Genomic DNA, 72089 nt, shown 5'->3' with positions numbered 1-72089 from the left:
CAGACATTCTAGTAGAGGCGGCAGCCAATGGTTTTGTGTTCAGAAACAACCATTCTCCATCGAGCATACTTTCACATTTGCTTGAGGCAGCTGGTGGGCTCAGTCATTTATTGTTACAGTCCAGGGCTCCTACTGGAATGTCAAAAATGAGCTCTCAAAACTTGAAGAATCTAAACCACTTCACTAGGATTTAAGGCTGTTAATAAACTCAATGGTACCAGTAATTTATATTGAGATCATATCGTTTTGGAAATAAATTTAAAAAGAAAGCAATAGGATCAACTGAGGGGCGAATCATTATCAAGTTTCATGGGATTATATGATGACATTTATAAAAGTGTGCAAATGCCAAGAAGACTCCATTGTCATGTATATCAAAATATATTTCTATATATTAGTTGCTTATTAAGAAGTGTTAGCAATGCTTAAACATGGCAAATATATAAATGTATGCTAAAAATTGCCCTCTTCTATTATTTTATAACGGATATAGTAAATAAAGGTGCATGCTTCCTACTTGTTTTATGCAAATATTTGAAGATTGCCATTGTACACTTAGCAATGGAAAACCTTTATTGTGCATTATTACACAAATATACTGTTAAGCTAGGTGTTATACAAAAGTTTTCACCTTATTGCCTCTATTCTGTATTGAAATTCTCCCAGGAAATTTTAATACATTGCACCGTGTCTTCCTTAGTTTCCGAACTTGTTGCATCGACTGCGATGAAGTAGCACACCAAGAGATAAAGGAGGTAATTGTGTGATTATCCCATAATGTTTCAGCTGATATCCTTAGCCTTCATTCATTTAGTTGTAGATCTCATTGGCAGTGCAAGTACTTCTTCCGTGACCTAACACTACTCTTACCGTGCATTAAAATCTCTCCCTCAAATTATTTTCTTCCAATACTTATGCATGCATGTAGACTTCTATAGATGTGGAAAAGTCTGACACAGGATACCTGTTACTCAGTAATCTCGGTGTTGCCTAGTTCAGTGTTAAGAACGGCCTTCCATTCCGCAGGTGTCTGGATAACTCTACTGTAAGTAATTTTGAAAAATATTCATAAATGCTTTATTGTGAATTATTCATTAAATCAGATAAAAATCTTCTATGCTTACATAAATTGAAATTGTTGCAAAATGCATTTCAAGATCTAAGTTCAAGTCATGGGTAGTAAGTTGCAATGGAAAACAATACAATCTAATATGAAGGAACAATAGCTCTTTTAGTGGAATTCTGTTATATGCAATAGGTTGGAATGAACCAAAAAGATGTGCATAACTTGACTTTCGTGCAACAGAAGCTATACAAGCAAAGACCATCTTGGAACCAAATCCAAATTAGTAGCGATTTGTATTGTGACAATTGCCACACCTTATTCAGAATTATACACATGTGGATTGTCTAGATTTATATGAATCTATAAGTCCTTCATTTTTTACTATTTCTGCTCCCAAATTAACTATGGGTAACATTTATTTAAATTATTTCAAATGTTATGTTAACTAAGTTCCTAGTTGTAGCTATATCACCATCTTTGGTTCCTTGAAACGAGCAATAAACTGCAGAGCCCAGTATGCATTATATGATGTTAATATGATTCTGCTTTTGGACTCTTGTAAGAATACTTGTATTAACATAAGAACATAAGAAATAGGAGCAGGAGTAGGCCAATCGGCCCTTCGAGCCTGCTCCGCCATTTAATAAGATCATGGCTGATCTGATCCTAACCTCAAATCTAAATTCATGTCCACTTTCCTGCCCGTTCCCCGTAACCCCTAATTAAGCCTGAGCCAGAATCTGTACATGTATATTTTTACGATTTAAACCCAGGAAAATATACTGCAGCTTCAACCATCACCTATCCTACTTCAATGAACTATTGATTTGTTAGGTTGATTTTTGGAAGTGCTCAAAATGTCCACCAGGTGGCCACAGAAGCAAAACAATCCAGACTCCAGAATCTCAACAACCTTGGAAGGAATTAGTATAGATTCTAAAATAGTGCTAATATATTAACCCCAAGAAGCAAACCTTATTTAATTCTGTTAATCATTGGTCATTATAAATAAAAAAAATGATACAATTGTATTAGTGATGATGCATTTATATAATCTGTTACTGGTGACTTTCACAAATAGGAATATTTGTAAGTGTGAAGGGTTCGGGTTCAGGTTTTGAGTGTTGCTGTTTTACATATGCTACTTTCTAAATGAAAGAATGTTTTTCTGTATTGTATAAGCTACAATGCTTGATTTTAAAACCTCTACATATTTTTGACATATACTTGAGACCGAGTCGGATTTTGCTTCCTACATTTGAATGTTTGATTTGTAACAATTGAAACTGCTTTCCTATCCATTGTACAGTGATTTGATGTATATTTTTTATATAAATACAGTATCAGTCATATACTCATTAACACTGTTTTGCAAGTCTAGTATCCAAGCTGATTCAATGTAGTGACTCAGAAGCTGGCTAGGATGTCAGCTGAGATTATTACTTGAAGCTGCAGGTGAAGGGTTTAACCACGGAAACCAAAAATGAAATGCTACCATTTCTCTCTATGGAACAAGAATAGTGACACAGCAAACGAGTGAACAGTAATTAAAGGCATATAAGCCAATTTTAATTCGGGGAGTAAGTGTAGCGTGCAGGGGCCGAGGCAGACCGCAAACCGTCCAGCCCCCGCAGTGTGGGACCTGGGAGATTTTAACTCCTGGGCCTCATTTAAATGAATCAAGTCTGACTCCTGCCCAAACACAGCACGAATCATTACCTGACCAATGGACCCGAGGGACCTGTCACCGGCATTGTGGCCGAGGGGAGGGGGAGGTATCCTGGACTGATCGCTGTTGAGGGAGGGAAAAGGAAGCCCCTTGGGGCAGGGGGTGACCAAGGTTTCCTTGTGGGGCCGGAGGAGCGCTCCTGTCACCAGTATTCACTGCCGTCACTGCCACGATTGGCAGTTAAGATCACCGGGGGGCCCGAATTACATTGTTAGACCACTGCATTTAAATATTAATGAGGTCCCCACCTACCTGCAGTAGACAGCCCCAACACTGCCAAAAACTCGGCAGTTAACATGGCGGCAGACACGAACACAGCGCCCGACCCCCATTTTAACCACTCGCCCGTCCCATTCCCACTGGGCCGGCAGGGTTAAAATCAGGTCTTTATAATTTTTTTAAAAATAAATTTCCCCTATTTTCTACCCATTGCTCTCACTCCACTTATCCTCCTTGATCTGGAGGGAATATTCTCTTTAGACTGCCTTACCTGGCAGGAAGCTACGTGAACAATATGGGCAAGGGACAGCTGTCGCTAGTTTTCTTCTCTCCCACAAATAACCCAGTCAAGACACTGCGACAACGGATTGATTGCCAAGTTCCGCACCCATGAGGACGGCCTCAACCAGGATCTTGGGTTCATATCACGCTACATGTAACCCCACCAGTGAAAAAAAGTTATCTGTTTTTAATACAACTGGTCATTCTCTCTCTTTCTCTGCCTTTTGGGTGTCTCTCTCTCTCTCTCTCTCTGTCTTTGTGTTCTGACCGTTTGTGTATTCAGTAGTCTTGTATGTAATGTTTCTCTGTCTGAACACCATTCAACTCCTTTGATTGCTGTAATTATCTCTCTGCGGAGGGGTGATTACGGGCAGTTGGAAAGATTATCTGTAATCACCAGACATTGTTCTCTGACTATATATGCGATGCTTTTATGGAAACCCTTCTTCACTCACCTGACGAAGGAGCAAAGCTCCGAAAGCTTGTGATTTCAAATAAAGCTGTTGGACTATAACCTGGTGTTGTAAGACTCCTTACATTTGCCAACCCCAGTCCATCACTGGCATCTCCACTTAATGTCACTAGTCACAGTACATGATTGATTGACGCTTTGTGATGAGCAATTGGAATGAGCTGTTGACAATGTTTAGTCTAGTGGGTAGAGATTGGTCCTTGTGCCCATATTCTAAGTGGATAACGGGTAAAAGGACAAATTTTGGGGCGCAACATCCCATGCCCAATCTGCGTTATGGGTGTCGCCATAAAGGTAAAGACAGCTTTGTAGACGCCCATGCTGTTGTTACCACCAAACTCGACTATTCCAATGCTCTCTTGGTCAGCTTCCCATCTTCCACCTTCCATAAACTTGAGCTCATCCAAAACTCTATTGCCCATATCCTATCCCGCATTAAGTCCCACTCACTCAGCTCCCCTTTACTATTGGCTCCTGGTCCATCAACACATTGATTTCAAAATTTTCATTGTTGTCTTCAAATCCCTCCATGGCATCGCCCCTCCCTATCTCTGTTACCTCCTCCAGCCCCACAACCCTCCAAGACCTCTTGGCAATCCCCTGCTCCCTTCGCTCCAACATTGGCAGCCGTGCCTTCAGCCAAATAGGCCCTAAATTCTGGAATTTCTTCCCTAAACCTCTCAGCATCTCTCTCCTTCTTTAAGACCCTTCTTAAAACCTACCTTTTTAACCAATTTTTTGGTCACACATCCTATTTTCTCCTGCGACTCAGTCTCAACTTTTGTCTGATTACACTCAAGTGAAGCACCTTGGGATGTTTTCCTACATTAAAGGCGCTGTGTAAACACAAGTTGTGGTAGTAAAATGTGCGAGTCGCAAAAAAACGCTAATGAGGCCCATAGGCCAATTTCGGTCTGGCCTCAGGCCTCCCGGTTGGGGCGCATGCTGTTCCTATTCCTTAGTAGGCGTGGGTCCGCGAGAACTCAAATACCTTTGACAGATGTGTTCTTTAATATATAGGGACTGAAAAGGTGAGTTATCAGTTTTGTTTGTAAGTAGGACATGAATATTAATTTATTAATTTCATTCTAAATAATGCCACTTTGTTGGACAGCTGGTATAAACAGAGAATCTGCTGCTCTATTGTTCACGGCTGCTCAGAAACTCAGCTAACACCAGAGAATGCATGCAGTGCAAGCATTAACATCTCCAAGCACCACATCACCAGGCAAATACCATATATGGTTGATACTTGTATGATTTAGTTCACTGGAATCTTTGGAATCTGTCACAGGTCTACCCCTAAGAACGAATGGATTCTTCAACGTCTTTTGCTTTGCTTTCGCCTTGCAATTAAGAGCAGCTAATCTGCTTCATCTGCATAAAGGACTGACTTACACACTCAAGGTTTTTATATTTCTTTTTCAAAAATTGTTCTGTGAATTTTTGTACTCATCGAGGTGAGGCATGTCCATGCTGGGGAGTGGAACACTCCATTTTGGAACCTGCTGTCATCAAAGAGGCCCAGTCCCGTATAGTATGATTAGATATGGAGAGTAAGGATGTGTTTATATAGTAATTTGAGCCCTGTTGCACAGCAAGTTCATTTTGCAGTGATGTTACATTACAGGACTATACAAAATCTAGACGGACACTTCAGTGCATTACTGAGGGCGTAATGCACTGTCGAAGGTACTGTCTTTCGGATGAAACGTTAAACTGATGTCCTGTCTGCACTCTCAGATGGACGTAAAAGATCCCATGGCACTATTCTGAAGAAGATCAGGGGAGTTCTCCCTGGTCTCCTGGTCAATATTTATCTCTCAATCAACATCACTAAACAGATTATCAGGTCATTATCGCATTGCTGTTTGTGGGAGCTTGCTGTGCGCATATTGGTTGCCGCATTTCCTACATTACAACAGTATATTCGCGCCAAACAAGTGCCAGGCAATGACAATCTCCAACAAGAGAGAGTCTAACCACCTCCCCTTGACATTCAACGGCATTACCATCGCCAAATCCCCCACCATCCTAGGGGTCACCATTGACCAGAAACTTAACTGGACCAGCCACATAAATACTGTGGCTACAAGAGCAGGTCAGAGGCTGGGTATTCTGCGGCGAGTGACTCACCTCCTGACTCCCCAAAGCCTTTCCACCATCTACAAGGCACAAGTCAGGAGTGTGATGGAATACTCTCCACTTGCCTGGATGAGTGCAGCTCCAACAACGCTCATGAAGCTCAACACCATCCAGGACAAAGCAGCCCGCTTGATTGGCACTCCATTCACCACCCTAAACATTCACTCCCTTCACCACCGGCGCACTGTGGCTGCAGTGTGTACCATCCACAGGATGCACTGCAGCAACTCGCCAAGGCTTCTTCGACAGCACCTCCCAAACCCGCGACCTCTACCACTTAGAAGGACAAGGGCAGCAGGCACATGGGAACAACGCAAACTGCACGTTCCCCTCCAAGTCACACACCATCACAACTTGGAAATATATAGCCGTTCGTTCATTGTCGTTGGGTCAAAATCCTGGAACTTCCTTCCTAACAGCACTGTGGGAGAACCTTCACCACATGGACTGCAGCGGTTCAAGAAGGCGGCTCACCACCACCTTCTCAAGGGCAATTAGGGATGGGCAATAAATATTGGCCTTGCCAGTGACACCCACATCCCATAAATGAATAAATAAAAAAAAACTACACTTCAAAAGTACTTCATTGGCTGTAAGGCGCTTTGAGACGTCCCAAGATTGTGAAAGGCGCTATATAAATGCAAGTCTTTCTTTCTTCTTTCATACTTACATTGCTGGTGCAGAGAGGAGCAGCATGAGACCTCGGGAGTAATTTTGACTTTGGGAGAGATTTTTAATCGGGAGAGATGTATAACAAGCGGCTGAATCGATATCTCCCTATTTACACTATAGCCCAAAGTCAAAATTAACCCCCCTCCTAAAGAGGCCATCTCACACAGCCTGGGCTTGACACTGCATGAGTGTTACACACCAGGTTTAAAAAGTACTCCTTTCCACCCCCTGGAGAGTTTTTAAACTTACCTGCAGTTAATTTAAAAGTTTAGACAGTGCAGCTGTTCCTGCCCGCATTATCTAAACATTTCAGTCTTAACCACTGGGAGATCAGCTCTGCACATGCTTGTAACTGCACCTGCAGAGCTCTCTACTGAGCAGGAGAATTGCTGTTCCAGCCAGGCAGAATAAGCAGGGAACCCATACTGAGGCTGGCAGCTGCAGTATAAATGCCCCATCAACCTTCCTTTGTTTTGCCCTAGGAGAATGGTTCAGCCTTAACCTCAGAATAATATCTCTTGCCTATGTGAATTTTTTCCATTTCCCACACCAGTCATCCTATTGGCTCTATTTGTAATTTAAGAATAACTAGTGCCAAAGTAAGGATGGTTTTGTGCCATAGGCCCATGCCCACTGGGAACTGGATTTATGCTGCTGAAACACATTTCATATAAAACATTTGCACCCATTAGTCTGGCCTGGATTTGAACCGAGGTTCCAAATTTGAGTTTTGCTGCATGTGGCAGTTTAATCATGAATTGTATAGTAAGACTTTTGAGTGAACTGTTCCAGCAGACCATGTTGAGAATGACACTGTCCAGACGCCTACTGTAGTCATCTTCCATTTACTGGGTACTATTTGTTTCAATGCCATGTGAAGAAATTTGAACCTGGAGTTTCCTGCTTTTAAGCTTATTATTTGTTTTTTGCTGAAGCTTACAGGCATGTGACAGTAGTGTGTATGTGTCTGCATTGCTGAGCTGACTCGGTGCTGGTAGATTAGTGTTCGGGTCAAGAGTTAGAGAAGGAAAGAGGTGGGAGATTATATCTCCAGGGAGAAGGTCAGAGGTGAGTAGTCACAGGTTTTGAACTAAGAGAGGTAGGACTGACATGCTTGCTTAAAGTCTAGCTGTATTGAGCATTCAACATTATTGAAAAATTGCAAATACATTCAACTTGTTGCTCTGTGTCCCAGAAATCCACCTATGATCTACAGGCTTCTATGTATAACGACTCCAAAAATCCATAGCCCTTCCGGCGCTCTTCTGCCATAAGTCGGGCAGGAGTGCAGCAGGTGGCCTGCGAATTAGGCTGGAACCTGCTGCTAATTTCTGAAGGGCTTTGTTTCGAGTGGAATCTCTGTCCATCCCACATATGGTCCCCCATATCAGGGGGTTCCCAAGTATCCTCAGCTCCACCTTGGGATTCGCTGGAAGCTGGTGTGCTGAGTGAAAGGAGGTGTACCCAGCCTCCCAGCCAACAGAAGTGAGCCCCTGGCCTAAACTCCTGGAAAAAAAACTGGCTGATTAGTGCGTGACCCCAGCGCCCTTTGCAAAGGGGGCTGATGTTCCCCCCCAAAAAAATGTCTTTGTGCACACACTGGTTTCATGCAAAACAGGGAACCTCCTCCTTGCCCAGAATACTTTTGCGGAGTCAGTGATGGAGGTTTCTGGTGGGTGGATCCTAATCTATCTCCTGTGGCACTGCACATGGGGAGTCAAGACCAGGCGTAATCTTCAGGTGAAGTAGGGTTAGATTGCAGAGTTTAAATGGACCAGGGTGTGCAAATGTTAATCAGTCCGCATTTTAAAGCCATATATACTGTCTTTATTTTTATATTTAATACTTTGATTTTATATTAATATTTACATTTAAAAAACAAAACCTAGGACAATTTTGGGAAGTAAAGCAATAGAGTTTGTTGGAACAGAAGAGTTTCTTGCAGTATAGGATAAAGAGCGAGAAAACTCAAAACTGATGTTCTACAGCACAACCCTGCAAGGAGGGTGTGATACAGCAGGAAAAGTTTCCATTATAAATGGACGTAAGAATTAAGACAGGAAGTGCACACAGACATATTTCTATTAGTCGATCTCTCATGGCATTGCACTTGGCCGGGGGGGGGTGGGCACGGTGGGGATAGATTTTCCATCGATGCGGGCCGCTAGCAGAGAGTCCCCCCGATTCCCCCGATAACCCCGGCAGGAGGCCCAGTCCATTTTGAGGGCCCGGCTCATTAGCATTTGGCTGGTGGGCTGCAGACGGAAAATGAGTGGCCGAGGGCAGTCACAATATTGGACCCAGGCCAGCCTCCGGGTTGGAAAAAAGTAGATCTCAGGTGGAGTGGAGCCAGAGAGGCAGCAGCCCCGGCTGGTTTTGTGGAGCCCAAGGGAACAGTCTTGCTCCTCCCAGCCCCACAAAATTGAATCAAAACTTATTTGTTGGTCTCCTCTTCTGCTGGACCGCCAGCCGAAACCGTGCAGAGTGTGCGCAGTGCACACTCTGCCCAGTACGGACCAAAATGGCAAACGGGGACCTATGTACTTCATAAGGTTAAAACAATAATGAAATTATAGCTGCTGACAGTCCTAGGATTTGAAAATTTCCAGAGAGGACTCCCTGAGCATGTTAACAGTCTGGGAACAAAGCCACCAGTGTTCAGACTGTGTAATTATAGCAATTGCATAGCAAATCGCATTATAACTGTGGGCATAGGAATTTATAATGTGAAAAAGTTGACAGGAAGTGCATGCAGACATAAATTAGATCATCGGCCATGGCGTTGCACATGGTAATTTAGAGAATATGTTTTCTCTCTTCCTTGCCTCTACAGTCTTTGTATCAGTGCTGTTCCCTGTCTTACCATTTCTGTCTATGACTCTCTTTCTCTCCTCTTCTGTTTCTGTCTCCCTACTTCTTTTCGCTTCCCTCTCTGTGCTCTACTGCTTCTCTTTCTGTTTTATTTTCTTTCCTTTCCTTCAGGTGGTAGATGGCATTGCAAGGTGTGGCAGGGAAAGGAGCCATCATTAGCTACAGCCTGCATGGTTGCCTCCCTATCTCCTTCCACAATGACTCACGCTTCCTCCTGCCCCCTCGCTCCCAATTCATTCACACCCCCTTCACCTGCCCACTACCCATTTCTTTTCCTACTACCCATGACTTTCTTCACTACCTCTACCTCTTCATCTTTGAACTACCCACTCAACCCCTTCATCTGGGAATCCAAAAGTTTTCTACACGCATGTTAACAGTAAACGGGTAGTGACAGGAGTGATGGGGCCAATTAGGGACCATAAAGGAGATCTGCTCATGGAGGCAGTAGGCTTGGCTGAAGTATTAAATGAGTACTTTGCATTGGTCTTTACCAAGGAAGAATATGCTGCCAGAGTCTCGGTAAAGGAAAGTATAGTTAAGATACTGAATGGGCTAAAAATTGAGAAAGAAGAGGTACTAGAAAGGCTAGCTGTACTTAAAGTAGATAAGTCACCTGGATGCTGAGGGAAGTAAGGGGGGACATTGCGAAGGTACTGGCCTTAATCTTCCAGACATCCTTAGATATGCGGGTGGTGCCAGAGGACTGCCGAATTGCAAATGTTGCACCCTTGTTCAAAAAAGGATGTAAAGATAGACCCAACAACTATAGGCCAGTGAGTTTAACCTCGGTGGTGGGGAAATTTTTACAAACGATGATCCGGGACAGAATTAATAGTCACTTGGACAAGTGTGGATTGATTGGGAAGGGCACGGATTTGTTAAAGGCAAATCGTGTTTAACCAACTTGATAAGAGTTTTTTGATGAGGTAACAGAGAGGGTAAATGAGGGCAATGCAGCTGATGTAGTGTATATAGTTTTTCAAAAAGTGTTTGATAAAGTGCCACATGGAATGAAGGGGGCAATAGCAACATGGATACAGAATTGGCTAAATGACAGGAAACAGAGAATAGTGGTGAGCGGTTGTTTTTCGGAGTGGAGAGAGGTGTGCAGTGGTGTTCCCCAAGGGTCGTTGCTGGGACCACTGCTTTTCTTGATATATATTAATGACTTGGACTTGGGAGTAGAGGGCACAATTTCAAAATTTGTGAATGACACAAAACTTGGAAGGGTAGTGAACAGTGAGGAGGATAGCGATAGACTTCAAGAGAATATAGACAGGCTGGTGGCATGGGCGGACACGTGGCAAATGAAGCAGAAAAATGCAAGGTGATGCATTTTGGTAGGAAAGATGAGGAAAGGCAATATAAACTAGAGGGCACAATTCTAAAAGGGGTGGAGGAACAGAGGTATTTGGGGCTTTATGTGCATAAATCGTTGAAGGTGGCAGGGCAGGTTGAGAAAGTGGTTAAAAAAAGCATACGGGGTCCTGGGCTTTATAAATAAAGGCATAGAGTAGAAAAGCAAGGAAGTCATAATGAACCTTTACAAAACACTGGTTCAGCCACAGCTGGAGTATTGTGTCCAGTTCTGGTCACCAAACTTTAGGAAGGATGTGAAGGCCTTAGAGAGGGTGTAGAAGAGATTTACTAGAATGATTCCAGGGATGAGAGACTTAAATTACGGGGACAGACTGGAGAAGCTGTGATTGTTCTCCTTGGAACAGAGAAGGTTGAGAGGAGATTTGATAGAGGTATTCAAAATCATGAAGGGTCTAGACAGAGTGGATAGAGAGAAACTGTTCCCATTGTCAGAAGGGTCAAGAACCAGAGGGCATAGATTTAAGGTGATTGGCAAAAGAACCAAAGGTGATATGAGGAAAAACTTTTTTACACAGCGTGTGGTTAGGATCCGGAATGCACTGCCCGATGGAGTGGTGGAGGCAGATTCAATCATGGCCTTCAAAAGGGAACTGGTTAAGTACTTGAAACGAAAAACTGTGCAGGGCTACAGGGACAGGGCAGGGCAGTGGGACTAGCTGGATTGTTGATGCATAGAGCCGGCGCGGACTCGATGGGCCGAGTGACCTCCTTCCGTGCTGTAACCTTTGTAGGGTGTTTCCGATCGTGTGAAGATCATTCAGCCTTGCTGGTCACAACCAAACTCACTTATTTACAGTCGAAGGTCTGGGCTTACCCTTATGAATCACACTGAGGGATGATGAATTATGCAATCGACACAGGTTTCAGATTTTGAATAGTAAAGGTATGTTCAATATCTACAGCAAATCTCAATATGGCAAAACCGATGCTAACGTTCCTATCTGACTACGAACAATTAGATTATTTCCCCTTGGACTTCTTAAACTAAGCCCCTCCGTGTTCCATTACTCACGGCTGTAACTCCCAACACTACACTGCTAAGGTTTGGTCGGGACATGGAGAGGTACCTCTCCACACGGCTGTGAGTTGAGTATTCTGCAGGCTGCAGTTGAAATGCTCACCCTGCTGACTTTGGCTGCCGGGTCGTGTCTTCTACGATCGAAGTCCTTGGGGCTGTACCCATTCCTTGGGGCATGCGACTTCCTTCGGTCCTGGTTGTAGAGAGAGCGGCCTGCTTTAATCTTCATGATGTTGTAGAGCTGTGTCTCTGGTGTCCATTTGACATCCACTGTTCGACCTCCACTCTTAGACTCCTCCACTGTTCGACCCTTGCTGTTCGACCCTTACTGTTCGACTGCCCCACTGTTCGACCCCCTCCTTCCAGCTCAACAAACTGATCAAGACCTTCGATCCAGACCTTCAAAGCATCCTACGTGCTCTCATCCCACGTACTCCCCGCGTGGGAGACTTCTACTGCCTCCCAAAGATACACAAAGCCAACACACCCGGACGTCCTATCGTATCAGGCAACGGAACCCTGTGTGAGAACCTCTCTGGATACGTCGAGGGCATCCTGAAACCCATCGTGCAGGGAACCCCCAGCTTCTGTCGCAACACTACAGACTTCCTACAAAAACTCAGCACCCACGGACCAGTTGAACCAGGAACACTTCTCACCACGATGGACGTCTCGGCACTCTACACCAGTATCCCCCACGATGACGGCATCGCTGCAACAGCCTCAGTACTCAACACCAACAACAGCCAATCTCCAGACGCCATCCTACAACTCATCCGCTTCATCCTGGATCACAATGTCTTCACCTTCGACAAACAGTTCTTTACCCAAACACACGGAACAGCCATGGGGACCAAATTCGCACCCCAATACGCCAACATTTTCATGCACAAGTTCGAGCATGACTTCTTCAGTACACAGGACCTCCAACCAACGCTATACACCAGATACATCGACGACATTTTCTTCCTATGGACCCACGGCGAAGAATCACTGACGAGACTACACGATAACATCAACAGGTTCCATCCCACCATCAAACTCACCATGGACTACCCCTCAGAATCGGTTTCTTTCTTGGACACACGAATCTCCATCAAAGACGGGCACCTCAGCACCTCACTCTACGGCAAGCCCACGGACAACCACACGATGCTCCACTTTTCCAGCTTCCACCCTAACCACGTCAAAGAGGCCATCCCCTATGGACAGGCCCTGCGAATACACAGGGTCTGCTCAGACGAGGAGGAATGCGATGGACACCTACAGACGCTGAAAGACGCCCTCGTAAGAACGGGATATGACGCTCGACTTGTCGATCGGCAGTTCCGACGGGCCACAACGAAGAATCGCATAGACCTCCTCAGAAGACAAACACGGGACGCAACCAGCAGAGTACCCTTCGTCGTCCAGTACTTCCGCGGAGCGGAGAAACTACATCATGTTCTCCGCAGCCTTCAACATGTCATCGATGACGACAAACACCTCGCTAAGGCCATCCCCATGCCTCCACTACTCGCCTTCAAACAGCTACCCAACCTCAAACAGACCATCGTTCGCAGCAAATTACCCAGCTTTCAGGAGAACAGCGTCCACGACACCACACAACCCTGTCACGGCAACCTCTGCAAGACATGCCAGATCATCGACACAGATACCACCATCACACGAGAGGACACCACCCACCAGGTACATGGTTCATACTCCTGTGACTCGGCCAACGTTGTCTACCTCATACGTTGCAGGAAAGGATGCCCCGGAGCATGGTACATTGGCGAGACCATGCAGACGCTGCGACAACGGATGAACGGACACCGCGCAACAATCGCCAGACAGGAGGGTTCCCTCCCAGTTGGGGAACACTTTAGCAGTCAAGGACATTCAGCCACCGATCTTCGGGTAAGCGTTCTCCAAGGCGGCCTTCGAGACACACAACAACGCAAAATCGTCGAGCAGAAATTGATAGCCAAGTTCCGCACCCATGAAGACGACCTCAACCGGGATCTTGCGTTCATGTCACGCTACACGTAACCCCACCAGCAGGAAAAAAAAGTTATCTGTTTTTAATACAACTGGACATTCTCTCTCTCTCTCTGCCTTTCGGGTCTCTTTCTCTCTCTGTCTGTGTAATTTGACCCATTGTGTATTCAGTATATTGGGACCTACTGTTTTCCGTGGCTAACCTGTCTGAACACCAACGACACCTTTGATTGGTGTGATTGTGTCCCAGCCTAATATAAGATATGCGATTTGAGAACCTCTCATTCACTCACTCACCTGACAAAGGAGATAATCTCCGAAAACTTGTGATTTTCAAATAAAACTGTTGGACTATAACCTGGTGTTGTAAGATTCCTTACATTTGGCTGATCTCGTCAGACGGTGCAAAATGCTACAGTTGGTCCCTGGAGAGAAAGCTTTGTTTGAATGTGTATTATTCTCCCGCCTCTCATCTAGCTGGTATTGGAGAACAATGGGAACTGTTGACTATATGAGGTATGAACTGTTTTCAGATGGGTTCTGTTGTCCCGACCGATTGATTTAATTATATCAACCGGGGGATTTCATTGTCTCCTTAGCCAACTTGGAGCCGGTGGTGATGTCAGGCACTGTCTCTGTTGGGTGGAGTGAGTTTTAGTTCAAAAGCTTGTCTGGGAACTGTGTTTTAAACAGGGTCCTTTTCGCAGCCATTTTCCCAAAACTGGGGTTTTCCCCTGGCGAATAAAATCTTGGATTAAAAATGATAATCCTACACCTTCTATGATTCTATGATCCTCCCATCCCCTAGCTCTGCTGGCACTCAACTCACCCTTAACTCTCCATCCACTTCCCTCCATCCAACTTTTTTCACTCAAGGTATGAGTAGCAAGAGAACAGAGGACCCCTCACCCTTAACTTGTTTCCCTCTTCCCTTCCTTTTTCATACCTTCCTGTAAAAAAAGCTTACTGGCTTTCTACTCAATATTGTCCATCTTTAGCTAAAGATTGCTTAAATCTTGTTATAATCGTGCATCCTCGACATGTGCAAGTAATGAGAGACCCGGGGCATGATTTTTACCTGGTGCCGGGAAGAGAAGTAGATTTTCGCGAAGCGAGCTCGTCGGAATCTGCGCTCGCAACTTAATTGGAGGCAATTATTTTTGCTTCTGGGTTTCGCGTCTCCAAGCTGCGCAGCGGGCGTACTGCGCACCCACATGACATGATCTGGAGTCCACTATTTAAAGGGCCAATGCAAATATGGATTTTGGAGGAAAAAATAAAGCCATGGATTCAAAGAGAGCGAGGGCAACATCCAGGTTCATGGATGCTTCACTTGAAGTACTGCTGGGTGCAGTGAGAAACAGGAGGAAGCTAATTTACCCAAGCGAGAATGATTGAGGTACAGTTGCTCCTTTGCGAAGTACTGGAAAATGTGCCAGGCACACTCTCCACAATAGCGAGGAAGAAACCTGGTTCTGCCACCAAGAAGGCGTGGCTGGAGGTGGCAGAGGAGGTGAGCAGCAGGAGCATGGTGCAGGAAGCGCTTTAATGACCTCACCAAGTCAAGAAAAGTGAGTACGTTTGCAGATTCACCTACATCCAATGGTGTACAACCAACCCCTCTCACTCTGTCTTGGCAAATGTACTCCATCACATCACTCGTCACACCCACTTAAGTTTCAGCAGCAACCATCCTTCACTTTCAATGCACATCCTCACCTCCTCATTTATGCACCGACCACTGCCACTCACCCCAATTCTTATGCAATGTGATGCATCTGTTGATAGTTACCCTTTGATGCATCTGTCTGATAGTCAACCTCACCCAATGCACTGCATCCATCGGATGAATATGTCTCCTTCAGTCACTCACAGGTCTGTTCTTTCACCCCTTGTAGAAGAAGAGAGCACAAAACACAAGGGAGAGGGCGAGGACTGGAGGTGGCCCTGCACAAATAGTCCAGCTGACAAATGCAGAGGAGGAGGCCAAGGAGATAAGTGGGACATCACTATCACTATCCATTGGAGGTGGAGAAACTGGGAACCTACATATGCCTGGTGAAAGAACTTAAGCATCTTTCACACATACAATGACTTTATTTCATCAATGACTGAACTGTAAGAAACCTGACTATGGTGATTGGTAAGATTGTTACTTTGCCATGACTAATTCATATTGCTTTCTGTTGTCTGCCAGGGTCTTCACGTACAGAAGAAGAATGTGCGGAGATGGATGGCATTGGTTCCTCAGAGGACCTCATTCCTTCTGAGGATGCATCGTCATGGGACATTCAGCCATACACCAGCATAGATACTGGCACTTCGGTGGGTCATGTTAGACAGTTAGTTGGATTGTCAACTGGTGATTCACAACTTACAAGTGAACACGAGCAGACACTGGTGGCTGGAGAGTTCGTGTCGGGGGGCGCACTCCTCTCCAAGCTCTGCTCAGTTGGACACAGATGCTGAATCCCGTGAGCCGACGTTGAGAATGAGAATGATCGAGGTACAGCTGCAACTTTACGAGGTAATGGAAAACGTGCCACATACACTCTCCACAATAGCGGAGAGGATGGAGGAGACCAACTCCAGCATTAGTGGATTGATGTCGCAGGTAATTGTGAGAATGTCTGCCATGGAGAGAGTGGCCGCCTTCATGGAGCTTCAAGCACGGCTCTCAGATGAGTCTATGCAGGCCATGACCATGGCCGTGCAGGAGATATCTGCCGCCTTCAGCAGGATGACAGATACCTTATCCATGGCCTTATAACATGTCACAGATGTGCACCAAGCTGTTCTCCAGCAGATTGGTGGGAGTGATGTGGCATTGGCCCAGAAGAGGGATGATGGTGAAAGGGGACATGGAAGTGGGGACTCCACTCAAAGTGCTCCCATGTCTCACCTATTGCCCCATCCCCCCCCCCCCCCACAATCAGTATCCGAAATAGACCTCTCCCGAGGGACAGGTCTGCCCCTGCACAGGTGCTGGTGGAGCATTCTTTGGCAGGGCCCTCACAGGCTCCAAAACCCAGAGGTCGCAGGCCGAAAGCATCTCAGCAGTCAGAGCAGGGATTGGAGCGGCCTGTCGCTACCTCTGCTGAAGCCACAGGGGATGCACCAAGTAGAAGCGGCAGGAAGCGTAGGTTCAAGCAATTGTAGATCACCAAGGGTATGCACAAGATTATTTGAAGGAATATTATGATGTTAAGTTTCCTTTTTTTAATATTGGCACATTAAATGTATTGATTAGCATCACTTCCACGTCTTGGCCATTATTGTGTCCCAAGTGTTAAGTCGCTCTTTCATTTACTTCATGATGAATGTCAATACATGATAGTACCCATTGGGCGGATGTGCAATGGGTGTATGCGTGGTTGAAGAACTGTTTTGTGCCAAGGGGGGGTGGGGTTTGGTAGTGGTGGTGATTGTGCCGGGTGGCCTGAGTATCTCAATGTCTCTATTTTGCCACTGTTATTAACAGAAACTGTGAGATATGAGGGCACCCCCAGCATCATGGGCATCAATGTGCCCAGCTGGTCTGGTGTTGGGTGCCCAATCTTCATATTCCTCCTCCTCCTCATCCTCTTCTTCAATGTTGTGCAGGACACAGCACACCAGGATTATTCTGGAGACCCTCGCTGGCGAGTACTGAAGGGCGCCTCCAGACCTATCCAGGCATCTGAAGCACATTTTCACCATGGCTTGTTCAATGACACACCTGGTGGTGATGTGGCTCTGGTTGTACTGCTCTTGTGCCTCGTTGGTCCAGTTCCTCACAGGTATCATGAGCCACGTTTGTAGAGGGTTCCTTGCCTCCAACGAGCCAGACCTTAAATCTGTCTCCTGTCTGGAAGAGGTCTGGAATGTCGGATTGGCGCAGAATGAACACAACATGACAGCTGCCAGGTAATCGGGTGCAGACCTGCATAAGTCGCTTCTTATGGTCGCACAGCAGCTGTGCATTGATGGAGTGACAGCCCTTTCAGTTAATGAAGACTCCTGGCTCATGTGGTGGTGCTCAGATTGCCATGTGTGTGCAATCGATTGTGCCCTGCACCCAGCCAGAGAGGCTCATTCCGGCTATTGTCATTGCGGGGGAAGTTGACGTAGTTGGACTCCCTGGCAATCAACCCATCCGTCACCTGCCTTATACATTTATGTGCGGGTGACTGACACACCCTGGAGATGTCACTGGTGATGCCCTGGAAGGATCCAGAGGCAAAGAAATTGAGGGCAGTGGTTACTTTCACAGCGACGGACAATGCTTCGCCACCAGGTCCAGCAGGGAGCAGCTCTTCATCAAGGAGGCTGCAGATGTCTGCGACCACCTGCCGACTCAATCTCAGCCTGCGTAGGCACTGCTCCTCAAAGAGGTCCAAGAAACTCAGCATCTGCCTGTAGACTCTCTCAGTGGGTAGTGCCTCCTGCAACCTTGGCCCCTCTGTTGCTCCCTTCTCTTTTGTTCTCCAGATCTTTGTTGTGCACCTCTCTCTTGTGCACCTGCAGATCCCAACACAGCGTGACGTGGCTGCTGTGGATGGTCATTTTCCTCCTCCTCAGATGTCCTCTCGAATACATCCATTGCATCCCCCATCCTGATCTTAAGTTAGAGATGTTCCAAAGTTTTGCTAAAGATGTCTCAACATTAGAACTCTTAGTCTCAACATAAGAACTCTCAGCCAAACGTTTGCCTGAGAGAACTTAGAGACCAGCTGCAATACCTAGGCTTTTATTGAGATAAGTCAATCACAGGTTTAAAAACCCAAATTAACTTCGGCTGAATCTTGCCTCCATTTCACTGGCGATATTCAGAAGCTCTAGGAAACCCGTGCTGGAGACGTTAAATTGGAATCAGTTTCAGAATTAATTTTAAAAAACCTACCTCAACTAGGTAAATTGCCCCACTAATGATCCACCCGCCGCTAGTAATTGGGGATGCAACATATGCGAATCAGCTGCGCGGGCGCATCTAAACACGCCCACGTTAAACCTGGAAGTGGGCACGTTGGAGCCGGGTTGTGGCCACGATCGCAAAAACTGGAATTTTCATCTCCCACCCGACTCCAACCCACCCGTTCTTGGGGGGTCAAAACTCCCCCCCCCATTTCCAATACTATCACATGTTTATAGGATCACGGCATTGGAAACCGTTAGTTGTCTGTTTCTGCCTTCTTGTGGAATGTGATAGAAGGAATAATTGTTGTCTGGGCCCAAGAAGGGAGATGGGGGTGCTCAAGGTCCTTTAAGAATTAATGGGTGACTATAACGTGTATAAGTCGAGATTTAAATTGGTATATGTTAGAACATTCTTGGAGTGAGACTGTACCGCTCAAGTGTTACCACAAGGACCTTCGAGAGTGATCGCCTCAGAAGCTTGTTGGTTTTAAGCTTTGCCAGGTAGTATCTCAACATTTTATTTAGTATGTTATAGTTGTACTCTTGTATTTTAACATCTTTACTACTTACTGTGTAACTTCTTAATAAAGCTTTTATACTTTGGAACAAAACATCCTCTAGTCTCTTTGTGCAAGGGACCAAACTTTTAACTGGTTACTCACACTTCCCATTTTATCAACTTACCTCAAAGAGGCCCTTTTCCCCTAGCTTAACATTTCATCCGAAAGACAGTACCTCCGACTGTACAGCACTCCCTCAGTGCTGCACTGAAGTGTCAAACTAGATTATATGCTGAAGTTTCTGGAGAGGTGCTTAAACTCATGACCTTCTGACTCAGGCAAGAGTACTACCACCGAGCCAAGGCTAACACCCACACGCACGTGCTCAAACACACACACAAACACACACACACAAAACACTTTTTTTTTACAACATGCAATTTAAATATTACCTCAATAAAACTTTTGAAATTTGTCCACTTGTTTTTCAAAATTATTTGAAAAAAGCTACTAGCAGAAAGTTAGAAGCTAAAGTAAAACATTCCTTCAGTACAGCTGACTGACTTGTATTGCTGCATCTTGGAAAATTAGGCACACTGCACATCTCAGACTGCACCAGCTCAGAGTCACAAATCTGTGCACAAATATTAAGTCAAAGCATTTTAAGTAAAATCCTTAATGAAGGCATTACAAGACACAAAATTCAATTTAGTGGATAAATGAAATCACATTATTACGAAATATGTAATTTCTTGAATTCTGAATTTTGTTTAAATCCTTATTTTTGAATTGGAAATCTCAATTAATGTAAATTGCCATACTGCGCAATCACGGGGTGATATAACCTAACTATAAAATAGCAGCTACTGGGGGCAATTTTCAACAATGGCGTAGATCAAACGGGCAGTGAGCATGTGAATTAGTTACGTGGAAAGAGAAAAGGAAGTGAAAATGCTCAGACACCCTGTTGTACATGGCCTCCAGCCTCAGCGTATCCAATGCTGCGTCCCCTCTCTCTGCCAATGATGTTCATGGCCATGGCCTTCTTTGGTGTCAGTATTTGCAATGTAACAGGACCGCCTCCTACTCTTGTAGTCACCCTTCGATTGTGTTCTAGCTTCTCCTGTAAGAAGAGTGGGCCCTGTTGAAGGATCTTGAAGATGTTTGAGACATTTTAGTGTAGTGTGCATGCGGAGAGGAAGAAGCAATAATTGTGGCCAAGAAAGGGAAGTGGTCGTGAGGGCAATAGAAGATGTTGAGTGTGTGAGTGTTATCAAAAGGAAGGGCAATGAAGACTCCCATTGTGATTCAAGGAGAGGCTTGGGAAGTGGGAGAGGGAGGAATGCTAGGGCTAGGGCTAAAGTACGGTGTTGCAGGGCTGCACAGAGAGTAAGAGAGCTGTGAAGAGGAGTCTTACTTTGGCAGTCCTGTTAACAGTCATTAAATTTCTAATGTAAAAACAGAAAATGCTGGAAATATTCAGTAAATCAGCCAGCATCTGTGGAGAAAGGAACAGAGTTAACATTTCAGGTTGATGACCTTTCGTCAGAATTTCTTCCTGCCCACAGTCAGGTCTTTGTCCTGCCCAGCCGTCTCTCTCCACTGCTGCTGGCTAATTTGATACGGCACTTGTCACTCATTGGAGGGAAAAAGGACCTCCTTCCTGTTACTCATTTGCTCCATGTGCACCTCCGTGCCTGTGCCAGAAAGTTGGGGGTCCTTGGATGACGTTGGGCAGCTTGCTGTTTCAATAACTCGCTCTCAACTGTTTACCTTAAAAAATGCACCTCCCCTTTAAGGGCTGCAGACTGCTTTCAAGTGGTGGGAGCCCCGTTGGATTTCCTGCTCTCCCAAATGGCTATAAGCAAAGTGATTAGTGATGGCAGCTCACCTCTTGCATGTAGATGAGGCCTAAACAATGAAAATTAATCAAGTGTCTTGCTGATTGCTGAGCGAACGTCGCACCCTCTGCCTGCTCGGTCTACACACAAACACACACACGCAGCATGATGACCTGATGCTGCAGTGTGCTGCCACTCACATACCAGTTGCACATTAATAAAGTGGAAGCCTTTGTGATTCATGAAGACAACGGGATCATCTGAAGGACCTCACTGGGTGATGTGAGTACAGTCAATGAGGCGCTGGACTTGGGAGTTGTCTGCAGTCTGTGTGAACCCCAAAACCCCATCCTGTTGTTTCCAAATGTCCATTGAGGAATGTGATGAAAGTGTGTACTTTAGCAAACATGGCATCAATCACCTGCTTAATGTAAACTTGAACTACAGACTGACTGATGTTACTGATAGCCCCTGTGGCAGCCTGGAAAGAAGTTTAGGGCTGCAACAGACAATGCTGTGTTAGCTGTGGTTGTTGGTTGCAGGTCTTGTTGCAAGAGACAACACAACTCTGTGACAGCCTCACTGGAGAAGCTCAGCCTCCTAATGCACTGCTCCTCGGAGATCTGCAAGTGTGTTGTCCTGGGCCTATAAACTCTGTTGGGAGAGTAGGGATTCCTATAAGCACACCTATTTGCTCCTTCCTCCAGCTACTGCTACTCTTTCTTCTCCTCTTCCTCTAACCACCGTGGAAATGCCAGAAGGACCACCATGAAGAACAAAGTGCATTGCTGGAACCCCTTAAGAGTTCAGAATATTTTACAGTTACTACAAGCATTTTAAAATCATCTAAGTAGTCAAAAACCACAATCTAATACAAGCAAAATAGCTCCCAAATCTTGGCAGCAGGTGAGGATCCCTTTAAATACGCCTGGATATAGCCAGTCCCGACTTATACCGCCTATGATTTATGGGCGAGTTGACGAACTGGCGGTTGCAACGCAGGTAGAGGTGAAAATGGTGTCTGGGTCGTTACTGCATCATTTGATTCTATTTACTTACTTTAATGAGGCACCCACTTGTTTCCGATGGTAGCACTGGCCACCTAAATGGAGGCCCGTCTGAAAATAAGAACGGGCGGACTTCCAGTGGTATGTCAGAGGGCTTTCCTTTGTTCGACTTTTTGTCCCACTACCGCACCATTTACAAGCATAAACAGGGCCGTGGTGAGATTTGGAAAGAAGAAAGAGAAAAGCAGAAGAGAAAGCAGCAGAAAACAAGACAAAGAGAAAGAAGCAGAAAAGGAGAAAGCGAGTGTGAGAGGGAGATGACAGAGCCAGGTAAGAGAGAGGCTACGGGTGTAGATTTTAACTTTCACCACTGGTCGGAAGACTGGTGGTAGGGGATCGGCTGCCTGTTATACACCCTACCTGATTTTCCTTTCCGTTGCCTTCAATCCGGTGGGGTGTATCTCAGGCAGTCAACCCGCTACCACCAGTTTACTGCCAACCAATGAAAGTTAAAATATGCCCCCATATGTTCCAATTTATTGTTAGTAATGCCATAGGAGATCCACTAGTAATTCACAATAACTCTGATGGATCACTGTTATACTTTACGAATAGCTTATACATTTTGGGCTATGTAAGGCAAAGAAATCTAAGAACTGTTTTTCTTAAAATTTTATTTGCCACTGATGGAAAACAGTTGAAATACAAGATCATTATTTTAATACTTAAACAATCAGCTTTTCCATAGTTATTAGCATGTGGATTTCAAGGTGGATGACGTACATACAGTGTTGCAGTTGAAGTACTCATCTTTTAAAAATATTTTAAATACAAATGCAATCAATAATTAGTATAAATGGCACAGTACAGTACAATGCAATGTAGAGTGAAACAAAATTAACCAACATATGCTTTTATTGCCTAGGAGGGTGCACCAGTTTTCCAGATAATTTACTTTGTTTTGGAATGAGCTCAGTTTTGTTAGTTAACTAATGCTACAGATATCGGGCTCTATTTTCTTGCTTATGACTATTGCTTTGAAATGATGCTGTGGGATAGCAGATATGGGGTAATTTTAACTTTGGCGATAATGTAAACGGGGAGATATCGGATTGACCGCCCATTCTACACCTTTCCCAATTTTCGTTTTCTATTGCCAACAGTTAAAATTACCCCAATGCACGCTTAATACCCAAACCTGACATTTTATTATTTTTGTAGAGAAATGAACATGTTTAAAATAAATTGGTTATCATCTCTGTTAAAAAAGCAGACAAGGAATTTTAGACAAATTCATTAAGCACTCACATATTATCTCACAGCCTAATTTCAAGGTCGATTTAAGTTTTGTGTAAACTGGGTGAGATGCGCATTTTTGTAGATTAACTGAAAATTTCTATGCCAAGTAATTTGTGTTTTTTTTAAACTTTTGTATTTAAGAATAAAATTGTGCCTTATTACTCCTTGCTAATCAGATGCTCTATATAAATTTGAAAATATAGTGGCTTCAAAATTCAAGACCAAAAAGCTGCATTGCTCCCAGTACAAGCAGCCACAAGGAACGTGACTGTATCAATACATTCCTCTCTCAAGCACCAATCAAAATTGATAATGGTTTCATAAAATATATATGCGAATGTACGTTTCCATAAATATATATGTAAACGTACTTTTTGAGACCTCAATTAAAAAAAGAGATAAATGAGTTAGTGCCTCCACTAAAATAGCCCAGAGAAAATAGTGTTCCGACATTAGTAATCCATGGAGTAATTTCAGGGCTTAAGTCTTTTACACACACCAAATAACTGCTAAAACATACTAGCACCAGTATATCAGTCAGCTTGCAGTAATACAAATCAATATTATCATTTCGCTTGAATTACTTCATCACCAAGCAAGACCATTTGGAAAGTATATAACCCCTCTAATGTGAGATCTTTTATCATCCTGCTATGATATAATGGCTCGATTATAACTCTCGGGCAGGAACGTGGCCTAGCCAATTTTAGTGGTCAGGCCACATTTACATTCTGCAGGATGGACTCCCGCCCGAACCTGGTGGGAATGACGGAGAGGCCGGCGGGCGGGAGCGGGATTTCAGGTTGCAGGAGGCCGTGGCTGGGAACACGAAGGTACTGTCCCTGGCATGAGTTAAATGGTATGGGGTGGGGGGGATCAGAAGTAATCGCGGTCGGGGTTAGGGGGATGGGGAGCGAACCACAAAGCAGGAGTAGCCCAAGGTTCTTTGTGGGGCCAGGAGAAGTATTCCTGCTCCCCCTGGATCACAAGGAAACTAAAAGCAAAAAAAACCCTACCTTGCTGGTCCTGTTCTGGCCCGGCTCCTGTTCTCAACAGGTCTGGATACCCTGCCCAGGTCTAGAGTTAATATTGCATCATCGAGACCCGATCTGCCTATTTACATAAGGAACCCTCCTACTTTGGGCAGATGTCTTTGGCGTCTGCAATTTAAAATTGCTGTCAGCAGGATCAGGGCGGGAGGCCAATGGGTAAGTCTCCCGCTCCATTCTAACTGGCCCCCTGCCCAGATTCAAAATTCCCCCAATGTATCTGTGAAATATAATGGATGAATCAGGTAAATGATAACCCTTCGGACTGTGACTGTCAACAAAAATATGTCCTTCAAGCAACCATATAAACAAAAAGCTGAAACTGAGATGTGTACCAGCCAACGCAAGGAGGTCGAGGTTATTTCAAGCAAACACACTCATTTCCTGTTCACTGCACCTATAAATTGATAATGTTCGACAAAAAATATATATTTTTCTAACGTGTAGCTTTACAGCATAATATTGGCAAAATAATTACTCTCCAACGGTGATTGTATGGGCCCTGCCTTGTTTTTGTTATTCCATTCCGTGGTGCGAGGTACTAATTTGTGCTAGCAAATATTAAAAAGCTAATATGAATAGATTTCCAACACGTTTGAATCTGCATACCAGAGTTCCAGAAAAACATGAAATGACCTTGCATGAAGCAACACAAGAGGTTGCAGCCATTTTGTTCATCCCTGCCTCAGACATTAAGAGAGTTTAAAAAAAAACAAATTCCTAGTCCCTCAAAGTTGAACGCGTGTGAATGGATTTGTTACGGAGTGTTTTTTTTATATAAATTGTCAGTACTCCACAGAGCACTGCAGGATTCTACAGTGCAGTGGTCACAACAGTGTTGTGCCAGTGTCTGGTGACTGCATTAAGTTAGTCTCTGCTCCCTCTTTCATGGTGCACAGCAAAGGTGATGTATTGCATTAATTGGAGTTTATACCATGAAAACAAATGTAGAGCAGAGACATTTCGGTTATGACGCAATTTTAATTTTTATCATCACCAATTTTGCTGCTAACTTTCTTTCCCCTCCTGAAGGTATTGACTCCCATCTGGAGTACAGTTCAATGTACAAACTGATATCTCCCCCCGCTGCCGATTATTCATCGATGAGCCTTGCCAATAATCATTGTCAGGCTATTCTTTTGCAGCGGGAAGAGCCTTCACAGCTGAACCTGATCCTGTTCTCACCATATATGAACACTTCGAGCGACAGGAACCCTGGCCAACTTTCCCCTCCGTTACCTAGTAATAGTGAAGCTAATTAGGACCACCAGGCACCGGACACGACAAAGGCAAACCAAGCCCAGTTGACCCTGCAAAGTCCTCCTCACTAACATCTGGGGACTTGTGCCAAAATTGGGAGAGCTGTCCCACAGACTAGTCAAGCAACAGCCTGACCTAACCATACTCACTGAATCATACTTTTCAGCCAACGTCCCAGACTCTTCCATCACCATCCCTGGGTATGTCCTGTCCCAATGGCAGGACAGACCCACCTGAGGTGGCGGTACAGTGATATACAGTCAGGAGTGAGTGGCCCTGGGAGTCCTCAACATTGACTCCGGACCCCATGAAATCTCATGGCATCAGGTCAAAAATGGGCAAGGAAACCTCCTGCTGATTACCACCTACCGTCCTCCCTCAGCTGATGAATCAGTCCTCCTCCATGTTGAGCACCACTTGGAGGAAGCACTGAGGGTAGCAAGGGCACAGAATGTACTCTGGGTGGGGGACTTCAATGTCCATCACCAAGAGTGGCTCGGTAGCACCACGACTGACCGAGCTGGCCAAGTCCTGAAGGATATAGCTGCCAGACTGGGCCTGCGGCATGTGGTGAGCGAACCAACATGAAGGAAAAACCTACTTGACCACGTCCTCACCAATCTACTTGTCGCAGATGCATCTGTCCATGACAGTATTGGTAGGAGTGACTACCGCACAGTCCTCGTGGAGACGAAGTCCCGTCTTCAGACTGAGGACACCATCCAACGTGTTGTATGGCACTACCACGGTGTTAAATGGGATAGATTCAGAACAGATCTAGCAGCTCAAAACCGGGCATCCATGAGGCGCTGTGGGCCATCAACAGGAGCAGATTTGTATTCCAGCACAATCTGTAACCTCATGGCCCGGCATATTCCTCACTCTACCATTATCAACAAGCCAGGGGATCAACCCTGGTTCAATGAGGAGTGTAGAAGAGCATGCCAGGAGCAACACCAGGCGTACCTAAAAATGAGGTGCCAACCTGGTGAAGCTACAACTCAGGACCACATGCCTGCTAAACAGCGGAAGCAACAAGCTATAGACAGAGCTAAGCGATTCCACAACCAACGGATCAGATCAAAGCTCTGCAGTCCTGCCACATTCAGTCGTGAATGGTGGTGGACAGTTAAACAACTAATGGGAGGAGGAGGCTCTGTAAACATCCACATCCTCAATGATGGCAGAGTCCAGCACGTGGGTACAAAAGATAAGGCTGAAGCGTTTGCAACCATCTTCAGCCAGAAGTGCTGAGTAGATGATCCATCTCGGCCGCCTCCCGATATCCCCACCATCACAGAAACCAGTCTTCAGCCAATTCGATTCACTCCACATGATATCAAGAAATGGCTGAGTGCACTGGCTACAACAAAGGCTATGGGCCCCGACAACATCCTGGCTGTAGTGCTGAAGACTTGTGCTCCAGAACTAGCCGCGCCTCTAGCCAAACTGTTCCAGTACAGCTATAACACTGGCATCTACTCGACAATGTGGAAAATTGCCCAGGTATGTCCTTCACCACCGGCGCACAGTGGCTGCAGTGTGTACCATCTAAAGATGCACTGCAGCAACTCGCCAAGGCTTCTTCGGCAGCACCTCCCAAACCCACGACCTCTACCACCTAGAAGGACAAGGGCAGCAGGCACATGGGAGCAACACCACCTGCACGTTCCCCTCCAAGTCACACAACATCCCAACTTGGAAATATATTGCCGTTCCTTCATCGTCGCTGGGTCAAAATCCTGGAACTCCCTACCTGACAGCACTGTGGGAGAACCTTCACCACAGGGACTGCAGCGGTTCAAGAAGGCGGCTCACCACCACCTGCTCAAGGGCAATTAGGGATGAGCAATAAATGCTGGCCTTGCCAGCGACGCCCACATCCCATGAACGAATAAAAAAAACTACTGCCCCAGGCAAGATCAGCTAACCTAACAAACTGAGGATCCAACCTGGGACCTTCTTGGTATCTGAGGCTCAGCTACTCACTGGAGACAAAATTATTTTAAAATTTAACCTATGTCATAAATGCATCAAGCTTTATTATTAATGTAATTTTGGCAATACCCTGGCCTTTGATATATCCTTCAGCTGCACTAATCATGTGTAGAAAATCACTAATATACTCACGATGACAAAACGCACTGATCTGCATCACCTATTAAGATAAATAAGTACTGCAGAATTTCAGTTATTCCCATTCACAAAGGCTTACCTATATGCTTCATTAGAACTGGAATTACTCAACCAGCAACAAGAAACACTGTGCATAAGTTACATAAATGCAACCTGCACCAAATTTAGAACATACCTGTATAATTGAGTAATCAGCCTTTGCCTACTGAAGTGGACATCGTTTATAATTTATTTCTCTCCATGTATAGTGTCCCTGATAACTGGGAAAATTAACAAATATGTTGCTCATGTTGCAAACCGCTTTCTATTCTCTTCTGTATTTTATATTAATTAAGATCGGGATTTCTAAAGATAAAACCAAGCAGCCAAAAATGAGAACAACAAGCTATCATTCCAATATGACTGACTTTTCCACAGAGAAACTTTCAGCAGCATTTGCTTTAAAAATGCGTCACCTTCCATAATTACTGTTGCTGGGATGTCATAGAGATTTTGATAATCATCTCCATTTAGAGTGAATTGTGTACATTTGTGCACTGGTGCGGCATGAAAGTTATTATGTGAAAGTGCACATTGACCTGTGAAGTGCCTTGGGATGTTTTACTATGTTAAAGGTGTTATATAAATGTAAGTTGTTGTTGACATTTAGTGGAAAAAGGCATTAAGTCAAAATTGGCAAAACATTATATATGAAATAAAATAATGGGGATCTAGTAAAAATAAAGGTTTGGGATCTCAGGGGAGGAAAGGGGAAAATCATGCAGTCAGAGACAATATTAGATGACAGTGAGTGTAATCCTCTATAAATGTTGCAGAAATGTATGTTATTTGTTTTTGGCACAAGAGCCTGCTCATGTGCTACCTGAAATTACAGATGTGTTTGTATGATTGAGCTACCTGGAGCTACAGTTTATAAATTCCCATTGTTACAGCAAAATATGTAAGTGATCAAAGTAATGATCATAGCGATCTCTAGCACCCTTAACTAATGCTTTATATTTTTTCCATCTTTTAATATCTTAGATAAGTACCTTAAAGTTGTGCCTGACACAGAACAGTGTGCCTTATGGAATAGTAGGTTTTTAAAAATAACATTTTTAGCACCATGAGAGGCTTTACTAGCTAGACTGCCACTGTTATTTAGAGCAGAGATGATTAAATTATTATCATTTGCAATAATTACTGCTTTCTACAAGCAAGTCCCTTAGCTCATCTAACTAACCCTCAAGTTTTAACAATAACCAAGTCGTAAACCTATACATACCCATTATAGTTGAATAATGAACTGCTTTTCCAACTCTGTAATACTATACCATATCCATGAACAAAACTTGCTGTAAACTGCTTTCTATTCTCATCTGTAAATAAAAATGTAGCAATATTCTGCAGTATCATGCTGTTTTTCTTCATAAATACAGTGCCTTGTGTTGATATAATAAATTTTGCATTTCTATAAGAGCTAACTTGGTGAAAGTTAAAAGCAGTACAATGAGAATATTAAGTGTTTTGTAAAATGATATCTTTAAGGCAAAACTTTCAATGATAATAATGGGTATATTAGTGACAATATGTTCTGCAAAGTCTCTTCAACTGACTAATAACTTTGTTGAGGAATCCTAATGCGTGCTGCTAACATGTTTCATAATCCTAACCGATCACTTGAACCAGTATAGGTAATTTGAGGTTACTCGTGGGAAGCACTGATTGTTGTTGCAGACTCCTCCATAACTGGGTGGACAGGCTGAGCATGGCACTCCGACTTTATACGGCGCTTCCCCAATCCAGTTTCCCCTAAAGAAAACATTAAAATAAGTTATGAGGTTGTGATAGTGCTTTGCCGGTGAGGTTAAACGGAATACTTTAAGAGCATAAGGCTGATTGAACGAATACTTGTTTCTGGGATGGGGCCTTGCCTGCTAGAGGTGCATTTCAGGAAACCGTGGGTGGGGGAACCTATTGGGAATCCCATCCTTGAAGCCCTGATATACACTTCAATTTCAAGGGGACATAGCAGAATCTCCACCCTACAGCATGCCCTCAATTTCCCAATAAGAGCTCCCAGCGGGCATGTCTGTGTCTGGGAGCGTGCCTTCGTATATCCAGCCCTTATATGTTTTAATATGTGTACAGCAACGTATATAATTCTATTGGTTCTGTAATACAATTGTCAAGTTGTAGATAATTGTCAAATATATTTTGATATTGTTTATGTTGCTTCATTGACTTAAGTGCATGAAATGTAGGGTGTTTTTGTATGCCCTTTATTTAGGAACATCTGCTCGACAAACCATTCCCTCCGAATGAGAGGAGATAGAGTTACCGACATCAAGGCCTCTGCGACTGGTGATATAGAGCTGAGTGATAATGTAAAATGGGCTGTCTCAACTATAAACAAAGCAAAGTGTAACATTAAATGCACGAAGGTGAGTTTTTTTTAATTAAAATATCTGATACCTTGCTAAAGAACATCCCAAGTTGACCGAACACTAACATTTTGTACCTTAGCTGTCACATCGAATTATGCTATAGTAGCAACATCTGACCGAGCAGAAATCATTCAAATAAACAAATTAACATGAGGATAAGAAGTGCAAATACAGAGGGATTAAATTTTTGTCTTCACCACATGGGCAGTAATCTGGCAGAGTGGACTGCCCGCCCATTACAGAACCTGTCCAATTTTCATTCCGTTGATTTCTCCACCAGGTTACCATCCACACAGTGAAGATGAAAACTTACCCCAGAATGAAGTTTACTAGCTAATATCATTTAAGAATAAAAAAATGACTATCCACAACTTTCATTTCGAGGCAGGATAAAGAAATAATGCAATTTGTAGAAATGAATCTGTGAACCTACTTTGGAGCATAGTTGCATACTAGGTAAATAGCACGTCGCCACGTTGATCCCCAGACATGCATATTATGGCAGGTATGGATTGCACAGCCTATTCGGTTGGATGTTGCCCAAACCATCTGAAGCATAACAACCATTATTTTCAGTTATTACACAATATCACTTAATAAAATCCTTTATTAAAAAATAAGTCAGAAGAGATATTATAAAGGTTTGTACCTGGGTGTAGTGTGTGCACACTGGTCCGTAACATTTTAGGGGACACATGGGGTTACAGTCACGAGGATATGGAAAACCATAGTCCTTCACTTCATCATACCAAGGTTTTACAAGTTGCAGAATATTTTGATAACTGCACAGAATAATAAACATTATCAAACTGTTAGATATCTGCTTAAAAGCTACAAAGTGCTAACTAAAGAAACACTTCCATTTATAGAGCACCTTATCACATCTCTCAGAAACATTTCAAAGCACTTCACATAAAATAAATTTCTTTGAAGTCCAGTGCCTGTTGTTATGCACAACAAAATCCCACAGTGAGCAATGAGATGAATGACTAGTTAAATCTGTTTTGGTGGTGTTGGTTGAAAAAAGAATGTTGACCAGGAGCCCAAGTTAACTCCCTGCCCTTCTTCAGATAGTCTCCTGGGATCTTTAACATCCACCTGAACTACCAGAACAGGCAGACAGAGCCTTGGTTTAACATCTCAACCAAAGTCCTGTACCTCAGATAATACAGCACACCCTAAATACTGCACTAGAGTGTCAGCTCAAATCCTCGAATTAAGCTTCAACCTACAACCTTCTGGCTCAGGCAAGAGAACTACTAATTGAGCTAAGCTGACAATTAGGAAATGACAGTGTAGGTCATTCATTATAAATATTAATTTTATCTGAACCAGCTACCTCCATGCTTTGTTTATTGATCTGCTCTGCCTGTGCACATGCATATCAATTTGAAAGTTGCCTTTGGATGATTTGGGGTTTTTTTCCACTGCAAATTGAACAGGAATATTTAGAGTGAATTATGAGTATTTTGACAACCTTATGTTTGCTTTTGGACAGCCACAATAGCATACACAAACCTAAATCAATAACAGATCCCATACCTGTTTCATATTTTCCCTCCCATTGTAAAAAATCACCTGTCACATCAGTGTGAACTGATTACACAGATGAAGATGATATTGGTAATAAAGTACAAGGAACATGAAGTCAGGGTGCAGCATTACATAAGATGTGAACATTTTGGGGAGAAGCAATTTGCCTTAATGCTACAATCTGCTTGTTATGATACAGGAATATATGAACTATAATTTTATCTATTTTTTTCTACTCTGATGGCACTGTTTCTTGCTGGCATACAGCTCCATGTGTGCCAGTCACCTTCTAGTATCCCACCAAAGTGACCAACTTTCATGTGACATCCTAGATCGTGAGCGTTAGGAAGATATTTAATCATAGACAGCATCACAGTCATGTCTGATCTGGCCATCACATGACATGCACATGCACACCATTTCCAGAAGCTGTCACTGGATAGAGATCAGGACTCAGGGCCCTGGTTGATTCTTCCCATCTCTAACCCCGGGGCACTGAGGCCAATTGTGGAGCCCCTACTACCTCCTTGGCTGAGATCAGTAAATGCAGCACAGAATGGGAATGGAACCAAGGATCATCCTGGTCTGTATGGCTCAGGATATAGGATTAATTAAATTAACTTGTATACAAAAAAGAAAAACATTCAGTTCACATTGCAGGAGAAACAACTTAAAAAGCAAACATTCACCGTCCAGAGCGAACTGATAGATTTTGCCCAAGAAATCTCAGTAAATACGATGGTCCATGGTCCCATCTACACACAGCAGCCCAAGACTCAGCTGACTTTGCTAGATTTTCATCCCACACCTATATTAAACACAAAAAGAAATAATTCACTTCACAGTATGAACCTATAAATTTTAAAAATGGTGCTTTCCACCAACTACACATAACATACAATTCCTTTCTGATGAAATAGGTTTCGTGTGTAATATTTCATTTTCAGTCTTAATTTCCAGTGAAGAATCATAATATGCAAAAAAAACTTTGCTCATTTTGATAAACATTTTCTACATAATGGAAGATTTCCACTGGTTGCTATGTTCGGTGATGAAAGAAGATTTCTTTAAATTGTTATTTCGAGTTAAATCATTCTAATTGTAAAGAACATCTTTAGGAATTCACTACAAATAGCAAACACAGGAAATCTTCCTACAATGTTTATCAACTCACAAACACATGGTGACCCGGAAGAAATCTTCCTCCAATGTGTTTCCTCTTATAACGCAAATATTCAAGCTTTAGACTAATATCTAATGTAACTTTGGTGCATGTTATATACACAAAAAGATTAAAATCAGTACGTGTGTCGCGCATTCCAGACCAAGTCATAGAAGCATAGAATCTTAGAAATTTACGGCACAGAAGGAAGTCATTCGCCCCATCGTGTCCGCACCAGTGGATAAAGAGCTATCCGGCCTAATCCCACTTTCCAGCTCTTGATCCGTAGCCTTGTAGTTTACTGCACTTCAAGTACTTTTTAAATGAGTTGAGGGTTTCTGCCTCTACCACCCTTTCAGGCAGTGAGATCCAGACACCCACCACCTTCTGGGTGAAAAAATTACTCCTCAACTCCCCTCTGATCTTTCTACCAATTACTTTAAATCTATGCCCCCTGGTTATTGACCTCTCTGCTAAGTGAAATAGGTCCTCCCTATCCACTCTATCTAGGCCTCTCATAATTTTATACACCTCAATTAAATCTCCCCTCAGCCTCCTCTGTTCCAAAAAAACAACCCCAGCCTATCCAATCTTTCATAGCTAAAATTCTCCAGTCCTGACAACATCCTTGTAAATCTCCTCTGTACTCTCTCTAGTGCAATCACAGCTTTCCTGTAATGTGGTGACCAGAACTGTATGCACTACTCTATCTGTGGCCTATATCCTATCATTTATTGTGTATTCCCTTGCCTTGTTTGCCCTCCCCAAATGTATTACCTCACACTTCTCTGGATTGAATTCCATTTGCCACTTTTCTGCCCACCTGACCAGTCCATTGGTATCTTCCTGCAGTCTACAGCTTTCTTCCTCACTATCAACCACGCGGCCAATTTTTGTATCATCTGCAAACTTCTCAATCATGCCCCCTACATTTAAGTCTAAATCATTGATATATACTACGAAAAGCAAGGGACCTAGTACTGAGCCCTGTGGAGCCCCACTGGAAACAGCCTTCCAGTCACAAAAACACCCATCGACCATTATCCTTTGCTTCCTGCCACTGCCCCAATTTTGGATCCAACTTGCCACTTTCCCTTGGATCCCATGGGCTTTTACTTTTCTGACCAGTCTGCTTACTTGTTATATTTCCATGTGATGCCAGTAGATGGCACTCCAATAGAATTCTCTATGTTACGTTATCACTTACCTGTCACAGTTGGCTGTCACGGCTCCCTGGCACACCATGACTCAATGTTGTGTTATTTTTTTCTCACAAATCACTCAAAATGCTTTCAGAGAAAAATGTTTGTCTGCCATTTTTTTCTCAGTAATTTAAATTTCTAATGTCCAAGTAAGGTTTTAAACCAATGAAAAAAATCAAAAAGGTACATACTTCAAATATCATGATTACGTTTATCCACTGAATTGCCTGTTGTATCTTTCAATGCATTTATTGTAGCTTCTACTTGAATCGTCTGAGCACATGAAGCGTACCTAATTTCCTAGGATGCATCAGTACTGTTCAGATAGATCAACTGATGGAATATTTTTCTTCAGTTCGTCGTAGTTTGTGCTCAGTTTTTTTTCAAAATGTTTTGTAGAGAAGCTAGAGCACCAATTTTAAAAGTTTGATTCAGGTGACGTTTATATTTTTTTTATAAACAGTGAAGCTATGTGCGTGCGAGACAGCAAGAAAAAATGATGGTGTACTGATTACACATCTGTTGTAGCTTTTTGTTTTCTGTTTTAGAAACTTCAGAAAGTGTGTTAGACTGAGAGAGACAGGCTGTCTCTTCTTTCAGGAATTTGTTTATTTTTCCAAAAAAAAGAGCTGCATTTTGAAGACCACAGAAAGTCTCTAATTATTTCAATTGTGTTTTGCTAACAGAAAATGTAATTATTTATGACAGAGATTCTAGTTGCTAACACAATGAGGAACAGAGGCAGTGAGGCACACATATAGTGAGAGAGGGCAGGCAGAGTGACTTTCCCATTCTAATTTGATTTATTTAAAAGAAACACACAAGTAAGTTGAATTTTGAAAGGAAAGCATGTTTGAGGAAAATGTATAGAAGGGAAATAAATTTCTTTCTAAGGAAGTATAAATCTAAATTGCCAGCACTTTTCAGCTCTTCCATACTAAATGATCCTTGATAATATTTACAGTTACAAGACCAGTTGGCACTAGCCAGCTATTGTATTAAATCAGTGCAGTTTGGAACATAGATAAATTGCATCATAGATATAGTCACCTCAAAGTGACAAGTAGAAAGAGTTCTATTAATAGTGGGAGTGTGTAAAAACTGCAATGAGGCAATTGCATTATAATGAAAAGCTGCTAGCAGCCCCTCCATGGCAATTATTGATAATCTCAAACTAATTTCTAGAAGGCACCAGTACACATCACAAAAATGCCCAGAATTCGACACAATTGGCATTAAATGGGCAATCACAATCAGAGAGGGCATGAGGATGGTTAGTGTAGAAAATTCAAATAATATTGCTACGGTAGGAGTACTCTTCTCAAACATGGATTAAGGTACATTGTTGGAGTGGTGCAGTGGGACCTCTATTCTACATTTCTATCAATGCAATGGTTAATCTGGGACTATTTGATGCTGACTGGCCAGCACTGACATTTATCACCTTTATGAGGACAAAACAAAGGGAAAGAAAATAAATTAATTGCTCAGAATTGGAGGACTATTCTGATGAAGGGTCCTACTCGAAACATTAACCACACTCTTTCTCTTTTGGATGTTGGGCAATCTTGCTGTACATGTTCAGCATTTTCTCTTTTTATTTCAAATTTCCATCATTTATGACCTCTCCTTTTACCTCCACTATCGAGAGTATAGGATTGGTAAATTTAGCCAAAAGTCCTAACCTTTGTACAGCACTGTGCTGTCACAGTGGCATTCAAATACAAGTCAACAGAAAGAAGTTTAGGGGTACTACAATTGTCTTCATTGCCCTAGGTTAGGGAAGGAAAAGTTAGCCCGGAATTCCATGCTTGATCATGTCCCACAATCTTTGCTGGAATATATATATTTTTGGACAGGACTATGATGCATCTGCAATTGACTAGCCTGATAACACTGGTCCCAATCATCCGCATGTTATTGATTCCAGTGTAAATGCTGGCATCTGCACTCTAGGAATCCCTGCCAGAATATTCTTGGTGGATGTTAATGCATCTTGGGTCCCCTCCATAAAGAAAGAAAGAACTTGCATTTATAAAGTGCCTTTCACAATCTCAGGACCTCCCAAAGCTTTACAGCCAAATAAGTCCTTTTGAAGTGTAGTCACTGTTGTAATGTAGGAAACACAGCAGCCAATTTGCGCACAGCAAGGTTCCACAGCAATATGATAATGAACAGATAATCTGCTTTAGTGATGTTGGCAGAGGGATAAATGTTGGCCAGAACACTGAGGAGAACTCCCCTGTTCTTCATCAAATAGTACCATGGGATCTTTTACATCCACCTGAGAGGGCAGACGGGGTCTCAGTTTCATGTCTCATCCAAAAGACAGGACCTCCGACAGTGCAGCACTGGAGTGTCAGCCTGGATTATGTGCTCAAATTTCTGAAGTGGGATTTGAACCTACAATCTTCTAACTCAGAGGTGAAAGCGCTACCACTAAGCCAAGACTGACACCTGTGGGGGAGGATTGGCTATTGGGCTATCTGGCCAGCTGTACAACGGGCAGGCGATCTGCTCTGCCAAATTACTGCCCAGGCGATGAAGATAAAATCTACCCCTTTACTTTTAGCACTACATGCTGGGGTTACTCAGAAACCAATTATCATGGATGAAAGTATGGTCAAAGCACATTTTGAAGGATTTCACTGGTTGCCTTTTTTCTACTTGTTTGTTGTTCATTGGTGGCTTTCTTACCTTTTAGTTATATTTGAGGCCATTAAGATTGTTCAGTTAACAGTGGTTTGTTGTTTTTTATGAATGATACTTAGCCCATTGAGACTTTACAAGTGTGACAGGCGCTTTGATTGAATTACATTTTGTATGTGCAACTGACACTTTTCCCATGCCCCAGATAGATATGGCATTTGCAGGCTAGGCTAGACAGCCGAGAGTGATTTGCTGGGGCAGAGCAATTATCCAATACCAGAAAATGTCAAGGGACCTTAGCCCAGCTGTAAGTACTCAGGTGAATTAAACCTGGGTTGTTCTTTCTGTGAACTTGGAGCAGAGGAGGCTGAGGGGGGACATGATTGAGGTGTACAAAATTATGAGGGGCACAGATAGGATGGATACTAAGGAGCTTTTTCCCTTCGTTGAGGGTTCTATAACAAGGGGACATAGATTCAAGGTAAAAGGCGGGAGGTTTAGAGGGGATTTGAGAAAGAACTTTTTCACCCAGAGGGTGGTTGGAGTCTGGAACTCATTGTCTGAAAGGGTTGTGGAGGCAGGAACCCTCACAACATTCAAGAAGCATTTGGATGAGCACTTGAAATGCCATAGCATACAAGGCTACGGACCAAATGCTGGAATATGGGATTAGAGTAGACAGGGCTGATGGCCGGCGCAGACACGATGGGCCGAAGGGCCTCTATCCGTGCTGTATAACTCTATGACTCTATGACTCTAACTCCTTCCTAAATATACACACAAATTATGTTGTCCTTGCAAGGGTGCCAAAGTGCATGCATGACTTTTACAATGCAGAGGAACAATTTAGCAGAGGAAACTAGACAGAATCCTTCTGCAAATGAGGGTAGTAAGAATAATGAGACGTGATGGCACAAGCAGAAGACTGAACCATCCATGGCTGTAGCATAATGCATACATAATAAATGCTGGCTTTCAATGGAAAAGAGTACAAATGCACTGGAGATGGACTGGGTAACAGGGTCCACTCACCACTATAAGAAAACTAGAATGGGCATTCTAAGTGATAATTCCATCAATGAAGTGGACAGAGGTTTGAGGGTAGTGCACAGCCTCTAGTTTGGACCATTTCATGCACCTACTGCAACATATATCTGCAAATGGGAACTTAGAATGGGCACACACATATGCTGAGCACCGAAGGCAATGATTACAAGCATTGTTTGAGCAGCAGCCATTTAGATAATCCTGTGTATGCACTTAGTTTGTACTTTATTTTATTTACAGAGATGGCAGAAACCAGGAATGGTGTGTCAGGACCTTCCACTGGTGACACTACGCCGCATTACACAGTGACTACAACAGACCCTGCAAGCATCAGCACAGAGAGCCCATCTTGTCCATGGGGCCCTGCTCCTGGTCCCTTAACCCCAGTACCACTAAATTGCTGACCACACAATGTCCTTTTCCTTGCACCCATGCTAATTGGCATTGTAAATGGTTCCCTCTCCTCAGGTACTGTCCCATTCCCTTTCAAAAATGGCATTATCACCACCACCCCCAACCCTCCTAAAAAAATTCCACCTTTGACCCCTCTGTCATTGCAAACTACTGTTCCATCTCCAATCTCCCTTTCCTCCCCAAAGTCCTTGACTGTATTGTTGCCTCACAAAACCTACCCATCTTTCCCACAACAACAACTTGCATTTACATAGCACCTTTAACAAAGTAAAATGCCCCAAGGTGCTTCACAGGAATGTTAGCAAACAAAATTTGACACCGAGCCACATAAGGAGATATTGGGACAGGTGACCAAAAGCTTGGTCAAAGAGGTAGGTTTTAAGGAGCATCTTAAAGGAGAAGTAGAGAGGCAGAGAGGTTTAGGGAGGGAATTCCAGAGCTTAGGGCCCAGGCTGCCAACGGTGGAGCGATTACAATCGGAATGCGCAAGAGGCCTGAGCTGGAGGAACGCAGAGTTCTTGGAGGGTTGTACAGCTGGAGGAGGTTACAGAGATAGGGAGGGGGTGAAGCCATGGAGGAATTTGAAAACAAGGATGAGAATTTTATAATCGAGGCATTACTAGACCAGGAGCCAGTGTAAGTCAGCGAGCACAGGGGTGATGGGTGACCTACACTGGTCAGCACGAACGGGACTTGGTGCGAGTTAGGATACAGGCAGCAGAATTTTGGATGAGCTTAACTTTATGGAGGGTGGAAGATGGAAGGCTGGCCAGGAGAGCATTGGAATAGTCAAGTCTAGAAGTAACAAAGGCATGGATGAGGGTTTCAGCAACAGAAGAGCTGAGGCGAAGATGAGCATTGCTAGGGAGCTGGAAGTAGGAGGTCTTGGTGATGGAGCGGATATGGGATCAGAAGCTCATCTCAGTCAAATAGGATGCCAAAGTTGTGAACAGTCTGGTTCAGCTTCAGAGAGTGACCAGGGATAGGGATGGAGTCAGTGGCTAGGAAACAGAGTTTGTAGCGGGGACCGAAGACAATGGCTTTGGTCCTTCCAATATTTAGTCAGAGGAAATTTCTGCTCATCCAGTACTTGATGTCGGAAAAGTAGCGTGACAAATCAGAGACAATGGAGGGGTCGAGTGAGGTGGTGGTGAGATAGGGTTGGGTGTCTTTAGCTTACACGTGGAACTTGACGTATTTTTGGATGAAGTTGCCGAGGTGCAGCATATAGATGAGAAAAAGGAGGGGGCCAAGGATAGATCCTTGAGGAACTCCAGAGGTAATTTGAAAGTGCCATTGTAAGTGACGTGGGAGGGAGTTTTTTCCAGGAACGGACACAGAAGGAAGTGGGATTGGGACGGGGAAGGGGGATGCGAGTGGAGAGGGATACAAGGATGTGATCAAAGATGGCCTTATCTGTGATTGACATGATGGGAGTAGAGAGGCCATGTCAGCTGGCAAGGTCCAGGGAGTGGCCATGAATATGGGTAGGAGAGGTCATATGGAGGGTGAGATTAAGGGAGGGTAGGAGGGCAGTGAACTCAGAGCATGATGAATTGAGATGGAGGTTGAAATCACCGAGGATGAGAAGTCGCTTGTTGCAGAGGCTGAGGGAGGAAAGCAGTGAAGATATCTCAGTGCAAAATTTGGCGTGGTTCTTGGGTGGGCCGTGGAGAACAGTGATTTTAAAGGAGGTGCGAGGGATGGAGCAAAGTGAGATGCTCCAAGGAAGAGAAGGTGCCAGAGGAGTAGGGGGACAGATCAAGATGTGATTTGGTGATAAGGGCCACACCACCACCGCAGCGGTCTGTGCAGGGCAGGTGGTAGAAGATATAGCCTGGCAGGGAGGCTTCATCAAGGGAGAAGGTGTCATCACCCATCAGCCAGATTTCTGTCAAGGCCATGATGTCGATCAAATCGTCCACAATAAGCTCATGGATGGCAAGGGCCTTGTTCACAAGTGAACGGATATCCTGGAGGGAGATGCGGAGAGGGGCGGTGATAGTTGATCCACTGGCAGGGTCCATAGGGTCAGCGCTGGGAGGGGTGAGTGGGACAGGAAAGATACTGGCAAGATTAGCCCCCATCGGGCGCACTGGGCGGGGAAGTCGGTGATAGAGTATGATGGGGCAGTTGGGGTTGCTGTCCCCTTCTTAGTAGTTGGACGTGAATTGCATGCCAATATTATTCCACTTGGGATTTTGCCCAAGCATAATATCTAGGCCTGAGTGTCAGCAGGCTATATAACATTGAGAAAATCTTAGTTAAGCTCGATTCTGTCATCACCCAACGTCCATTCATTGGCATTTTCCACCATAGGTCGCTGGATAGTGATCAGGAATAGGAACGTTGACAGATTTCTCCTCCTCTGCACATGGCCAATTGTGTTGCAGCAATTTTATTCCCCCTACAATTTTACCCCTCTTCCTCTCAAAGCATTGATTCTTGCTGGAGCTCAGTTCCATGAGTGATCACTCTTCACATGTGAACATAGACAGTGAATGTTGTCAGGCCATTCAACTATATGTGAGCAGAACACCTAAGCAAAATGCAATGCTCACCCAATATTCGCACAAGTTCTTTGCGGCAGGAGTCATGGCAGTTGGAACCCTGGCTTTCCCTCTCTAATCCGAAATGCTGAAGCAAATTCTAGTGTGCTTACCATTGCTCTGACTGAAATCAGCTAAATCAGCTCAGAGCCTGTGTCCTTACTGACCCGTGCAACTTAGTACCACTCTAAGCAATACACTTGCCAATTTAACCATTGGGGGATCTAGCATTTTTTCTTACTGGACCAGATGTGAATCATCTGAATTGGAGCAAAGGAAAATAGCATCCAAATCAAAAGATTAGATTCATCCAAACAATGTTCCCTAACCCTGTTCAACAGCAATGGGAAAATCTGACATCCTACTCTCCTTCAGCTTGAAATTTACAGAGCCAGAGTGAGTAGCTAAAAAAAGAAGATGGGTAGAATCCAAAAAAGGGTGTGTTAAATCTGGTTGCCAATGCAAATTTGGCCATAGAGTATTCATATGAGTCATAAGAAAACCCTGGAAAGTTCACAACCACATCAGTAATTGTACATTTGGCCTCAAAGGCTCTTGTAGGGCCAAGGATTAGAAGCACATCATATTCCTGAAGATTACATGGAATTACATCGAAACTACAGCACAGAAACAGGCCATTCGGTCCAACTGGTCTATGCCGGTGTTTATGCTCCACACGAGCCTCCTCCCTCCCTACTTCATCTAACCCTATCAGGATACCCTTCTATTCTTTTCTTCCTCATGTGCTTATCTAGATTCCCCTTAAATTTATTTATGCTTTTCGCCTCAACTACTCCTTGTGGTAGCGAGTTCCACTTTCTTTGGAAACATTTTCTCTACATCTATCCTATCAAGCCTTATCATTATCTTAAAGACTTATCTTATCAGGTCATCCCTCAGCCTTCTCTTTTCTAAACAAAAGATCTCCAGCCTGTTCAGCCTTTCCTGACAAGCATATTCTCTCAGTTCTGGTACCATCCTTGTGAATCTTTTTTGCACCCTCTCCAATGCCTCTACATCCTTTCTATAATAAGGAGACCAGAACTGTGCACAATACTCCAAGTGTGGTCTAACCAAGATTCTATAAGTTTAACATAACTTCTTTGCTTTTCAATTCTATCCCTCTAGAAATGAACCCTAGTGATTGATTTGCCTTTTTTATGGCTTTATTATGGCCTACCTCACTACTTTTGTCATTTGTGTACCTGTACCCCCAGATCCCTTTGCTCCTCTATCCTGTTTAGACTCTTATTTTCCAAGCAGTACGTGGCCTCCTTATTCTTCCTACCAAATTGCACTACCTCACACTTATCTATATTGAAATTAATTTGCCAATTACAATCCCCATTCTGCAAGTTTATTAATGGCCTCTTGCATTTTGATGCATTTGAATTAACTACACCCCATAACTTGGTGCCGTTTGCAAATTTTGAAATTGTACTTCTGATTTCCGAATCCATATCGTCAGTGTAAATTGTGAACAACAATGGTCCCAGGGCCGATCTCTGTGGTACACCACTTCCCACCTTTTGCCAGTCTGAAAAAGATCTGTTCCTTGTCAATTGGTCATCTGAGAGTTACACATTTTTCTCGTGGACACTACAAAAATCTTGGATTTGGTAAAATGGATACCTTACCTCAGAGTGCTGCTGTGGGGGTCCTTCAAAAATTATTTGTTGCCATAACCAAAGCAGCTGTTTCTTGTGTTACGAACTGGAACATAGATGTCCGATCTTTCACTGCCTTATCTCCCACTGGGACGCACAAAGTTACAAAAGTCCATTCGACGTACTATGATTGTGTAGCCTCTGCTGCTCTCAAAATCACATTTTTAATTTTCAAGCACATCCAGCACTTTGTACTTGTTTAACATTTACCTACACATCACTTGAGGTTTTGGCCTAACCAGGAAAGGTGGCTCACATCCTGAAGTCCCTTTTCTTGTAGTCGCCTTTCTTGATCTACTGCCTGTGGTGTATACTGACGTATAAAGACGTATTCATAAAGGAAATAAACAGAAAAAACAGTTGCAGATACACAGCTCCCTTTGAATGCTTAACGTCAGTATTCAGCAAAATATCAGCATCTGATACCACTGGGTATTCTTTGCAAAAGAGCAGCTCATGAACAACCCACATTCACAAAATCTTTCAAATTAGTAATTGGGCAGGCGCTTCCACCATCTGCCTAAAATGTTGGTGGAAAATTGGGCGGGGGCTAAAATAGGTGAAGAACAAGTGCTGCAGGAGTCTGTTCCATTTCTTGCTACTGTCCACCCAATTAGCACCACAACATTGGCCGGAGGGTAATAGAAACAGTGGCCAGGATTTTGATCCTGAGCTGGGAAGGGGCCAGAGGTACGGATTTCCCGGACGTCTTTACGATTTTGACATAAGGACGTCTTTTATTTTTTATTGTCGGTTTGCCGTCCAGCTGGCCAGCCTGATTGACTGGCTGGCCTCAGTCAGATGGAAGCAGACAGAGAAAAACAGAATATTTTTTAAATGGTGAGAAACTATTAAATGTTGGTGTCCAGAGCGACTTGAGTGTCCTGGTACAAGAAACACAAAAAGTTAGTATGCAGGTACAGCAGGCAATTAGGAAGGCAAATGGCATATTGGCCTTTATTGCAAGGGGGTTGGAGTACAAGAGTAAGGAAGTTTTACTATAATTGTACAGGACCTTGGTAAGACCCAACCTGGAGTACTGCGTGCAGTTTTGGTCTCCTTATCTAAGGAAGGATATACTTCCCTTAGAGGCGGTGCAACGAAGGTTCACTAGATTGATTCCTGGGAGGAGAGAGTTGTCCTATGAGGAGAGATTGAGTAGAATGGGCCTATACTTTCTGGAGTTTAGAAGAATGAGAGGTGATCTCATTGAAACATATAAGATTCTGAGGGGGCTTGATAGGGTAGATGCTGAGAGGTTGTTTCCCCAGGCTGGAGAGTCTAGAGTTAGGGGGCATAGTCACAGGATAAGGGGTCGACCATTTAAGACTGAGATGAGGAGGAATTTCTTCACTAAGAGGGTTGTGAGTCTTTGGAATTCTCTACCCCAGAGGACTGTGGATGCTGAGTCATTGAATATATTCAAGGCTAAGATAGACAGATTTTTAGACTCTAGGGGAATCATGGGCTATGGGGAATGGGTAGGAAAGTGGAGTTGAGGTTGAAGATCAGCCATGGTCTGATTGAATGGCAGAGCAGGCTCGAGGGGCCGTATGGCCTACTGCTGCTCCTATTTTTTGTGCTCTTTTTAGAGCAAGGAAGAGGGTGTGAAAAATTAAGTCTTCAGGTAAGTCTTAGATTATATGGATGGAGGGGGCATGGGGGGCATGGGTGGGCACAGGGGCAACAGTGGGCATGGGGTCACAGGGGGGGATTCTGTCATCAGGGGGGGTGGGAGGTCAGTCATCGGGAGAGGGATCGGGGGCCAGTCACTGGGGCGGGGGGGGGGGGGGGTTGGTCCGTATCAGGGGTCACTGCGGTGGTCCGTGGTCGTTGGTGGGAGGGGTCTGCGATCATTGGAGAGGGGATCGGAGATCGGGGGGGGGGGTGGTCTGTGATCGTTGAGGGGGTCCGTGATTGTTGGGGGGGGAGGAATCGAAGATCGGGTGGGGCCGCGATCGTTGTGGGGGGGGTCCGCGATCGTTGAGGGATCGCTGCAGGTAGGCTTGTTGGGCCTGGGGGAAGCACTCCTGCTCCGCTGGGCCCACAAACTGTGCCCTAAAGGCACTTACCTGCAGTTTCGGGCCTTCTCGCCTCCTCTCACGCGGCGTGACGGAGAAGGCCCGGGAATCATGGCCCCCAGGGGTAGCGATTGCAAAACCTTTCAAAATGGTGGCCCGCAGCCTCCTTGAAAGGTTTTATTGACCAACCTGCCTCCTGGGAGCGGGTTGGTCGCCTACCCCGCGTCTCACCTCGTTGAAAACCAGAAATGGGCGAGTTGGAGTCAGGTTGAGGCCAGGTCTGAAATTGTAGCAATTTTCAATGCCCCCCCCCTCCGCCCCCAATCCACCCATTTTTCACAGTTAAAATTCTGCCCAATAGGAGGGTGAATTTCCACGGGGGTTCTTCTGATCGTCTGTCTTAACTTCAGCGGAAGAACCACAGAAACTCCCTCCCCCACCACCCCCCCCCGCTGGGAAATTCAACCCCTTTGTTTCCATATCTATTGCTCTCTCTGTTTTAGGGTCTGTCTCCTTCTCACTCACCCCTTCAACCGGTTATCGCTCTCTCCATCCTCCTTGCCCAGCGAGAGACTTTATCACTCTAGCCTCTCTCAACAATGTATCTCTTTCTCTGTCTCTTCCTGTCTCCCCATATCCACTCCCTCTCCATCTTTCCCAACCCTTGAACAGGGCCATGCTCGTTATCTTTAACGCCATTCAACAGGGTTTCTCTCAACATCTCCCTCTCCCCTTTGCAATGGGGCCTTTCTCTCTCTCCCATGGGTGTGAGGGGGAGAAAAGTAATATCATCTGCCTCCTTCCCACAACATGGCCTCTTTCTGTCTCTATCCTCCAAAAGAGTCTCTTCTCCCCCCTGCCCCTCCCCATCCCTACCCCCACCCGCCCAACTTACTTAACAAGGTCTCCCCTCCTACCCTCGCTAGGTTCTCACTCTTCCACGTCAGGGTCTGCTTTACCCTTCTCCCCACTTTAACAAACTATTTCGCCTTCTCTCTGCCAACCAATAAAAAGATGTCTTTAGCTCTTCCTCTCCATCCCCTTCAACAGATTCTCTCTCCTTCTCTCCCACCATTTGGCAACATCTCTTTCTCTTTTCTCACACTCAGCAGGGCCTTTGCCCTCTCTCTACTCGCTCAACAAAACATAAATAAATTAGCCAATGTTCCTTTGAGCCTGAAACTCATATTTGTAACCATTAAGTAATTTAAGTATAAATAATTATCTGAGCCCCTTCACTAAATTATTTTCTAAAGCATCATTAAACTCTACGTACTGAATCTGACAGTAAATATTTATAATAAAATTGAATCCTAAATACACCAATCTACTTTTTAAAGGCTCTACTTATATTTTAATGAATAATCCTGAAACTTGCCTAAATTGGAACAATGCAAGTTTAAAAGAAAATACGTCCCTGGAATTTTTTACACAGAGTTTTATTTTCTTGACTGCATCAGACTTGGGCCTTGGCCACACAGCTGCTCTACAGACAAGAGTTGAGAATGTGTATAGGTTAAATCGGGTCATGTTAGGCAGAGAGTGACAAAGAAGTTGAGGCTAGGCAGCCCAGGAACTCGCTGAATGGCTGCAGTCAGGAAGGTGTTGAGATACAGGTCAGATAGCCTTGGATTGGACAAAGTGGAAAGACTGAAGTGGAAACAGAACAGGCTGGGACCCCTCTGTGGGCCATTATGTTTCTAAAGGCAGGTTTGAGTAGATAGCTGTGTGGTGGAGCTGGAGATTGTGAAGAGGCTTCTGTTGAGGAAGCAAGACATGGAATCGTGTTTAGCAACGATTGTGAGACCTGGAGATAGTTGCTCAGTAAGTGTCATCAGCTTATGAGTTTTCTTCTTCCTGTGATTATTCACACCAAGGAAAAGAGGAGGAGGAATGGAGTTTCTCAGAGAAAAAGCAGATGTTTCATGGGTAATTTTCAAACTTCACACTTCCATTGGGAAGCCTTTCTCTCCAGTAGTGGGCATTGGAAATTTAGAACTACAGAACCTTAGAAGTTTATGGTAGAGAAGGAGGCCATTTGGTCCATTGTGTCTGTGCCAACTACCCTTTCATCTCACTAAACTTTGCTCTTTTCCAGCCCAGCACCATTAACATTTCATTATCTTTTTCTACTCTTATGCTGACCTTAACTATGTTGACCCTTATTCTTTTTCCTGGTTTTCTTACTTAATTTTTTTGATATTCCTTCCTTCTCTCTCATAGCTTTTCCTGTCTCCTCTCATAATATTTTCTCACTATTTATTTTAACTAAGCCTTCTGCTTCAATTCCAGTAGCTCTATTTGTCCTGCTTTCCCCCTCTGGCCTCAAACCTAATCTCTTCCCATCCCTCACTGCTCTATTCACCCTCCCATAAGGAAATTGGTGCCGTTCAGGTGAAGGCCGTCCCTTCAGTATAGTCTTTCCCTTTTCCATAAATTGATCCAATGCCCCAAGACGATGAATGCTTGCCTCCTGTATCAGCCTTGCAGCCTTAAACATTGATCTTCCATTCTTCATCTCCTTAACCTGTCCAGTGCATGACATGGGAAGCAAGTTGGAGTTTACCACCCTTGAGGTCTTGTTTATCGATCTAGTGCGTAGCTCCTTAAACTCTATCTACAAGACCTCAAACTTCTATATCATTATTCCAATATGGACCATGATGCTCTTCCTCCCTTTGCCAAAATTTTTCCACCTATTCCATGATGAATTTCACCCTGGCAGTGGGGAGGCAACATACGATCCAGGACTCCTGGTCACAATTGTGAGAAAGGCTGTCTATACTCCAATTATAGAATCCTCCATTGCTATCACTCTCCTATTCTTGCAGTCTACCTGCCTCTCACCCACTTTGGTAGAGCCTTACTACACTGTATCACAGTGCTGCTCAGAGCCACCCTCTTCTGAATCACTATCCACCTCATACTTGTCAAACACCATGTAACTATTAATCAGTTCCAGTAACTAGGAATTCCCTGCACCTGCGACACCTGTCTCCTTCTGCTGCCCCTGCGCATGGTCTCCCAGTTCTCTGTTTCTACACTATTCCTGTGTTCTGAACTATCTCACTCTGCCTCTTGGGCAGCCATATTCTGGACAGTACAATCCAGAAACCCCTCCTCCTCTCTGATGCTGCAGAATGTGGTCAATTGCTGTTCATGCACAGAGACCCTCTGCCGCAGAGATTCTATTTTCCTACATTCCATTCTAATGTGCTGCCCTTGGATACAATAAACATGGCCTAGAAACTGGATCACGCCCACTGCACGCACATAATAAGGTCGGTGGTAGGACCACAGCAAATTGATCTGGCGAGCTGCAGGCAAGAGGAAGCAAGATCGGCCAGTTCGGATGCCAGCTGAGGGCCTCGGGGGAGGCATTCAGGAGGGATGGGGGGCATGCGGTGGCCTGCAGCAGCCTGCGGTAGTAATGTGGAGTCGGGAGGACTAGGCCTGCTCCTCTTGGCTTCACAATAAGGTCAGTAAAAAAATGTTTAACTTACCTTTCGGGTGGCCCCTTTAAGGTTTGGCTGCTGACCACCTGAAGAAACTGACTGCAGCCTGCATGCCGCATGCTGCAGTCGCTCACTGTCCAATTTGGCAAAGGGGCCTGAAACGGGGTTTGGGCCTTTGATTTGTATATGCAATGGACGTAACGCCAGTTTCAGGAGAGCATTCTGGACACGTACTGAGCAGCCATAACCAATATGGCAGGCGACACACTTCCGGCATGGAATGAGCTCATGCACGCTGCCCACTATACCAGACCCTTAACACCCATTTTATGCCTGTAAATCAGGGGCAGCGCCATTGAATTTCTAGGTCCATGTGTTCCATGATTTTAACATTTTAGCAGAGGATTCGTATTCAGTTTCACAAATACCAATTTTAATCTCCCAAAACACCCAAATTGCAAAGAGTATGAATTTACTCATGAATGCACAAACCTATGTTGGGCTGGAAATTGCTTCCAAAATAACGGTGAGCTCAATAATGCTCACCGTTATTAGTGGTGAAATCGAACAGCAAGTTCTGGCGACTGCACAGGCACAGACCATCACGGAATTCCTGGTTCACCAGCGACAGAGCTTCACCTTAAAGGAACCTCGCCGGCTGCAATCAATAGAATAAATGGACCAGCGCCAACTTGCTTTCCTGCCCAGCTGGAAACTAACTAATCTTACCACAAAACAGGTATGCTCAAATATATCGGGTGATAAATTGGGCCGTGTAGCGCCCATCGTTTCGGTACTACGCAGCCTCTCCAACATCCAAGATGGCGTCTTGGATGCGCACGCACGTTTCTTGCATGACGTATGCCAGACGCCATCTTGGTATAGGAGTTAGCGCATGTGCAAATACCGAACACTGGAAGCTTGTAAAGTAGGGAGAAAATACGTGCAATCAGTGTGCAAGGCTGATTTAAAGTGATACACACCATTTTCAACCTTAACGTTCAACTCAACGCACAGTCTTATCCCTGACCATCTAAACGTTTCTTACAGTGCCTGAAGGATCCCCCACCAGCACTACTTAAAGGGGCCATGCAAGTGTTGCAGGTTAGTTGCTGGAATATTGCTTCTGGCTGCAGGAGGAGTAGGAAGTGTTTTTTGAAGCTCCCTATTCTTATTGAGAGTTGCTATACCACTTTTGAGAGTGCTTTGGCAGGTATTGCCTTACAGGTCAGAAAGTTACAACCCTGGTGGAACGACATTCCTGCCAACCATGGGCGGTCTGCTAGAGCTCCCGCTGGGCATTGATAAAGATTGGGAGCATGTAGAGAGGCCACGTATAGCAGGTCAAGCTGCGAGGAGACGGAGGACGAGGAGGCGCAGGGCACTGAGCAGGAGGCCCTACCCAATGAGGGCCTTCCGGGATCAATTCTCTTACCTCAATATGACCGAGGAGGATTGCATCTGACGCCTGAGGTTCACCAAGGAAGCAGTGACCAAGATCTGTCAACTGGTGCGGCCACAACTGCAGCCTCAGAGCAGGGTGAGGACAGCATTGCCTGTGGCTGTGAAGGTCACCGTAGCACTGAATTTCTACGGCTCAGGAGTATTTCAGACCTCTGCTGGCGACATGTGCAACATCTCGCAGTATGCAGTGCACTGCTGCATGAGGGAGGTCACAGACGCACTGTACCAGATGAGGAACAGGTTCATCACCTTCCCTCTGCACAGAGACAAGCAGAACGAATGAGCACAGGGGTTCGCCCGCATTGCTGGCTTCTCCATAGTGCAGGATGCCATAGACTGCACACATATTGCCCTGCGTACCCCGCACATCAACTCACCTGTCTTCATCAACCGAAAGGGATTCCACTCCCTCAACGTGCAGCTGGTGTGTGACCACACGCATCGGATCATGGAGGTCGATGCTCGCTACCCTGGGAGCAGTCACAACGTCTTCATCATGCGGCAGTCCAACATGCCAGCTATCTTTCACCCGACCTGGCAAGTCAAAGGCAGGTTACTGGGCGACAAGGGCTATCCCCTCACGACATGGCTGATGACACCGGTCAGGAACCCATGCACACGTGCACAGCAGGCCTATAATGAGAGCCATGTTGCCACACGCAACATCGTGGAGCACACCATAGGCCTCCTCAAACAACGCTTCCGCTGCCTAGATCGGTCTGGAGGAGCCCTGCAGTACTCTCCTGAGCTGGTGGGCAGATCTGTGGTTGTATGCTGCATGCTGCACAACCTCGCCATCATGGGGGACCAGCCTTTACCACCAATGATTGGAGAGGACCCTGAGCCAGAGGTGGAGGAGGAGAAGCAAGAGGAGGAAGAGGTGGAGGAGCAGGTGGAGGAAGAAGCTGAGGAGGAGCAGGAGGAGGAGGGGCTGAAGCTGGAAGAGGAAGTGGAGGAAGACGCAAGGGTGTAACAGGAACCACACGCCTTGTCTGCAAGAGCTCTGCGTGCTCGCCTGATCCGTGCCCACTATCAATAATGTGAACTACATCCCCCAACTCACCATCAGTCCTACACTCCCCACTTTTCCGCTCACACTAGACAATCAAATCGCCCTCCATCTGATTACACATTGGTGTCCCCCTCAGCTCATTGCATAAATAAAAACCACCAAATACAAAATCAAAGTCTCATTTATCAATGAATAAATGAAATTATGCAAACATAACAGAACTATTCACCCCGTGCATTCTCTTAGTGCCTTTTGTTCGTCTGCCTTTACCTATCCTCATGCTCCTACGAGGTGCTTCCCCAGTGGCTGGAGCATGATTGGTGGGAGGCTGCTGGCCTTCAATGGAGGAGCGTGCAGATGGCCTTGGAGGACGACCTCGAGCAGCTGTGGGCCGGGAGGGCCCGGCTTCAGACTGCACCATCTCAGCATGGGCTGCAGCAGTCTGGCCTGGCTGGCCCATAGGTAACAGCAAGGGCACTGGCGAAGTGTCAGGGGTGGGATCAGGAAGGCTGTCGTCCTGAGAAAGGACAGCAGGTCCGACTGCCATGGCACCACTGCCACTCTCCCGGGGCGGCGCCTCAGCAATCCAGGTGATCGGCTGGAGAACGGATTGCTGGATTGCTGTGACGCCCTGGAAGCCCCGTTCCACAGTGGTCCCCAGACCCACGATAGCAGCAGTCTGAGCTGCAGATGCAGCAGTGAGACCTTGGATGACAGATGTTTGTGCTGCAATGGATGCTGTGACATCAGTCATCAGACGCTGCATCATGGTGGGTTCCACAGGTGTGCTGATGGAGGTGACCACCCGTTCCATGTTGGAAAGGATGGGCTCCAAGCTCTGTGTAAAGCTCTGTGCCAAGTTGGAGCTGGACTCCTCCATGCCCCTTCTCATTGTGCGCAGGCTTTCTGGCAGGCTTTCCAGTGCCCCAAGCATTTGGTGGTATACGCCCATCAGCCATCTTCTGTAGCCTGGCCCATCGAAGTCCTCATCTGACTCCTCTGCAGCAGAACTAGTGAGCGACCTCGCCCTCCGACGAGCTGGCACCTGTGGTATCCATTCCCCTCCCCCCAGCTCCTGTGCACTTGTGCTCGGTGTCTCACTACGTGCAGATCCCTCCTCTAACCTAACCTCTAAAGGACGAGCAGTGTCAGTCTCTGAGCTGCTGGAAGCAAGTGTCAGATTGAGTGACGGTGTGGCTTCAGTGTCCCCCTCCTCCTCCTCCTCCTCCTCCTCGGACGGTGCCGCCACATGTTCTTGGGTATCTGCAATGACAAAGGGAAACAGGTTGAGTTGTGGAGTGGGGAGAGGAGCAAGTAAGACGTGAGTGCCGACAGCATCTGCAGCAAGTGAGTCAGAAAAGATTATGGGAGGAGGGAGATGTGGAAAATGAGAAGGAGCATTCGATATGCAGAGACCCCCTTCATCGGGACCTCCATCACGACATATTTTGACGGCTGCAGCGATGGCCTGCCCAATGATCCTGAGCACTGTCTCCTCTAGGAGGGTGAGGACGTGCAAACGTGCCCGTCCACCCTCAGGTCCCTCCTGCTGCCAGCTGTTATGCGCCACCTTCTCCTGCAAGACAAAGGACAGTGTGTCAGTGAGTATCCTGCAAGATGTGTGGGTGATGTGCATGTCATGGTCAAATAGCTGCCAGTTTGTGTGACTTGTGAGTGATGGTTGTGTGGCCTGCAAGTGTGGTACTTTGTGGGGGTGAGATGCAGCGTGCCGAGCACAGCATTGCCTATGGATGGGCAGTGTTTGTTGGTGGGTGGGTGACAGGGGGTGTCGTGCGTGGAGCAGTGGTGCAGTTGGTAGGGTGTGCCTCTTGACACTTGTGTTCACTCACCTTGACCACTCGTGTCAAATCATTGAACTTCTTTCAGCACTGCACCCACATGCCTGGTGCAATGCTGCTGGCGTTTACTTCCTGTGCCACAGCCTGCCAATGCCTGCGGAGCTGCAGTCTGGAGGGTCTCCGGCCACCCTGTGGGTACATGCTGGCCCTCCTTTCATCCACGCCTTCCACCAGCCCTCCAGAGCATCGTCCGAGATGCGTGAAGCCCTCTCTCGTGCCGGTCCAGCTATTCTCGTGACCATCTTTCCCTCCTGTGAGTAAGCTGTGTACCTGCCATTTGAAATGTGCCTGCGCATTTAAGAGGTGCAGGCTGCTGATGACGTGCGCTGTGCACGCCCCATTTCCAGCTTCCTCATTCTTCGTGCAGCCTCTCAGCAGCGTAGGTTGCGTTGGTTGCACGGAGATTTCATGGTAAGTAGCAGGCAGCACGAAGTTCATGTGCTGCCTGCGTAGGGTCCATCGGGCATGGGGTGGTAGCGTACCACCTCCTGAAACGGACCCTTATCCAATTTCTCCCCCATCGGGTCTAAAGTAAGTTTTAACAATGTGGTAAGTCTTAATGACTGCCAAACTACTTCTCTGGCACTGAAAATTAAATTTAAAACATATGGAGTCTCATTCATTGCGATTTTAATAGTTCTTGGGCATTTCTTTTAAATAATTAAAACATTTTTTTTAACTTTTTCTTTCTGTCTCTTTTATCTCTTTTTTATTTCAATATTCTTACTCTTTTTTGCCTTCTCTAACTGTTTTTACAATGATTTCACTATTGTAGCTTTCACTTCCTGGTTTTGACTCGTTGCAGCTTGCACTGACTCTTTGTGGCTTGTCAATAAAGCTGCAATCTGATTAGTCGAGGGGAGAGCGCAATCCTCTTGTCATTCGCTTGGATCCTAGTTTTGCTGGAGTTAACGCTGGGCTCTTTTCAGGTTCACATTAGAGGAAGTTCCCACAGTAAAGTTATGGGCGAGTATAAATCTGTGGAGCGGTGAGCACCGTTTGTTCACCGCTCAGAGCGATTTCTGGCCCATTATGTAACCATTCAAAATGCAGACACTGTTATATTGTGGTTACAGAAACAAGAAGTCTCCTTTGTTCCTGTTAAAGTTAAAAACAATCTTGGCTTAGGTGGACAAACCGTTTTGTAACTTAGCTTTCATAATGAAGAGTCAGTAGTTATCATCATCCTTGATATACAGGTCAGTGTTTATTGATACTGGGGCACTAGCTATTTGACCCTCTGTAATTCAATAGTTATTGCCTCCTTTGCGTCTGATGTTTTGCCCTTTCTGCTTCTCTCGTCGTTTCTGTGACCTTTTCTACACAGTCACCTCTAAAGTCTGTTTTTTTCCCCCCGTGTAAACATTCTAACTTATGCTAGAAATGGTTATAAATGATGCTGGTGAAAGGCTGACATCCTTTTCACCATCCGTTTGTTGGTGGTCTGTAATTTTCTAAAGCTGCAAGCCAGCTGCTGTTGAATGGTCATCACTGACAATGCCATGGTGCTTAGAAACCTTCAACCAATCTAATCAAAACCAAACAATGTGTATTTCACAGTTACTACTCTTCAATCACCTAATGTTCATTGTACATAGCATTTCCAATTGTCCTGTTTTCAACTGACATAAGTAGTTAAAGATTGCTATTTGTAGACTATAGGCTGGTAATTACCATTGGTGATATTACTGTAGGACATTTCTCTGCTCATTATTTTAACCTGTTTATTTCAAATGAGATAACGTCTCAATTAAAATAGTGAGCAGAGGAATGTCATTAAGCAATCATCTACCAAAATTGCCAACAGTCATTTCTAACCTTATATTACTATCTATGGGGAGAACAAGTCTGTTCCAACAAGTAGACTTGAAAATCAAGTGCTATATGAAGCTTATCAAAAGCAAAAGAACATAGAATTTACATCCTCTTTAAGAATAGATCTGTTCTGGCTACATTAAGCAGTAGAACTGCATCTCTTTCTGAAACTGCATATCAGAAAAAGCCTGCACTATAAATATTTATAGCTTTGGAAATCACACTAGCCCTGCTGATACTGGAATGCAACATGGAAAGTGTTCCACTCCCATTTTGATTCACACAAAAATTTGTGTAAATAAATTGTTAAAAATATGAACACCCTCCTGTGCTGATTAATTGAGCTGATTCCCCCAACAACCTCTTTATTCATTATTTTGTAAAGAAACATGATTTGAGTTGACAGTCCTAGAATGCAAAAGTAATGCACTGGACTAACTCTAAGGAACTGGGATGAACCAAAGATATTCATCCCACTACGTTTATTCCAGAATATTAAAATTACTGGAGGGAAGGCAGGAAAAGCGAGGGAGAGACAGTTAAACAGAAACAAAGAGAGACAGAGAAAAAGGTACTGATTTTCCTTGCAGTCTTCAGCACTTACGCTTTTATTGCACTAAAAAAGTTTGAGGAAACTCGCATTTAGCATATTATGCCGTTTATGTGCTGTTAATGTGCTAGGCGTGAGTTTCTTCGATCTTTTTGGCAGCTTTAACAATCCGCCTGCCCAAACCCTGTGGAATTTATTTGCATAGGAGCGCCATTCACCTCGTGGTGCTCTACCTGGATAATTCCTGCTTTTATGCTGCTACTGCACTCTGTTAGTTAGACTGAGCATCGGTGAGCAGGTTATTGGTGAGTAAGTGCCGCTTGATAGCACTGTCGACGACACCTTCCATCACTTTGCTGATGATTGAGAGTAGACTGATGGGGCGGTAATTGGCCGGACAAATCCAATCCGGCCAATTACCGCCCCATCAGTCTACTCTCAATCATCAGCAAAGTGATGGAAGGTGTCGTCGACAGTGCTATCAAGCGGCACTTACTCACCAATAACCTGCTCACCGATGCTCAGTTTGGGTTCCGCCAGGACCACTCAGCTCCAGACCTCATTACAGCCTTGGTCCAAACATGGACAAAAGAGATGAATTCCAGAGGTGAGGTGAGAGTGACTGCCCTTGACATCAAGGCAGCATTTGACCGAGTGTGGCACCAAGGAGCCCTAGTAAGATTGAAGTCAATGGGAATCAGGGGGAAAACTCTCCAGTGGCTGGAGTCATACCTAGCACAAAGGAAGATGGTAGTGGTTGTTGGAGGCCAATCATCTCAGCCCCAGGACATTGCTGCAGGAGTTCCTCAGGGCAGTGTCCCAGGCCCAACCATCTTCAGCTGCTTCATCAATGACCTTCCCTCCATCATAAGGTCAGAAATGGGGATGTTCGCTGATGACTGCACAGTGTTCAGTTCCATTCGCAACCCCTCAAATAATGAAGCAGTCCGAGCCCGCATGCAGCAAGACCTGGACAACATCCAGGCTTGGGCTCATAAGTGGCAAGTAACATTCGCGCCAGATAAGTGCCAGGCAATGACCATCTCCAACAAGAGAGAGTCTAACCACCTCCCCTTGACATTCAACGGCATTACCATCGCCGAATCCCCCACCATCAACATCCTGGGGGTCACCATTGACCAGAAACTTAACTGGACCAGACATATAAATACTGTGGCTATGAGAGCAGGTCAGAGGCTGGGTATTCTGCGGCGAGTGACTCACCTCCTGACTCCCCAAAGCCTTTCCACCATCTACAAGGCACAAGTCAGGAGTGTGATGGAATACTCTCCACTTGCCTGGATGAGTGCAGCTCCAACAACACTCAAGAAGCTCGACACCATCCAAGATAAAGCAGCCCGCTTGATTGGCACCCCATCCACCACCCTAAACATTCACTCCCTTCACCACCGGCACACTATGGCTGCAATGTGTACCATCCACAGGATGCACTGCAGCAACTCGCCAAGGCTTCTTCGACAGCTCCTCCCAAACCCGCGACCTCTACCACCTAGAAGGACAAGAGCAGCAGGCACATGGGAACAACACCACCTGCACGTTCCCCTCCAAGTCACACACCATCCCGATTTGGAAATATATTGCCATTCCTTCATTGTCACTGGGTCAAAATCCTGGAACTCCCTTCCTAACAGCACTGTGGGAGAACCGTCACCACACGGACTGCAGCGGTTCAAGAAGGCGGCTCACCACCACCTTCTCGAGGGCAATTAGGGATGGGCAATAAATGCTGGCCTTGCCAGCGACGCCCACATCCCGTGAACGAATAAAAAAAAGACCCATATAAAACAGGAGCAGCCAGTCCCCCAGTCACCTGATCCAGGCAGAAATGAAGAGTTTGACATCTTTGAAGAGTTCAAAAATTTTTCTTTCTGATTTTTGGCTTTACAGATTTTTTTTCATAGTTTTGCTCAAGACCCCTCCTCCCACCCGTACATTTTTCAACCCCTTCCCCCTCTAATGCACCCCACATATTCAGAGCGATTCTAGAGAAGGTATGCAATCCTTAATGGAGAAGAAACAGCAGTTTGTGGAGGCAAGGACAGTAAGACAACATGACAGAAGACATTGGCACTGAGTATCTGAGCTACATCCCACCAGGCAACAAGGCTGACACTGTTGCATACCAGGGGTTTGTCCTCTTCCGGGAGGGCTTGCAAGTCTTCCTGTGAAAAATTGACAGCCCTTTAGAGAGATGCTGCCCTGTCATGATGCCATGTGGGCACAGCTGGCCTTGGTTCTGGCACGAGGAACCCACTTTAGATAAGGGTGGGAGATACTCTAGAAACATAGAATCATAGTTTGATTAAAGTACAGAAGGAGGCTATTTGGCCCATTAAACCCATGGGTCGGATGAAGTGGATGAAATGCAAAAGGGCAAGGAAACAATCTCTGCAGCTTCCCCTTCCTGTCCCTAAGTCTTTACAGAGAGTGTACCGCTTCTACACTCAAGTTTCCTGGGGCCTAAACTGCTCACTGCATTTTTAAAACGCAACCTCTCCAGAATTTGCACCACTGCAGATACAAATGAACATACAACAAGTGTTGTAAATTAAGTTATCCAGGAAACTTGCATGCAACTCCCTCTGCTGGTGAACGGTGTAACTTTCTGGTGCAACAGACATCGAGAAAATTCAGGGTACATGAAAATGGGAAAAAATACAGAGGAATCAATATTGTTGGATCAGTGTGTGCTGGGACAATTGGATGGTCCAGTGAATTAAGATACCGTTCTTTCATCTCTAAGATCTGGATTTGACTCCGATACCGAGCGACTGGATAAAAGCCTGATCTCTGACAGCTGTAAGAGCCCTATGTGAAATGGGTTCCGGAAGCTTCAATTCAGTTCCAGTAGGTGGAAAATACACAAAACTTCCCACAATTGAGCAATCTCTTTTAAAGAGGCCACAAACATGATAAATGTAGTTATGGGAAAATTCATACTGGTGCAAAAGTAGGCTTCCGGCTTGCAGAATTGAGTGCTTTTATATTGTGAGAGCTGAATGAGCTTTAATTGATACATCAAAACCAGGATGCTTCAATCTGTCCCCTCATACCATTTGGCTCACAAACTCCTCCTCCTTAGTGATGTCATCAGTGTTCACTCTTACAGCAAAAAAATAAAAGTTATTGTGAAAGTTGATGCTTTTCTTTGGACATAATTTTTTTGCTGGAAGTGAGGAACGTTACTGCTGGAGAACAGAACATTTTCCATTTCGGCACGCTGAGTTTCAAGCACTTGTAGGCTAGGCATAGATTGGACAGAACCGGAGTAAAACTTTTCCGCTCCGTCTCGCTAATGTATCAGAAAAGTACCCCCACCAGTGTGGATTTGAACAATTCTAACACAAACCTTTATTATGGCCTTTCCGACTAAATTGTGAATCTGTTGCCAATGTATGCTGAATTTGAAGCAGTTTTACACGATCGGAATTAGGTTGAGACTAAATCCATTGAGACTAAATCCATTTCAGATAGGACCCTGACAGCCAGCAGAGAGAGAGTTTCATCCCTTCAGTCTAGATTATATCTGAAGCCAGATCCCAGAGATGAAAGGAAAATGTGCGAACCTCCTATTCCCTGATCCTAATTTGTTTTATTTGGTTGATTTTAAAGTGACACCATCTTCATCAAATTGTTGGAACCTCTTTTTTTGTTTGGAAGGTCAATGACTCATCATTTTGCATCTATCATGATGCAAGAGAAAGATGATATATTTTAACATGATTTACCTTACCACGTGTGCTTGAAAATAAATAAAAAAATAAATTTTCATTAGTTGATGTCCCTTTTAAAGAGATATTTATAGTGAGGATATATTTTATTTTTGTAGGACAAACAAAAATGAACATCTCCCACTGACATTGTAGAAAACATGAAGAACCATCTATTAATCTCTTGAAAATTACACATATTTGATGGTGAAAAGTAGCCGATTAATGGTAATAAGGTTTTAGCGCTTGAGTTGGTTGTTTATATATTCCAACACTTCAAATTGATTTGATCAGTAGAGCTTACCAGGTAATATTAAATGGTTCAGTCTGTCACTGCTGCCCGCTCATGTCCCTGGAGACAAGCTGACAAGATGTGTTTTGAAATACTAGAATAACTTTTTAAGAAAAGCATCTCCTACATCCTTTATCCCACAAAATGGTCAGGTTACTGTAGGCGGCCTCAAAAAGTTTGACATGAAAAGACCTTCTGTAGGAATATTGTTTTTTTTCAAATAACATTTTATTTCCATTTCTAGTATTCCTAGTATTCCCTCTTTATAGAACTCACTGAAGGGAACTGAAACCTTGGACCAACCAGTTTGAGCATTAACAGTAATTAATTTTCCGTATTGCAGTGAATCTTTAGCATCGGTTTTTTGACTTGTTCCTTGGAATTTTAAATAACCCGGTGAAAAGTAAAAAGAACTCTGCATTTTTTGTATGATCAAGCTTTAAAAATGTTTCTCCAGTAGGGGGTATGAAGCTGCTGAGAGCTTCAGGAATCCGTGTTAGAAATGTGTTACCGTCTCCCCTGACTAAAACCCGCCTATGATTTACTGATTGGTGTACATGCATTCCAGCGGGGGGAATTATGTTCAGAAATGAGACAATGAACTCACCATGTACTCCATATTTGCAGCAGGTGGGATGACTTGACCTCGAACCTTATTGTGGTAATCGAGAATAACCGATATGTCATTCTGGGAGATATATCGCCTCCGTCTGGCTTTAGAGACATTCCCAGGTCCCAGATATTTTCTCCGGGACGATTGTTTCTCGCTGAAGTTCGATGAAAGGAGCTTGTCGGTGACATTTGCTGGAACAAATGCACTTGTTCCATGCAGAGCGCACAGTAACCTGATCAGACTCAGTGTGGAGCAGAGCCTCATGATTCCCGGTTGGAATTTGAAGAGCGGTGCACTGTAAACCAGATGTATACTGAATAAAGAACAATGTGCAGGTAGTTTATAAGGTGCAACTTCCAAACTTGTAATTCAATTTGGGGGAGGTGGGGGGGACCTGCATCCTATATTAGTAAATATATCAACTATATATCATTCCAATATTATTCTTCAAAAGCAAATAAAACGAAACATTCACATAACTATTTAACACTTTTAAAATAATCTGATGAATTCGTATTTTCTTTGCTGTTCAATGCATATTTCGATAAACACGGTTGCTCCTTGAATCCCCTATTGTGATGTTAGAAATATATTTGTGCAACATTAAATTTAGCTCACCTCTTGCATGCAGTCACTGGCAAAATGTAGGTCGAGTCCTTCCAAATTTCAAAGTCCGTCTGGAAGGAATCTTGAGAAGTATTTTACTCTTGCGATGGGAATGAGGTAAGACTTGCAGTAATGTGGGATGTGGCGTGTTAGGAACCCTATAAGAGAGAGGGGTTTCTGCTGGTCTGAGGTTACTGTTATTGGGCTTTTATATTCGGTAAAACGTTTCAGGAAGGCAAACTCATTCTCCTTGATGATGGTGTCTCTTTAACTCTTCACAGCCCCTGAATCAGTACATTATCATCTGGAAATCCAATGCCTTCATTGTTGCTCTTTTCACTGTTGCCAGACTGTCATCATAAGCTTTTCCAAACCACATATGTGTGTAATTTGGAGAGCTGGCAGGGGAGTGGGATACGGTACTCGGTGTCAGTACAAAGTGTGAACCATGTACCATTTTCTGAATCCTCAGTTTTTTCAGAGATTACAGACACACTGAACAATATTTTAAACACAGATAATTTGGAAATTGGCCAAACTAGTGCATACAGTTTTGAGGGAGGGGGGAATTCGACAGAAGTCTTATAGAAAGTCTAAACGCACATAAAACTCATTCGTAGTCATTAAAGCCACGTTTTATTAAAACCGTAAATCATGATTGTACACTTGTTTGGTGCAGTTTCTGTCCAGAATGATGGTGAAACCCGATTTCCAAAGTTTGAGTTTAACGCATTCATTAGTTAGATAAAACACGTCCATCTTTTTCAGCACCTGCTTTGGATGTTTTCAAATGTTACAGGAAACGGACTGATAGACTGATGCCTTTACTCGAATATTTTTGAACGATGTGCTGTGGAAGGTTAAGAGATGCCAAATCAAACCGCATTTTAAAACGGGGCACAAAGTTCTTACCCTTCGTTGAAATGACAGTTTAAAACATGCGGAATATAAAATAATTCTGCACCGTCTCACGCACCCCTTTATGCCCCAATATCTTGTGCACCATGCCCCATGCCCCAATTAACACTCCAGCAACAATACAGGGGATTTCAAGGAACAATGGAAGAATGACAAACTTTAAATACATGTTTACATTTTACAGCCGTTTTGAAGCCTCGGTGGGAGACTACCAGCCCCTGTTCCAAATGAAACCCAACACCTGACAGTGTTTCACACACACAGGAGAGGGCTAAAGCACATTACATTACTCGCGAAACGAGCAAAGGATCAAGGTTTGCAACATTCCGATTTAAGAAGCGCGCTGAATCTATAACTGTCAGTTCACTGCACAGTTTACAAGTTTTGATTTTTACCAACAAAGAAAAACGACCGCTTCCAGCGGGTCATATTTCATGCTGCAAGTTAGATAAAAAATTAAGAGCAAAGTTCTTTTCGCGCAGGAAATGATTCATAGTTTCATGTTCGCATTCGTTGCGTAAAGTCAGCAAATAAATAGAATCATAGAATCATGTAGCACAGAAGGAGGCCATTCGGCCCACATTGCCTGTGCCGGCTCTTTGAAAGAACTGTCCAATTAGTCCCTCTTCCCCTGCTCCTTCCCTGTAGCCTTGCATAGAATAGAACAAATTCAGCAAACTTGCACATTATCCAAACCCAAGAGCCTGGCTTTTGCAGTGCACAGTTGTAATTGTCCCAAAGCACGTTCAGATACGAACATACCAGGTCTGCCCCACCATGATAGCTGGACCATCATGGCTAAACATTTCTTCCCTCCCCCGACCTCCCCTCCCCCTCACCTAACACCCACCCCCACCATGTAATCTCCTGGGAGAGGCAAAAAAACAGAACAAACACCCAGGAGCAATAAGGGAAAAAATACTCTGTAAATTCCTCTCTGACCTCAGGCAATGGAAACCAGTCCAGGAGATCACATGGTCTAAATGTTATCTATAAGGAAACTTACCTTCTATGTGATGCGATCTCTGCCCCAGTCAGGAACCGGTCCAGCTCCCTCTTGAAGGCATGCAGAGAGTGAGCATCTACCACGCCAGCCAGCAATGTATTCCAGAGGCTCACAGTTTTCTGGGAAAAGAAGAACTGCCTAACATCCAGTCTATTTCTACTTTTCCATAGTTTAAACTCATGTCCCCTGGTCCTCCCCAAATTGTTAAACTGGAATAATCTTATCAATGGGGTCCGCTATCCAGCCCTTTAATTATTTTATAGACCTCTATCAGGTCACCTATATGACTAAGCTGCTCTGAAGTAAATAGACTAAGGTCCTTGAGCCTATCTGAATAGCCAGAGGTTCTTTAAGCTACGAATCATTCCTGTAGCTCTCCTCTGGACCTTTTCCAAAGCCACTATATTACCCACCATGTGGGGGGACCAAAAATGGGCACAGTATACTCTACATATGGTCTGACCAGTGACCTGTGTAGTGTCAAAATGGTGTCCTTTGATTTATACTGAATGGTTCTATTAATACAACCCAATACCTTGTTAGCTTTAGCTACTGTTTCTCTACATTGGTCATGAACCTTTAGTGATCTGTGCACAAAAACACCAAGATCTTTTTCTCTCTCAACCTCCTTCAGTATTGTTCTCTGCAAAGGATACGTGTATTCTGAGTTGGCCCTACCAACATGCATAACACCACATTTATCTAAATTAAATACTATTTGCCAATGTGTGGCCCACTCCCCTCGCACATCTAAATCTTTGGATTTGAATGCACTTCTGTACATCTTAACCCTTGCACAGATTTTGGTGTCATCTGCAAACTGCTGACCATACTCCCAACACCACTCTCAGGGCCATTAATAAAGACTGTGAAGAATAGGGGGCCTAGGACCGATCCCTGGGGAACACCACTAGGAACATGTCTCCAAGCTGAACCACATGCGTTAACTACAACTTTTTGGCTGTGAGATTCGAGCCAATTCCTAATTCAGTATTTCAAATTTCTACTTGGATGTGGGCGTCGCTGGTGAGGCCGGCATTTATTGCCCATCCCTAATTGCCCTTGAGAAGGTGGTGGTGAGCCGCCTTCTTGAACCGCTGCAGTCCGTGTGGTGACGGTTCTCCCACAGTGCTGTTAGGAAGGGAGTTCCAGGATTTTGACCCAGCGACGATGAAGGAACGGCGATATATTTCCAAGTCGGGATGGTGTGTGACTTGGAGGGGAACGTGCAGGTGGTGTTGTTCCCATGTGCTTGCTGCTCTTGTCCTTCCAGGTGGTAGAGGTCGCGGGTTTGGGAGGTGCTGTCGAAGAAGCCTTGGCGAGTTGCTGCAGTGCATCCTGTGGATGGTACACACTGCAGCCACTCTGCGCCGATGGTGAAGGGAGTGAATGTTTAGGGTGGCGGATGGGGTGCCAATCAAGCGGGCTGCTTAATCTTGGATGGTGTCGAGCTTCTTGAGTGTTGTTGGAGCTGCACTCATCCAAGCAAGTGGAGAGTATTCCATCACACTCCTGACTTGTGCCTTGCAGATGGTGGAAAGGCTTTGGGGAGTAACCTAGTGTGAGGTACCTTATGAAGTAACCTAGTGTGAGGTACCTTATCAAAGGCTTTCTGAAAGTTTTTTTTTTATTCGTTCACGGGATGTGGGCGTCGCTGGCAAGGCCGGCATTTATTGCCCATCCCTAATTGCCCTCGAGAAGGTGGTGGTGAGCCGCCTTCTTGAACCGCTGCAGTCCGTGTGGTGACGGTTCTCCCACAGTGCTGTTAGGAAGGGAGTTCCAGGATTTTGACCCAGTGACAATGAAGGAACGGCGATATATTTCCAAGTCGGGATGGTGTGTGACTTGGAGGGGAACGTGCAGGTGGTGTTCTTCCCATGCACCTGCTGCCCTTGTCCTTCTAGGTGGTTGAGGTCGCGGGTTTGGGAGGTGCTGTCGAAGAAGCCTTGGCGAGTTGCTGCAGTGCATCCTGTGGATGGTGCACACTGCAGCCACAGTGCGCCGGTGGTGAAGGGAGTGAATGTTTAGGGTGGTGGATGGGGTGCCAATCAAGCGGGCTGCTTTATCTTGGATGGTGTCGAGCTTCTTGAGTGTTGTTGGAGCTGCACTCATCCAGGCAAGTGGAGAGTATTCCATCACACTCCTGACTTGTGCCTTGTAGATGGTGGAAAGGCTTTGGGGAGTCAGGAGGTGAGTCACTCGCCGCAGAATACCCAGCCTCTGACCTGCTCTCGTAGCCACAGTATTTATATGGCTGGTCCAGTTAAGTTTCTGGTCAATGGTGACCCCCAGGATGTTGATGGTAGGGGATTCGGCGATGGTAATGCCGTTGAATGTCAAGGGGAGGTGGTTAGACTCTCTCTTGTTGGAGATGGTCATTGCCTGGCACTTATCTGGCGCGAATGTTACTTGCCACTTATGAGCCCAAGCCTGGATGTTGTCCAGGTCTTGCTGCATGCGGGCTCGGACTGCTTCATTATTTGAGGGGTTGCGAATGGAACTGAACACTGTGCAGTCATCAGCGAACATCCCCATTTCTGACCTTATGATGGAGGGAAGGTCATTGATGAAGCAGCCGAAGATGGTTGGGCCTAGGACACTGCCCTGAGGAACTCCTGCAGCAATGTCCTGGGGCTGAGATGATTGGCCTCCAACAACCACTACCATCTTCCTTTGTGCTAGGTATGACTCCAGCCACTGGAGAGTTTTCCCCCTGATTCCCATTGACTTCAATTTTACTAAGGCTCCTTGGTGCCACACTCAGTCAAATGCTGCCTTGATGTCAAGGGCAGTCACTCTCACCTCACCTCTGGAATTCATCTCTTTTGTCCATGTTTGGACCAAGGCTGTAATGAGGTCTGGAGCCGAGTGGTCCTGGCGGAACCCAAACTGAGCATCGGTGAGCAGGTTATTGGTGATTAAGTGCCGCTTGATAGCACTGTCGACGACACCTTCCATCACTTTGCTGATGATTGAGAGTAGACTGATGGGGCGGTAATTGGCCGGATTGGATTTGTCCTGCTTTTTGTGGACAGGACATACCTGGGCAATTTTCCACATTGTCGGGTGGATGCCAGTGTTGTAGCTGTACTGGAACAGCTTGGCTAGAGGCGCAGCTAGTTCTGGAGCACAAGTCTTCGGCACTACAGCTGGGATGTTGTCGGGGCCCATAGCCTTTGCTGTATCCAGTGCACTCAGCCGTTTCTTGATATCACGTGGAGTGAATCGAATTGGCCGAAGACTGGCTTCCGTGATGGTGGGGATATCGGGAGGAGGCTGAGATGGATTATCCACTCGGCACTTCTGGCTGAAGATGGTTGCAATCGCTTCAGCCTTGTCTTTTGCACTCACACGCTGGACTCCGCCATCATTGAGAATGGGGATGTTTGCAGAGCCTCCTCCTCCCGTTAGTTGTTTAATTGTCCACCACCATTCACGACTGGATGTGGCAGGACTGCAGAGCTTTGATCTGATCCGTTGGTTGTGGAATCGCTTAGCTCTGTCTATAGCATGTTGCTTCCGCTGTTTAGCATGCATGTAGTCCTGAGTTGTAGCTTCACCAGGTTGGCACCTCATTTTTAGGTACGCCTGGTGCTGCTCCTGGCATGCTCTTCTACACTCCTCATTGAACCAGGGTTGATCCCCTGGCTTGTTGGTAATGGTAGAGTGAGGAATATGCCGGGCCATGAGGTTACAGATTGTGCTGGAATACAATTCTGCTGCTGCTGATGGCCCACAGCGCCTCATGGATGCCCAGTTTTGAGCTGCTAGATCTGTTCTGAATCTATCCCATTTAGCACAGTGGTAGTGCCACACAACACGTTGGATGGTGTCCTCAGTGCGAAGACGGGATTTCATCTCCACGAGGACTATGCGGTGGTCACTCCTACCAATACTGTCATGGTCGGAGTGACCACCGCACAGTCTACTAGATTACCCTCATCCACTACCCGAGTGACTTCTTTAAAAAACCTGATCAAATTTGTTCGGCACGACCTACGTGTTGTGTATTTCTAATAGCCCCTTCCCTTTCCCTATGATCATAAAAGGCATCTCTTACGATCTTTTGTAGCATCTTCCCAATAATGGATGTCAGGCTGATAGGCCTATAACTCCATGGCTCTGATTTGTGCCCTTTTTTGAAAATAGGAACTACATGATCTTATAGAAGTCTATAAAATAATGAGGGGCATTGATAAGGTAGATAGTCAAAATCTTTTCCCAAAGGTAGGGGAGTCTATAATGAGGGGGCATAAATTTAAGTGAGAGGGGAGAGATACAAAAGGGTCCAGAGGGGCAATTTTTTCACTCAAAGGGTGGTGAGTGTCTGGAACGAGCTGCCAGAGGCAGTAGTAGAGGCGGGTACAATTTTGTCTTTTAAAAAACATTTGGACAGTTACATGGGTAAGATGGGTATAGAGGGATATGGGCCAAGTGCAGGCAATTGGGACTAGCTTAGTGGTATAAACTGGGCGACATGGACATGTTGGGCCGAAGGGCCTGTTTCCATGTTGTAAATTTCTATGATTCTATGAGCAAGTTTCCAGTCTAAGGGAACTATCCCTGACTCTATTGAAAATACGGGCAAGGGGCTCACATCTCTCTTATCACCCTTGGATGGATATTATCCAGACCTGGAACCCTATCAATTTTGAGCTTTCCTAATCTATCCAAGATGACATTACTATCTATTTTAATATTAAAACTGACCCCTGGGGAACACTACTGTATACTTCCCTCCAGTCTGAAAAACATTCGTTCTCCACTACTCTCTGCTTTCTGTCCCTTAGCCAATTTTGTATCCATGCTGCCACTGTCCCTTTAATCCCATGGGCTTTAATTTTGCTAACAAGTCTATTATGTGGTACTTTATCATATGCCTTTTGAATGTCCATATACACAACATCAACCACACTGTCCTCATCAACCCTCTCCGTTACTTCATCAAAGAACTCAATCAAGTTAGTCGAACATGATTGCCTATCTAGATTGCCTATTCTAAGCCTCTTAAAAACTGGGACCAGCGTGAGATTGGCTGCAGTCTTGGATTGGCCAATAAGATTAAACTAATTATATTATGATCAGAGCTGTTCCCTCTCATGGAGGTTTGATACTGCGCTAGGTTCACTGCTAAAAACCAGATCTAGAATTTGTTTATCCCTAGTTGCCTCACCAACATGCTGTGTAAGGAAACAATCATTTATAGTGTCTACAAACGTCTCAACTACTCTCCCCATTACACTGGATGGTTCACCATCAGACCATTTAATACAAGGAAAGTTGAAGTCTCCCATAATGCAAATTGAGCCAGGCTAGAAACCTTAGCAATTTGTGAACAAAGTTCCTCGTCAGCTGGGAATGCCTGTGCTGGAGGTCCCTAACAGGTGCCAATTATATATGCCATTGGCTTGGACTAATTGAACCAAAACAGCTTCAGCTACTGCTGACGTGCTAATATCTCTTGCCACTTGCCACATCAGGCAGATTGTCTCTGACAAATAAGGCTACACTACCTCTCCTGACCTATTCCATCTTTCCTATAACAGTTATACCCTGCAATATGGCATTCGGCACCATCATTTAAATCTAGCCATGTCTCAGTAACGCTTATAACATCTGGGTTTTCCAATGCTGCATAAGATTCTCGTTCCATCAGTTTATTTCTATGACTTCTTGCATTAGCATAGAAGCCTTTCAATGGTTTATCAGTTAGCTTTTCTGTGCCTTACCATTAGAAAATCTGGGTAATCTATTAGTGCCACCTACCCCAGTAAAACTACTGGCTGGTCTATCTTTTCTAACCCTTAGCTCAACTAATTTAAATGTTCCCCAAAGGCTACCTCAAAATTCTCAGCCAATATCTGTGCACCCAGAAAATTAAGATGGAGGTCATCCCTCCTAAAAAGGTTACCTTGATGCTGAAAAACTCCCCAGTTGTCTATAAAAGTAAGTCTCTCCCTCTTAACATTAGTCCTCGAGTCACAGGTTGAGTCCGAGGATTCTGCTGTTCCTTTCTGAGAGGAGCCGAGCCGAGCGGAGGGAGCGACCGATAAAAGGCGGGATTTCAGAGCGCTGAGAACAGCTGAGAGGAGCCGAGCCGAGCGGAGGGAGCATCCGATAAAAGGCGGGATTTCAGAGCGCTGACAACAGCTGAGAGGAGCCGAGCCGAGCGGAGCTGCGACCGACAAAAGGCGGGATTTCAGAGCGCTGAGAACAGCTGAGAGGAGCCGAGCCGAGCGGAGCTGCGACCGATAAAAGGCGGGATTTCAGAGCGCTGGGAACAGCTGAGAGGAGCCGAGCCGAGCGGAGGGAGCGTCCGATAAAAGGCGGGATTTCAGAGCGCTGAGAACAGCTGAGAGGAGCCGAGCCGAGCGGAGGGAGCGTCCGATAAAAGGCGGGATTTCAGAGCGCTGAGAACAGGTGAGAGGAGCCGAGCCGAGCGGAGGGAGCGACCGATAAAAGGCGTGATTTCAGAGCGCTGTGAACAGCTGAGAGGAGCCGAGCCGAGCGGAGGGAGCATCCGATAAAAGGCGGGATTTCAGAGCGCTGAGAACAGCTGAGAGGAGCCGAGCCGAGCGGAGGGAGCGTCCGATAAAAGGCGGGATTTCAGAGCGCTGAGAACAGCTGAGAGGAGCCGAGTGGATCGGAGGGAGCGTCCGATAAAAGGCGGGATTTCAGAGCGCTGAGAACAGCTGAGAGGAGCCGAGTGGATCGGAGGGAGCGTCCGATAAAAGGCGGGATTTCAGAGCGCTGAGAACAGCTGAGAGGAGCCGAGCCGAGCGGAGGGAGCGTCCGATAAAAGGCGGGATTTCAGAACGCTGAGAACAGCTGAGAGGAGCCGAGCCGAGCGGAGCTGCGACCGATAAAAGGCAGGATTTCAGAGCGCTGGGAACAGCTGAGAGGAGCCGAGCCGAGCGGAGGGAGCGTCCGATAAAAGGCGGGATTTCAGAGCGCTGAGAACAGCTGAGAGGAGCCGAGCCGAGCGGAGGGAGCGTCCGATAAAAGGCGGGATTTCAGAGCGCTGAGAACAGCTGAGAGGAGCCGAGCCGAGCGGAGGGAGCGTCCGATAAAAGGCGGGATTTCAGAGCGCTGAGAACAGCTGAGAGGAGCCGAGCCGAGCGGAGGGAGCGTCCGATAAAAGGCGGGATTTCAGAGCGCTGAGAACAGCTGAGAGGAGCCGAGCCGAGCGGAGGGAGCGTCCGATAAAAGGCGGGATTTCAGAGCGCTGAGAACAGCTGAGAGGAGCCGAGCCGAGCGGAGGGAGCGTCCGATAAAAGGCGGGATTTCAGAGCGCTGAGAACAGCTGAGAGGAGCCGAGCCGAGCGGAGGGAGCGTCCGATAAAAGGCGGGATTTCAGAGCGCTGAGAACAGCTGAGAGGAGCCGAGCCGAGCGGAGGGAGCGTCCGATAAAAGGCGGGATTTCAGAGCGCTGAGAACAGCTGAGAGGAGCCGAGCCGAGCGGAGGGAGCGTCCGATAAAAGGCGGGATTTCAGAGCGCTGAGAACAGCTGAGAGGAGCCGAGCCGAGCGGAGGGAGCGTCCGATAAAAGGCGGGATTTCAGAGCGCTGAGAACAGCTGAGAGGAGCCGAGCCGAGCGGAGGGAGCGTCCGATAAAAGGCGGGATTTCAGAGCGCTGAGAACAGCTGAGAGGAGCCGAGCCGAGCGGAGGGAGCGTCCGATAAAAGGCGGGATTTCAGAGCGCTGAGAACAGCTGAGAGGAGCCGAGCCGAGCGGAGGGAGCGTCCGATAAAAGGCGGGATTTCAGAACGCTGAGAACAGCTGAGAGGAGCCGAGCCGAGCGGAGCTGCGACCGATAAAAGGCAGGATTTCAGAGCGCTGGGAACAGCTGAGAGGAGCCGAGCCGAGCGGAGGGAGCGTCCGATAAAAGGCGGGATTTCAGAGCGCTGAGAACAGCTGAGAGGAGCCGAGCCGAGCGGAGGGAGCGTCCGATAAAAGGCGGGATTTCAGAGCGCTGAGAACAGCTGAGAGGAGCCGAGCCGAGCGGAGGGAGCGTCCGATAAAAGGCGGGATTTCAGAGCGCTGAGAACAGCTGAGAGGAGCCGAGCCGAGCGGAGGGAGCGTCCGATAAAAGGCGGGATTTCAGAGCGCTGAGAACAGCTGAGAGGAGCCGAGCCGAGCGGAGGGAGCGTCCGATAAAAGGCGGGATTTCAGAGCGCTGAGAACAGCTGAGAGGAGCCGAGCCGAGCGGAGGGAGCGTCCGATAAAAGGCGGGATTTCAGAGCGCTGAGAACAGCTGAGAGGAGCCGAGCCGAGCGGAGGGAGCGTCCGATAAAAGGCGGGATTTCAGAGCGCTGAGAACAGCTGAGAGGAGCCGAGCCGAGCGGAGGGAGCGTCCGATAAAAGGCGGGATTTCAGAGCGCTGAGAACAGCTGAGAGGAGCCGAGCCGAGCGGAGGGAGCGTCCGATAAAAGGCGGGATTTCAGAGCGCTGAGAACAGCTGAGAGGAGCCGAGCCGAGCGGAGGGAGCGTCCGATAAAAGGCGGGATTTCAGAGCGCTGAGAACAGCTGAGAGGAGCCGAGCCGAGCGGAGCTGCGACGGAGTTCGAAGTGACGTCAGGAATCAGATCGGGACGCGACACAGGGGAGGCACCTGATTGGTGAGTAGGTTCAGGTGAGTATTTCTACTTATCGACAGTAACTAAAGTAAAAAGAAAGGGAAGGTCTGCAGGTCTTATAGGAAGTAGCGTTTATTTTTTAGTGAATCAAGGTCCCTAGTGTAGTTAACATTCTCTAAATTAAGAACAATTTAAAGGAGTAAACTCCTTAAAGGGAGTGGTAAGTAGTTTTTCTTTCCTTTTTATTCTCTTGACATTGTAGTTGTTGTTAAGCTAACTTAAGGGTTAAGTCATGGCAGGAGATCCCACAGCCGTGTCATGTTCCTCTTGTGAGATGTGGGAATTCAGGGATCCTTCCTGAATCCCTGATTCCTTCACCTGCGGGAAGTGTGTCCAGCTGCAGCTATTGTTTGACCGCTTGACGGCTCTGGAGCTGCGGATGGACTCACTTTGGAGCATCCGCGATGCTGAGAAAGTCGTGGATAGCACGTTCAGTGAGTTGGTCACACCGCAGATAAAAATTACTGAGGGAGATCGTGAATGGGTGACCAACAGACAGAGGAAGAGTAGGAAGGCAGTGCAGGGGTCCCCTGCGGTCATCTCCCTCCAAAACAGGTATACCGTTTTGGATACTGTTGGGGGAGATGGCTCACCAGGGGAAGGTGGCAGTGGCCAGGTTCATGGCACCGTGGCTGGCTCTGCTGCACAGGAGGGCAGGAAAAAGAGTGACAGAGCTATAGTGATAGGGGACTCGATTGTAAGGGGAATAGACAGGCGTTTCTGCGGACGCAACCGAGATGCCAGGATGGTATGTTGCCTCCCTGGTGCAAGGGTCAAGGATGTCTCGGAGCGGCTGCAGGACATTCTGGAGGGGGAGGGGGAACAGCCAGTTGTCGTGGTGCATATAGGCACCAACGATATAGGTAAAAAACAGAATGAGGTCCTACAAGCTGAATTTAGGGAGTTAGGAGTTAAACTAAAGAGTAGGACCTCAAGGGTAGTAATCTCAGGATTGCTACCAGTGCCACGGGCTAGTCAGAGTAGGAATGACAGGATAGCTAGGATGAATACGTGGCTTGAGAGATGGTGCAAGAGGGAGGGATTCAAATTCCTGGGACATTGGAACCGGTTCTGGGGGAGGTGGGACCAGTACAAATTGGACGGTCTGCATCTGGGCAGGACTGGAACCAATGTCCTAGGGGGAGTGTTTGGTAGTGCTGTTGGGGAGGGTTTAAACTAATATGGCAAGGGGATGGGAACCGATGCAGGAAGTCAGTGGGAAATAAAGTGGTGACAGAAACAAAAGGCAGTAAGGGAGAGTGTACAGAACATGACCGGACAGATGGTCTGAGAAAGCAGGGCAAAGACCAAGGGAAGTCTAGATTAACTGCATTTATTTCAATGCAAGAAGTCTGATGGGCAAGGCAGATGAACTCAGGGCATGGATGGGTACATGGGACTGGGATGTTATAGCTGTTACTGAAACATGGCTAAGGGAGGGGCAGGACTGGCAGCTCAATGTTCCAGGGTACAGATGCTATAGGAAAGATAGAGCAGGAGGTAAGAGAGGAGGGGGAGTTGTGTTCTTGATTAGGGAGAACATCACGGCAGTAGTGAGAGGGGTTATATCCGAGGGTTCGCCCACTGAGTCTATATGGGTAGAACTGAAAAATAAGAAGGGAGAGATCACGTTGATA

At 45.4% G+C, this 72089-nt stretch overlaps 1 protein-coding gene across 1 annotated transcript; it reads right to left on the bottom strand.

The window, feature by feature from the left end:
• Positions 1–29480: 29480 nt before the first annotated feature.
• On the bottom strand, positions 29481–59550 carry LOC137306649 (peptidase inhibitor 15-like). Its single transcript, XM_067975992.1, has 5 exons — positions 59281–59550; positions 32474–32592; positions 30901–31033; positions 30685–30800; positions 29481–29616 (listed from the first exon to the last, which is right to left on the bottom strand). The coding sequence occupies exons 1-5, from the start codon at positions 59548–59550 to the stop codon at positions 29481–29483; spliced, it is 774 nt and encodes a 257-aa protein (XP_067832093.1).
• Positions 59551–72089: the final 12539 nt, after the last annotated feature.

The sequence above is a fragment of the Heptranchias perlo genome, chromosome 3 (genome assembly GCF_035084215.1).
Source record: "Heptranchias perlo isolate sHepPer1 chromosome 3, sHepPer1.hap1, whole genome shotgun sequence".
In the NCBI taxonomy this organism is placed as follows: Eukaryota; Metazoa; Chordata; class Chondrichthyes; order Hexanchiformes; family Hexanchidae; genus Heptranchias; species Heptranchias perlo.
Note: the sequence above shows the minus strand (reverse complement) of the source record. Positions and strands in the feature narration are given on the sequence as shown.

What these genes read in the sequence shown, in the direction of transcription:
- LOC137306649 (XM_067975992.1), bottom strand. Translation starts at nt 59,550, where the DNA reads ATGAGGCTCTGCTCCACACTGAGTCTGATCAGGTTACTGTGCGCTCTG. An exon ending in CTGCAAATATGGAGTACATG is followed by an intron (nt 32,593 to 59,280) that starts GTGAGTTCATTG and finishes TGTTTAATATAG; the next exon opens with GTGTGGGATGAAAATCTAGC. An exon ending in TGTGCACACACTACACCCAG is followed by an intron (nt 30,801 to 30,900) that starts GTACAAACCTTT and finishes GTTATGCTTCAG; the next exon opens with ATGGTTTGGGCAACATCCAA.